Source organism: Uloborus diversus, chromosome 5, assembly GCF_026930045.1.
Source record: "Uloborus diversus isolate 005 chromosome 5, Udiv.v.3.1, whole genome shotgun sequence".
NCBI classification, from domain to species: Eukaryota; Metazoa; Arthropoda; class Arachnida; order Araneae; family Uloboridae; genus Uloborus; species Uloborus diversus.
The window spans coordinates 59,144,468-59,216,556 of record NC_072735.1 but is presented as its reverse complement, the minus strand read 5'-3'; positions in this window follow the sequence as shown (position 1 = coordinate 59,216,556).

Sequence of the window (72,089 nt, the reverse complement as noted above, 5' to 3'; positions counted from 1 at the left end):
GTGTCAAGAAATTGATTCATTCAACGTTGTTCACACTGTAATTAAACAATTTACTTTAAAGGATAAAAATTAACCAACTTTCGTTTTTTAACGAACCTACAAGATTGTTTCCCCGGAAAACCAGTTTTGCAAAATACGAGCTGATGTGTGCATCACATGACTTCCTTTTACGCCAATTTAATGATAATAGTGCCTTGGAGTAAGCCACGAAACACTAAATAATTTCAGCCCTTCTTTGTTGCAAACCAAAGCAAAAAAAAAAAAGTTTTACACAGATTTATTTCCCAATTATTGGCAATTTTAATGTGATTCAATAGTTAACTCTCTAAATATCGCCAATAATCGCCGAATTGAAACCAGATGTTAAAAAAAATCGCCAAATTTGTCGCTAAGTTGGCGAGTAAACTTAGCGACCAAAAGCCTGGCGATATATCACCGAATTGTAACGCCACTTGATTTTGCATCGAAACTAAAAATAATTCCCCTCCAAAAAGGTGTAAAAGACCCCTTTTGAAACATCTGAATGCAACCAAAAAAAGGGGGTGCACAACTAGACCCAGCTAGGAGTCTACGTAACAAGTTTCAACTTTCTACGACATACCGTTTTTGAGTTATGCGAGATACGTACGCACATACATACGTAGATACGAACGTCACGAGAAAACTCGTTGTAATTTACCCGGGAATCGTCAAAATGGACATTTAGGGTGTCTATACGTTCTTAAGTATATGCACGTGTGGTCGGGTCGGAAAAAGAAAAAAAACTCAACTTTATTCGGGGGTGGGCAAAATAGAAACTAAGGCCGTTCTTTTAATGAAATTTTTTTTCACGAATGCAATACTTCCTTTTTCAAAAAAGCAAGTATTGTATTCGCAAAAAAAATTTTCACTCAAAAATCTTTTTAAATGTTCGCATTTAATTACCGTAGACCTGTCAGACGATTATTTTTCATTCCTTCAGAACTGTGCACTCAATTCATCATCTTAAAACGTTTCTGCTATCAACGAGAATCATATTAATGCGTTTAGATGATTTTTTAAAATTTATTTGGCTACATTCCAAATCAGTTTCTGTAGGATATTCAGATTTATGCCAAAATTAAGTAAGAACATAAATTAATTTTTGTTGAAAAATGCAAATAAAAATTAATGAAATAATTCATATAAAAGTATTTGAATCAATAATGAAATTTGGTAATGGTTTAATTAAAATTTAATTTTTGGACAAGTGTCAGAAGGAAGGGAAGAAAGTCAATGATAAGTAAAGCTGGGAAGCAGTGATTTGGTTGGATCTGTGATTAGTTTTTAATTAATTTTTGACCCTTGAGTCTTAAAACGGTCTCAGGTTTAATGTATCGCGTAGCGCTTTTAAGCTGCATGCGACTCAAAGCGTATAATGAGGTTGTTTACACCATTCAAAAGTAGTCTTTTTGTCACTGAAATTGATATAATAAGCAAATAATAATAATAATAATAACATGGACCCAGAAAACCTTTTATTTTCCCAACAATTATTTTTTAGTTAATTTTTTAAACTGTCCGATCTTTGAAACAAAGCGTGGCCTTTATGACGTCACAAATAATGCACTTTTCCGCATCTTTTTATCGCGATTCCACGTTATGATAATCAAGAAGCGATTTAAAATTGCGCTCTACGCTTGTTGTCAAACATACCGTTGCCAATACACGTGAGTAAAGATGCGAATTAAATATTTTGCTCTGTGAATGGCAACACAGAATGGCATTTCATCATTTGTGACGTCATCGGACAGAAGCATAAAAATTGAAAGAGCGCCGATTTAAGTAATTGTTTAAAAATATTAAACTTAAACATATTACTTAAAAAATGGTCAGATCCAATGTTTTTAAACATGCTCTTTCAGAAAAAAAACTTTTAAAATTTTGGAAACAGCCCTATTGACAAAATATAGAACGTTTCTGAAAAAAAAATTAATAAATAAATAAAAAATAATAATAAAAAGGACATCTTTGGTTTCATAGATGCCAATTCGAATATATCACTGCTTAAATTACAAATTTATAGGTATAAAGATAAAATCTCTAAAAATAAATTTTTAAATCGTTTTTGGAATACCTAAGAGTTTGAAAGGGTGGAGTGTCCCCGGCTTGCACAGAGGTCTTAAATTGAGGCAGTGAAAAGCAAAGGGATGAAAGTGTTTTTTTAAAGTATTGAGTAAAACGCGTTTAAAGATAAATTCCTAGTCAAGCTATCATTGAAAAGTTTTTCTAAACCATACTGTACAGCAGCACCTACCAGATCTATTAGTACTATCTCATGTCCCAAGACAGAGGAGATGTTCACCCCCACCATTTGTACTGGTTATCTCCAATATTTAATTTTGCCACTTACATCCCTTTGCTTCTTATTGCCTCAATTGTAAAAGTGGAATAATGTTCATTATGTTAAAATCTTGTCAACAAGTAAATCAAAGCTCATTTTGAAAAGGTGTTTTGCAATGCCCAAAAGTTTTTAAAATGTAGATCTGTCCCCTTTTTACGCAGAGACCTTCAATTATATAGAACAATGATTGATTACGTTAAAATTTTGTTAGAAAAATTCATAACACATTTTTGAAAGTTTTTTGTGATGCTTTAAAGATTTTTAAAGTAGAGAGCAGTCCCGTTCCGGCACAGATGTCTTCAATTGTAAACATAAAACAATGATCGTTACATCAAAATCTTGTTAGAAAAATTCATTCAATATCATTAAGGTTTTAAGGAATAAAAAGATGATCATAAGAGAATGTTGAAAATTATACAAAATATCCGCTTTGTATCACCTTGTGATCGATGACATTTATCCCTATCGTGACGTTAGAAACTGCCAGGAAATTTCTTCTACATTAGTTTCCACGCTTGACAGGTTACTAATGTTAAGCTCGGATCTTTATCCATTTACAAAAAATACCTACATCTGTATGAGTCCTAAAGCATCCGCTACAACTTGATATTTCTTATATATTTGTTCCTTCTCAGTCTTAAAGACATCTCTAATATCAGAGCTCTAATTTGTTTTAAATAAATTATACTTTCTTAAAACATACTTAAACTATGTCGCGGTTATTTTTTTTTTTTCAGCTCGTTATCGAAATCTCTAAAGTTAAAGTCTGGTGATTGTTTAAAATATCAATCTAACTCATCTTATGATCGATAGTTGGTAGTCATAATGCTGTAATAAGGAATTGTGAACCATTCACAATGCTGATGGGTTAGGATTCCCCCAACTATAGTGAGACCAGTTTTTTCAAGAGTTTCTTTTTTGTTCAAAAAAATAATGAGAAACTTTGTTTTTCGTGAGAGAGATTTTTCTCGATGCTCAAACTTTCCAAATAAATGTAACCGAGAAAAAATGTACTTATTTACGCAGTGAATTAGGAAACCAATCTCAGCTCATTTTCACTCATTTGAATTAAAGAGAGGGAAAAAGAAAATATTCCAAATATGCTGTTTTTATCAATTCGGTTTAAAAAAAAATATCTAAAGTTGAAGTCGGTCTATGGTTTAAAATTTCGGATCCTAACGCATGCTGTCATCTAGTGACAATGTAATGCACCCCTTTTCCTTCAAAACAAACACTTTCACTTCAAAAATTAATGTTTAACACTGTTTGGTGTAAGAGAAATATTTCTTAATGTTCAAAGTTTTAGCAATATACAACTGAGAAAATGTATTTACTGATTTATATAATTTACTAGCTGTACCCGACGCGCGTTGCTACGCCAACAAAAAAATACATCATTATACTGATTTTCATGACAATCGGTTGAACGGGGCAGAAGTTGCTACTCTGCAGTGCCACCTGGTGGCGAGTGGCTTCAATGAGCATATTATGCACCTTCTCCGTGGAAAAATACATATATATAGCAATTTTCATAATAATCGGTTCAGGTATCAAGTGAAGCCGTGACTATACTCAAATTTTGTACTCACGCAGTTTGCAAGATCAATCAATCGCTAAAAATATCAAATAGAAAAAGTTTTAAATCCTCCCGTTGCATGAAAATCCTTAAAACAATAAAGAAAGAATTTATTTGTTCAAACTCAAGAAAAATGGCAACAGCTAACTTCTTATCAATGAGATCTTTCTCGCGAATCAATTTCTGCAGCCGATAATTTTATTCGTATTTATCCAATGGATTGTGATTTAAATTGGAATAAAAAAGGAACTATCGATCGGATTTTTTTCGAACGTACAGATGTAGAAATACACGTCCACATTGCTTCTTCTTCATATCATCCAACCTGTACCAACCACATAGTCAAATTCCGGATGATCAAATGAAGTTCTTTGGAATTCCGGTTTTAATACAGATTTCAAAACGTTTAATGTACTCTCTTAAAAAATTCCAGCGATTTTAACTCAGATTGAGTAAATTTTCACTCCTTTCCAGTATTGAAAACGCACTTTTCTTATAGGAGTGAATTTCATTCCTTTTGCGGAGCGGTTATTTTCACTCCTTTTGGATACGCTAATTTCACCCCCTTTTGATAAGGGTTTTTCACTCTTTTTTAAGACTAAATTAATATCCTAAATGAGTGGCTGTTTTACGTTTTGGAAAGCCGCTATTTTACTCTTTTTTAGAATAAAATAGGTAAAATCATTTCACTCTCATTTGGTGAAATTATTTTTTAAACGTGTTTTCATGTGCTTATGCTGTGTATTTGAATTTAAAACTGTTTTTAAAACTGTTATTTTTTTGAAAAAAAAATTTAGTTTTTAAGTTAAAAAAATGAAAAAAAAAAAAACTTTTTAGTGTTTCCGAAGAGGATGCACAAAGAACTTTCTTTTTTATTAAAACTTTAACTGGTAATATTTCTTGAACTACTCGTACATCGTTACAAATCACCCACGTCAATATTACGTACATTTCCGAATCTAAAGATTGAAATAAAATTAAAAAACCCACACAGTTCCAAATAAATAGATTTTAAATTTTGAAACTCTATATTGATATTCTCGGTGTGCGTTTTAACATTAATAATGTTTCAAAAGTCAATCAGTCCAAATTAATTTAAAAAGTCACTCATAAATTGTGACAAGAGACGTTTGAATTCAATTTGTTTCTTCGGGGCCATTCAGTAATTACGTAAGGACAATTTTGGCAATTTTTGACCTTCCCTTCCCTCTATGTAAGGGTATGTAAGACTCCCCCCCCCCCATCTTACGTAAGATTCTTTCTTTTTTCTTCACAATAATAAAATAACAAATATTACATCACTGGGATCGCGTTCTTAAATTAACTATCATTTTTTTTTAAAATTTTTTTAAAAACATTTTTGAGTAAAGAAATGTTTTACTGTAAGGAATCTAGACCGAATGTTTTTTCGACAAATAATTTTTGTATATGATGCGATAATAAATAAAAGTAAGACACGCAAAAAACAGTGCGATTCTTTTATTATATTTTACACGTTTCATTCTTTGAAACACAAAACAGCTCATCCTATAATACATACTTTTACCTTCCTGAAGTAAATGAAATATAATATTTGCCAAACCACTTGACCGCGGATTTCTAATATAAAATATCGGCTTGGAAAATATTACGTAAGAATGGATCTACTCCCCCCCCCTCTCCAAGCAAGGGTATGTAGAGAATTTTCCACCCCCTCCCCCTCAGGACCCTTACTTAATTAATGAATGGCCCGTTACACATATGAATGAGTGTATTATACAAAGTTTATGATACTCTTTAAAGTTTATTATACACAAAAACAATATTTGATTAATTTAAAATATACGCAGTGGTTGGAGCTCCGATCATCGGGAGCGGGTTCGGTATCCGACCTATAGCGCATGGTCGGGTTTGTAACACCTGCCATTAAATATATATACAGTACACGCACACACCAAAGATGGTAACGACTGTTTCAAATGTCATATTTTTGATTCGATGATCGAAACAAAATTGTTGATGAAAGTTCCATTAATTTGGAAGAAAAAGTTACAAAACGTTCGCCGTAACATTGCACATGGGTGATTTGTAACGATATACGAGCAGTTCAAGAAATATAAACAGTTACAAGTTTTAATAAAAAAGAAAATTCTTCACACTTACCATGCAGTTTTTGTGCATATCCTTCAGAAACCTCATTCGGCAACGAATATTGTTTTACTTTATTAAAAAAAGACATTTAGATAGCGACATTCACTTGGTATGAGCGACCAACGTTAGTTAAGTCGAACGTGGAGGTATAGAAGATTCTCCCTAAACAAAATCACGTGACAGAATCGAACCAATGAAAATGTTTTTGAGTCCTTTTAAAGAATGTTTTTATTTTTCGCTCGTCAAAAGGAGTGTTCCGAATTTCACGCCAATAAAGAAAAGTTTTAGTCTTGGTTTTTTCGTAAAGCGTCTTTTTTCGATAAAGCTAGCACTCAGAAAAAATGAATGCACCCGCAATAGATTTCATTCTTTTTAAGAGTTATTTTTTCGTTCTTTTGAATTAAGAGTGTACACATATCAAACTAGACGGCTCTCCATAAATGATGTCACTTTTTTTCAACATGTATATTCCCCCCCCCCCCGTTGTCACAAAAGTTACACTTCACTGTTCCCTATCCCATCCCGTTGTAACATGTCATGATACATTACATAAAATAATTATTACAAAAATAGCTTTTCTTACAACCAAAAAGTGTTATGTCACCCTTTTTGTTACCCCTTCAGGCCCTCCTTATCAGAAACTGTCACCATTTCGCACCCTCCCCCCCCCAACAAAGACTGACATCATTTGTAGCCAACCACTTAGTTTTCACTCCATTTTATAGTTCCTTTCCGCTAATCAAACGGATCGAAATCTTTTACTTAGAAGAAGGTAAAGCTTGTACCCTTAGCTTTTTTAAAGAAAAAACTTTTAGTTTCCTTGATATGAGAATGCCGTGTTGCTCTGCAAGTTCGAAATTTTTCTGTCAAACGTAAGACTTTTAACTACTGGGCGCACATTATCTCAAAAAATAGGTCGTAAACTGAAATATGGATATTAAATGAAAATAACTTAATGAAACACGATGCAGTTTGTACAGGTTGTTGGACAGACAAAGGGGCATTACCACTCGATATAACAGAGGAAAACAAAAAATGGTTTTCTACTGAGCAGTGTGAAAAATAATGTTGCATACTCGAGCTATACATGTTTGATTACAAATATCTATCGGTAGAGTGTGAAAGTAGACATTGCAAAAAAAAATGGAGCAAGATACGAGTAGTAAACAAACGTAACATCTAATTTAACAAAAAAAAAAAAAAAAAAACGCGAAACTACTACTAAAATGAGCCTATTTTATCTATATCATAATTCACAGCCAGGAGTAGTTATACAAATTTGTTCTACTGAAACGCTTTCGCATTTCACTACAAGGTACAATTCATTTTTTATTTATTTTTTGTTATGACCTCGTTTTTCTCAGAGCATGAAAGTTTACTGTTTGTTGCTTTTTTTCTTGCTAGAGCGCAGTTATTGATAAATAAAAATAAGACTTTTGCTTACAACCTTATCTATATTGCCATACAATAATAGTTCCAAAAATGCTCATTTTAATTTGCTTTTATAGTCGACGTTAAGTCAACACTAATAGGGTATTTTATTGAACATTATTTCCTCCCCCCCCCCAAGATAAAAGGTAATTTTGAACTAGAATACGTTTTGTGTATAAATTTTCTGAAGGAACATATTTGGCTCCTTTCAACAAGCAAAGAAAATTATTCTGTATTTTATATTTGAAGTTGACAAAATTCTTACATTGACAATACAGTAAAACCTGTAGAGTTGACCACCCTTGTAAGTTGACCACCTGTCTATGTTGACCGCTTTTGTCAGGAACGGAATTAGCCCTATCTCATATAATGAAGGAAAACCTCTGTAACTTGACCACCTCTCTATCTTGACCACCTGTCTATCTTGACCACTAATGTATGCCAAATTTGGTCTGGAGTATTGTACAAAACCCTTTGTAAGTTAACCACTTGGTTTATTTTTTAAAACTTTCTTCAGAATATTATTTTATTTTATTATTTATTTATTTGTAATAATAATAATAATATTTTTTTTTTTTTGGATAGCTTTCAAAGAAAAAAGCTTTGACATACTATAGCATTTTACGAACTTAACAGCAGCATAAAGCTTATGTTGCTCTTTATTCTCCAAACTTGTTTTTCATTTGTTGTTCTATTTGAGACAGCATTTTCTACTCTGTTCAATGAAAATACGTACTAGACATCCAAAATCAGATTTCGTCTGTTCAAGACCTGAAACTTTTCAACTTTTGATGCAATGTGAATACGAAAGTTGCTTGAGTAGTATGATTATTGGTTTTATGTTTCTTTGCGAATACATTTTATTCACAGAAATAAAAATTAAATTTCAATCTTTAACGTTTTTTCGAGTGTCAACTCTAGTAGAAATTCTTACTACAATGTGAAGATGCTGAGTGTTTAAAAGAACGCTTTAAAAAAAGAGGGAATTTCCTGTGGTTTGTAAGACGTAACTTACGGTATTTTAAACAATTGTTCATTTCAAGAAGTAGATATCTAATATACATTTGAGTTAAGATTATTTTTGGGGAAATACGAGCGCAAAAGGTATTTAATATAATTATTGAACATTTAAAACTTTCATATAATCGTAAAAATAAAAATCTTGATAATCTTCGAGAGTTTTGGTATGTAATTCACTCTTACTATTTTATTTGCTCATTTATTATCCCTCAGACATTAAGCATTTAATTATTTATTAGTTAATTGTTTCATTATGTATACATTTATTGATTCATTTGTTTTACTTATTCATTTGATCTAAAATACTTCCGCAATCAAATACAAAATGTTCCATTAGAAAAATATTTGATTTATCTTTTTGCACTATGAAAAGAAAATGGAAATAATCCATTTTTTTTAAGGTACAAATTTACTGCCGTACGAATAAAATAATGACGAGTAACGAATAACAAATAAATGTTCATTAAATATTTTTAAAAAAATAATGTTTTAATGAAAGTTTTATTATAAAATACATTGTCATTTCTTCATGTACTGAAATTTTCAAAAACAAATTTTAAATTTTTCATTTTCAAAAGAAAAAAAAATCAAGTTATCTTAACTATTTCCCTTTGCCCCACATTCCCCTACATATTTTTTAAGCTACAAGTTTGATCCGGAGTATTTCGAGATCCGGATGAACAATGATCGTATTATCGATGTTCTACAATATTCAGTTCTATGTTTGAACAATCAAAATTTTGATACAATTACTTAATAAAACTCATGAGCATTAAAAACTTTCGTTCTTTTGAATTAAGAGTGTACACATATCAAACTAGACGGCTCTCCATAAATGATGTCACTTTTTTTCAATATGTATACTCCCCCTCCCCCCCCCTTATCACAAAAGGTACACTTCACTGTTCCTTATCCCATCCCGTTGTAACATGTCATGATACATTACATAAAATAATTATTACAAAAATAGCTTTTCTTACAACCAAAAAGTGTTATGTCACCCTTTTTGTTACCCCTTCAGGCCCTCCTTATCAGAAACTGTCACCATTTCGCACCCTCCCCCCCCCCCCCCCCCCCCCCCCCAACAAAGACTGACATCATTTGTGGCCAACCACTTAGTTTTCACCCCATTTTATTGTTCCTTTCCGCTAATCAAAGGGATCGAAATCTTTTACTTAGAAGAAGGTAAAGCTTGTACCCTTAGCTTTTTTAAAGAAAAAACTTTTAGTTTCCTTGATATGAGAATGCCGTGTTGCTCTGCAAGTTCGAAATTTTTCTGTCAAACGTAAAACTTTCAACTACTGGGCGCACATTATCTCAAAAAATAGGTCGTAAACTGAAATATGGATATTAAATGAAAATAACTTAATGAAACACGATGCAGTTTGTACAGGTTGTTGGACAGACAAAGGGGCATTACCACTCGATATAACAGAGGAAAACAAAAAATGGTTTTCTACTGAGCAGTGTGAAAAATAATGTTGCATACTCGAGCTATACATGTTTGATTACAAATATCTATCGGTAGAGTGTGAAAGTAGACATTGCAAAAAAAAATGGAGCAAGATACGAGTAGTAAACAAACGTAACATCTAATTTAACAAAAAAAAAAAAAAAAAAAAAAAAAACGCGAAACTACTACTAAAATGAGCCTATTTTATCTATATCATAATTCACAGCCAGGAGTAGTTATACAAATTTGTTCTACTGAAACGCTTTCGCATTTCACTACAAGGTACAGTTCATTTTTTTTTTTTTTTTTTTGTTATGACCTCGTTTTTTTTCTCAGAGCATGAAAGTTTACTGTTTGTTGCTTTTTTTCTTGCTAGAGCGCAGTTATTGATAAACAAAAATATGACTTTTGCTTACAACCTCATCTATATTGCCATACAATAATAGTTCCAAAAATGCACATTTTAATTTGCTTTTATAGTCGACGTTAAATCAACACTAATAGGGTATTTTATTGAACATTATTTCCTCCCCCCCCCCAAGATAAAAGGTAATTTTGAACTAGAATACGTTTTGTGTATAAATTTTCTGAAGGAACATATTTGGTTCCTTTCAACAAGCAAAGAAAATTATTCTGTATTTTATATTTGAAGTTGACAAAATTCTTACATTGACAATACTAGACATCCAAAATCAGATTTCGTCTGTTCAAGATCTGAAACTTTTCTACTTTTGATGCAATGTGAATACGAAAGTTGCTTGAGTAGTATGATTATTGGTTTTATGTTTATTTGGGAATACATTTTATTCACAGAAATAAAAATTAAATTTCAATCTTTAACGTTTTTTCGAGTGTCAACTCTAGTAGAAATTCTTACTACAGTGTGAAGATGCTGAGTATTTAAAAGAGCGCTTTAAAAAAAAAGGGAATTTCCTGTGGTTTGTAAGACGTAACTTATGGTATTTTAAACAATTGTTCATTTTAAGAAGTAGATATCTAATATACATTTGAGTTAAGATTATTGGGGAAATACGAGCGCAAAAGGTATTTAATTATTGAACATTTAAAACTTTCATATAATCGTAAAAATAAAAATCTTGATAATCTTCGAGAGTTTTGGTATGTAATTCACTCTCACTATTTTATTTCCTCATTTATTATCCCTCAGACATTAAGCATTTAATTTAATTATTTATTAGTTAATTGTTTCATTATGTATACATTTATTGATTCATTTGTTTTACTTATTCATTTGATCTAAAATACTTCCGCAATCAAATACAAAATGTTCCATTAGAAAAATATTTGATTTTTCTTTTTGCACCATGAAAACAAAATAGAAATAATCCATTTTTCTTAAGGTACAAATTTACTGCCGTACAAATAAAATAATGACGAGTAACGAATAACAAAAAAATGTTCATTAAATTTTTTTTTTAAATAATGTTTTAATGAAAGTTTTATTATAAAATACATTGTTATTTCTTCATGTACTGAAATTTTCAAAAACAAATTTTAAATTTTTCATTTTCGAAAGAAAAAAAAATCAAGTTATCTTAACTATTTCCCTTTGCCCCACATTCCCCTACATATTTTTTAAGCTACAAGTTTGATCCGGAGTATTTCGAGATCCGGATGAACGAAGATCGTATTATCGATGTTCTACAATATTCAGTTCTATGTTTGAACAATTAAAATTTTGATACAATTACTTAAATAAACTCATGAGCATTAAAAACTTTCTTGCTAACTAAGATTGATCACTAAAGAAAGAAACACCTCTTCTCTCTTCGTCCTTCCTACTCTCTTGTACTACATATCGAAAGTAAACAAGACTTAAAAGTGATACTTGACGCTAAAATGCTTCTCCACCCATTACGCACTCAAGAAAGTTCGCTATTTTCGACATTGATGTATCAACTTACACTTCGACTTTAAAAGTTAAAACCATTCCTCTTACGGTCAATTTAGCTTCATTTAAGTGATTTTTCGTGGTTCTCTTTAATCATTGCTTCTCTCTGAATACCGCTGGAGGGCGAACCTTGAGGCTTGTGTTACGCGTTCGTTATTGAGGCTCTTGAATTAGTTTGTTAATTACTTCTGACAACTTCTGGAAAGAGGTAAAGTTGATGAAGCTACGGCAGTGTTTTTTCTTTACCTTTGGGTACACACTTGTGGAGTAATAGAGAAACTTAATTATTATCTTCCTAGCAGAGAAACAAAGTGACTGTGTGAAGAAGAGATTTGTTATTTATGGAATTGTTCTTAAAAAATGGACTTGTGTAAGTGAGCTCATTCAATTTTACTTAATTTCAACTTTGCAGTAACAATTTTAAATTCCATTGCAGTGAAAAATGAGAAGTAATTCCCACGCACAAAAGCAAAATGCACGGAAGAAAATTCAGAAGTACTATAAGGAGTAAATGAAGCAGTACGAAACGAGCTTCTCATAAAGGTTATCTTCAAATATACAGTGGCTCCCAAAAGTCTTCGTACACCTACGACTTTCAACGAAATAGGCCCCAATCCAATGGTTAGAGTTAATATTTCGGAATAAGTATTTAATTATACGATCTATGATCAATTTTTAACAAAACTGCATGAAAAGTTTTTAAAAAATATTAAAACTTAATTTTTTAAAAATCAAAAACCGAAAAGTGCCGGAAATTTTACCTCACAAAAGTCTTCGTACACTTTATGAAATGTCTATATATTATTGAATAATCTAACTTTTGATTAAGTTATTAATTAGTAGAATATCATATAGTATTCATAACACCTTTTAAACGTCTGGGAATAGATTTCATTCTTTTTCTTTCTTTTTTTGCGTAATTTCTGAGTAAGTGTTCTACTACACTTCGAGTCTTACTGTTTCTAGCTCTGTTTTCGTTTCAAAGCCCTATTTTCGTAATCTAGCCTCCAGATAACTCTAAATACACTACATTAAGTTAAAATCTGGAGATTGAGGAGGTATTTTCTGAACTTTAGGACAATTTTTGAAGCACTAGAAGCAAATTTTGAAAACCGTGTGCTTCTTATCGTTATCTTGATAAAAAACAAAGTTGTTTCCAATAACCAAATTTTTGGCTAAGAGTTCAAAATTGGTTTTTAAAATATTTAAAGGAACAGCATGATTCATTATTTCATCAAAAAATTACAAACTACCAAGTCCTGATGCTGATATGCACCCTCACACTAAAACACCTCCACCGTCCTGATTAACTGATCCAACTAAGTTCTTAACATTAAGTTCCTAATTTTTTCTTCTACTTACAGTTATACAACAATTTAACCAAAAATGTTGAATTAATTTTTATCTGTAAGTAAGACGTGATTCTAAAACGTTTTTAGCATATTTATCATTGATTTTGTGACGAAAAGCGGAAGCTTTCTGTTTATCGCACGATCAAGAAAATTTCTGCATGAAGAGGTCCCATTTAATCCAGCTAATCAAAGAACTTGGCGAACAATTTTAGGTAAAAATTAAATGTAAAATGTTTCATTTAACTCTGCAGAAACTTTTACAGTACTCAAATGTGTATTTTTCATAATTTTTTTAACTTTAAATCTACGATCATGTTTTGTCAACTTTGCCGGTTGACCTTTTCTTACCTTGTTTTCGGTCCGATTCCTTTCTTTAAAGCATTTTATCAAGCAATTTACTATACAAACAAATAAATTAACTAATTTAGAGACATTTCAAACCAATTTACCACTACTGTGGGGAAAAAAATTCAAATTTTGAATGTTTTTTGCGGTTTTTTTACGAATACCAGCCATTTTACAGAAATAAGCACAATATTAAGGAATAAATAAACAAAAAATTAAAGCCAAATGGGGTAATAAGGGTCAACACAATGCAAAAATTTAATGAAACGGCATATGATAATTTTAATCATGAATTTATTCGAAAATATTTGAGTGTACGATGACTTTTGTGGCGTGTTATTTCTCTGTCTCTTCGTTTTTAGAATGGAAAGCCCTCAACGGGAATGAATTAGCCCTCAACGGGCTGTATTTAGAATGACATAGGAATGATGAGAAAAAAGATTGGACTTTGTATTCGAATTCAGTTTTAATTTATTTTGGTTTTACTAAAAAATTTCAAAGTGTACGAACACTTTTGGGAGCCACTGTATATAAATAAATAAAAAAATAGCATGACTGTTAATTGATGTGATGATTTTTTTTGTATTCGTAATTACCACTCTTGGTGGTGTTATATGGAAAAAAGAATACAAAAACGTACTACATTTAATATACCAGACAGCCCAGTTATCACTTCCAGATACTGCAGTCTCGTTCTCAGTGGAGCTCATCGATCTGGAATAGTGAATAACCGAGCGGGAGCAGGGGCATGAACAGGGAGCGGGGAAAAGGAGCACCAGTTGGCCCGGGCCCGATCCTGAAGGGGGCCGAGATTTTCAAAATGAGGGGCAAAATATATGTAAACACGTAACGGTAAACAAAATGGATGGAGGCTCGTAAAAGTCATTTGTGACGGGCCCAAAAATTTCTGTGTACGCCCCTGAACTGGAGACTGATGTCAACTTATTAAAGCTGAGAGCACCGACAAATTGGTAGATTAAATAAATCTTTCTCACCAGCGAGTGTCCGCAGCATGATGAAGTTCAACTCGTAAATTAAAGGCTTTTATTAACTTTTTGTTAAAAGGGCGTATAACTCAATACTGTTCTTAGGTTGACTTTCGCTCTTTTTTACAGCAAGTGACTTTTTTTTCATATGCATACATTCATTTGCATAGGCATTTTACTTCCTTTTACAAAAAAGGAAGTACTGTATTCGCAAAAAAAATTTCACTCAAAAATCGACCTTAATTTCCATTTTACTCACCCCCGAATGAGTGATAAGTTTTTTTTTCTACTCGACCACACGTGGATAAGTGCCTAAGAACGTGTAGACACGCGAAATATCTATTTTGACGATTCCCGAGTTAATTACAACGAGTTTTTCGTGACGTCTGTATATACGTATGTGTGGATGTATGTCGCATAACTCAAGAACGGTATATCCTAGAAAGTTGAAATTTGGTACGTAAACTCCTAGTGGGGATTAGTTGTGCACCTCCCCCTTTTGGTTGCATTCGGGTGTTTCTAAAGGGGTCTTTTGCCCTTTTTTTTGGGGGGGGGGGGTGGAATCATTGTTAATTTCGATTCAAACTCAAGTGGTGTTTTAATTAGGCGACACTTGACGATACATCGCCAGTCTTTTGGTCGCCAAGTGTTGTCGCCAACTTGGCGTGAAATTTGGCGATTTTTTTAAAATCTGATTTCAATTTGGTCACTGTTGATGATATTTAGAGAGTAACTATTGAATCACATTAAAATTGCCAGTAATTAGGGAAATGACATTAAATTGGGGTAAAAGGAAGTCATGTGATGCACACATCAGCTCGTTTCCTTGACATGTTTGTTCTCCTGACTCAATAATTTAAGTACATTACCACGAAACAATTGTCAGTTCGGGAAGGATTAAGATTTCGAAATGTATGGAATTTTAGAATAGGAACAACATTATTAAATGAATTGATGAGTTGAAAGGTACAAAGAAAACTTTTATTTATCTTTATGTTTAAGATTTACTTAAGGTTTATCATACATCTGAGATTCGTCACAGTCATGGGTTTTTAGAACTGTTTTGAGAAATATCTGGTGCTGCAAAAGTGTTCGGAGTTTAAAGAGTTTTATGACTAGAAAGGCTTTTGTTTTCTGAAATAAAAATTCCTGGATTGTTTTAGAGCAGATGGTACAAGTTGTTAATGAAATTGTAAAACGTATTCCATGAGTGTTAGTATAGACCTATTGGAGAAGCGTACATTGTTGAACTAGATAATTCAAAACCAAGACATCTGGTTCAAGTTCGGACAAAACACAACGGATTATGAACACAGTTGAAAAGAAGTGGAAACAACTTTAAGATGTTCTAAAAAAATGGCACTTCCTGTTTCAATATTTGTGAAAAAATATATTTACTTTGAATATTTGCTCTAGTGAGAGAGATTTTTCAACTTCGGAGAACTTTTGGAATGCAAAAAGCGATAGACTTTCGGTTTTTAACTTTTTAAATTTTGCTAAATGCTTCACGTTGTTTTAATTCATTTTGTCACTACTAGGAGATTCAGTATGAGCTTTTGAAAAGATAAATCCAGCAGTAACGAATTCATTGTAAATATATCAGTGATTGGAGCCAAAAATATATTAAATTATTAATTTAAGGGTATTTTGAGGACAAAGCTTCAACATGACGTATTCTTAAATTTATTCTTTTGATAATTATATCCTTTATGCACGAAAATTTGCAGCAAATGGCATTCAACAAGCATGAGATTAAAATGACCAATGACTTGAGAAAAAAAATTACTAGAAGATCAAATATTAAACTTCTGTACTTCTACCATTTTCTTTGTAAACTGATTTACTTCATTTTTTCCTTCTTCCGGATATTTGACTGCTCGTTTATCGCTTAAGTCTTAGCGGATAAAAATAATTTTCGGTAAAGTATTTATTTTTTTGCAAAGTTCCATAGAATTCTGTTTTTCAGTGTCAGTTTTCCACAAAATACTCTGAAAAACGATTATCTAATTTTTGTTATAAATGTAGGCAAACTTAACGCTGGATATAATAATATCATTCAATTTAGACTTTTTAAATAGACCACGAAAACATATAAACAAATAGCTAATAGATACTTACATAAAAATATGTTTTCAGTGACGTAAGTGACAATATAAAATAACTAGCTGTACCCGACGCGCGTTGCTACGCCAACAAAAAAATACATCATTATACTGATTTTCATGGCAATCGGTTGAACGGGGCAGAAGTTGCTACCCTGCAGTGCCACCTGGTGGCGAGTGGCTTCAATGAGCATATTATGCACCTTCTCCGTGGAAAAATACATATATATAGCAATTTTCATAATAATCGGTTCAGGTATCAAGTGAAGCCGTGACTATACTCAAATTTTGTACTCACGCAGTTTGCAAGATCAATCAATCGCTAAAAATATCAAATAGAAAAAGTTTTAAATCCCCCCGTTGCATGAAAAGTCATAAAACAATAAAGAAAGAATTTATTTGTTCAAACTCAAGAAAAATGGCAACAGCTAACTTCTTATCGATGAGATCTTTCACGCGAATCAATTTCTGCAGCCGATAATTTTATTCGTATTTATCCAATGGATTGTGACAAATTGGAATAAAAAAGGAACTATCCATCGGATTTTTTTCGAACTGGTCTATAAACATTCCCAGTACCAAAAATAACAAGCGGTGAAAGTTTCAGCCAAATCTGCAGAGTATTTTTTGAGTTCATGGATGACATACAGACAAACATTCATTTTTATATACAGTGGCTCCCAAAAGTCCTCGTACTCCTACGACTTTCAACGAAATAGGCCCCAAATCATTGGTTAGAATTAATATTTCGCAATAGGTATTTAATTATAAGATCTACGTCCAATTTTTAACAAAACTGCATGAAAAGTTTTTAAAAAATATTAAAATTTAATTTTTTGAAAATCAAAAACCCAAAAGTGTCGGAAATTTTATCTCACAAAAGTCTTCGTACACTTTATAAAATGTCTATATATTATTGAATAATCTAACTTTTGATTAAGTTATTAATTAGTAGAATATCATACAGTATTCATAACACCTTTCAAACGTCTGGGAATAGATTTCATTCTTTTTCTTTCTTTTTTAGCGTAATTTCTGAGTAAGTGTTCTACTACACTTCGAGTATTACTATTTCTAGCTCTATTTTCGTTTTAAAGCCCTATTTTCGTAATCTAGCCTCCAGATATCTGTAAATACGTTTCATTAAGTTACAATCTGGAGATCGAGGGGGTATTTTCTAAACATTAGGACAATTTTCGAGGCACTAGACGCAAACATTGAAAACAGTGTGCTTCTTATCGTTATCTTGATAAAAAACAAAGTTGTTTCCAATAATCAAATTTTTGGCTAAGAGTTCACAATTGGTTTTTAAAATATTTAAAGGAATAGCATGATTCATTATTTCATCAAAAAATTCCAAACTACCAAGTCTTGCTGCTGATAGGCACCCTCACACTAGAACACCTCCACCGTCGTGATTAACTGATCCAACTAAGTTCTTAAGATTAAGTTCCTAATTTTTTTCTTCTACTTACAGTTATACAACAATTTAACCAAAAATGTTGAATTAATTTTTATCTGTAAGTAAGACATGATTCTAAACTGTTTTTAGCTTATTTATCATTTATTTTGGGACGAAAAGCGCAAGCTTTCTGTTTTTCGCACGACCAAGAAAATTTCTGCGAGAAGAGGTCCCATTTTATCTAGCTAATCAAAGAACTTGGCGAACAATTTTAGGTGAAAATTAAATGTAAAATGTTTCATTTAACTCTGCAGAAACTTTTACAGTACTCAAATGTGTATTTTTCATAATTTTTTAACTTGAAATCTAGGATCACGTTTTGTCAACTTTGCCGGTTGACCTTTTCTTACCATGTTTTCGGTCCGATTCCTTTCTTTAAAGCATTTTATCAAGCACTTTACTATACAAACAAATAAATTAACTAATTTAGAGACATTTCAAACCAATTTACCACAACTGTGGGGGAAATATTCAAATTTTGAATGGTGTGTGCTGTTTTTTACGAATACCAGCCATTTTAAAATAATAAGCTATATATTAAGGAATAAATAAACAAAAAATTAAAGCCAAATGACTTATAAGGGTCAATACAATGCAAAAATATTAATGAAACGGCATATGATAAATTTAATCATGAATTTATTCGAAAATATTTTAATGTACGATGACTTTGTGGCGTGTTATTTCTCTGTCTCTTAGTTTTCTGACCCATTTCAAAAAGAAGATCTGTCAATATTTTGAAAAAAACGAATGGGTTATATTTAGAATGACATAGGAATGATGTGAAAAAAAATATTGGACTTAATATTCGAAATCAGTTTTGAGTTATTTTGGTTTTACTAAAAAATTTCCAAGTGTACGAACACTTTTGGGAGCCATTATATATGAAAGATCAGATGACGATGAAAAAAGAGAAAGCTAATGCATTAACTGGGAAATCAAATTATTAAATATTTGAGCTCATTTGTATTTAAACAAAATCACATAAAAGAATATAACTGAAGAAATTAAGCGTTTTTTACTGCAAATGAGGACACACCTAAAAACTTTGAAAATAAGGAAAATGAATTTGCTGATGCAATTTGAAATGCAAAAATTTTTGTTTTCAAGTAAAATTTAAAAAAAAAATTATAATTTGTAAATTTTTACTCGAAAATGTCGAATTTTTTGAAGATTGAATGTCAACTAGATAAATCACGTGAATAAGACACTAAGGACCAATCTATCCGAGATTAGAGCTTTCAGGTAAGCGCTGTTCTTAGAAGTCTGTAAAAGTTACTCCTTCATTTTGCAAATGCTTTAGTCCTACGTTAGAAACGTTGTTTCAAAACCTATAATTTTCGGGTCATTTGACAAAGTTAAACGGCATAGCGATGGGTCTACCAATGGCTTAAAGATATGTGCACGTGACAACATACGTGACGATTTTTCGTCGACATTATATGGTACAATCAATTTTTTGTCTCTGCTAATGATAGCAGAATATAAATAACGTGCAAAACTATTAATTTAAGCAAAGCTTTTGAGTTCAAAACTTGAATTTTTCATCGAACAAAAAGAAAAAGAAAAAAATTAGGCGCATAAATTTAATAGACACCTACACACAGGTTGAACATTAATACTATGAACAGGTAAAATATCGCTTCTGAAATCTTGCAGGATTGAAATCGAACACTACATCAACCTGTTTCCTCAAACAAGAGAAACACTGTTTATATGTATAAGATGCTGTTATGCACTAATTAGTGTGTAATCCACTAGCTTCAGACAAAGTAATTCTGTCAACTGATCAATGTTCTAAACATACACACTTGAATTCTTAAATGCATCTTATTTAGTTACTTATATTACTTAAATGCATACATTTTTACGTGCATACATTTCCCCTCGAGTTTCATATTGAAGCATTTTAGGCCATACCATTTTAAAAAGAAGAATATCAACCTCTTAAGTACTTTCAATGAAAATATTACTTTTCAGAAATAACCTTTAAATATTATTTTCTCCAAGGTTTTCTTTTTTTTGAAAAAGTCAAAGATATTATTAGTTTTACAGTCCTGACATCAAAGATAATAAGTAGTAAGTTACCACTCTTTAAAAATGTAATAATAATATTTTTAAAATATAAAAATATAACAATATAACATCAATTTATTGTTGTTATTAAATTAATATAATCATTTTTATTATTAATATTATTGATATTTTTATATTTTGAAATTATTGTTGTTATGATTAAAATATTTAATTATAATAATAATAATTTATTATTATAATTAAACTATTATCAGTGACACTTTAAAGCGTTGCAGTTTAATGGAGCTTTCGAATGGTTAAAGTAAATGAATAAATGTTGAAACAGCAGTAAACGTATATAACTGAAGAACGTTTTTGAAAATTCAATGGTTTCACAAACTGTAAAGAAATAAACGAAAACCTATGCATTTAATTCGCAGCACGCATGAATACGGCCACTCAACTTTTATGACAAATGTTACTGCCTCTGGTTATTTGTAAGGTTCAAGATGGTAGAGCTCACGCAAAATAAACTCAGAAAGGTTTCGTTTAGGTTGCTATAACGCGCTTTTTTAAGCGCAAAGTTTCACATTTTAAACTCTTGGTTCCCTTCTTAATAAGATTAATTAATGTTTTTCCTTATTTTTAGTCCTCTAAAAGTTTTCTTTTTGAAACTAGGAGTTGAATGAAAGAGTTTTAAAAACTAATATTTAAACTAAGAGCGCAGTTTTTAGTATTTTGGCTGGATTTTTAAAGCAAGTATAGCATAAAAATTAAAAGAAGGTAAAGAAGGTTTTTTTTTTTTTGTTTAAAGCTTAGGCTACAAAAATAATGAGTTATAAGAATTCAAAAGAATTAATTTAGAATTCCTATTTTGGTTGCTTTGGCGGAGGAGGACTAAATAGTGCTGTTAGAGAAACACCTGTTTCATCACAGGAAGATTTTTTACAAAGAGTTGCTGCAATAGTAAGATGCGTTCGAGATATATGAGCAGTTACTCAGGGTAACTTTGATCGAAATTTTTCAATTGTAAATGCTGCATTCATTTTGTGATAGTGTCATTGAATCTAATGGCATGAATAAGAACTTAAAGTACTGCACAGTTGTTCAAAATTAAGAAATACGTAGTACTAATAAAAGAAATTTTAAATGAACTAATTTACCTGGTGTAAAAGTATACTGCCACTTAGCATAATTTTAAACTATGTGAAAAATATGTGAAATAAATTATTTTAATAAAAGTAGCACATATTTGAAACTGAAAATATGATTTATCAATCGCTATTTTTTTTAATCAGTCATTAGCAATACTTATTTTACTTACTTTTTTCTTACATTTCGACTAATGAAATGTAAGATAATAAATAATGAATGTCTATATCGTGATTTAATGATATAGACATTCATTATTTTCATACCTGCCTCGAACGCTGAAAACAACCGTTTAAATCACTTTATTTATCAACATAAGTACAGTATAATAAACTGAAAAGCATCCGTTTTATGAACATCTGATCTTGCCAATTATATTGTATTAGCCAAAGTAAATGTAAACATAGTATCTTAAATTATAAACATAGTATCTTAAATTATTAACATAGTCTCTTAAATTATAAACATAGTATCTGGAACGTTAATTTCGAACGAAATAAAACCGCCTAAAAAAACTAAGAAGATCAGATTCTAAGACTTATTCTCAGTAAGAGAATAATTGAGAAAAGTTGTAATAGATTTTACTTGTCAAAGACTAATCCGTTTACTTTGGGCTGAAAAGAATTTCCCAATTTATCTTCAAAAGAAAGTACTAAAGTTCTTGGCTTTTTCCAACAACTCAAAATTGAAAACAAAATCTTGTATCTGGTAAGGAGATAAATTGAGGAAAAGATTCAAAAAGTAATATGCGTAAATTTGTTGAATTCAAAAAATCAAAAAGATTTAGAAAATCAAAATATTTTTGTGTAAGGAAATCATATGAAATTGAAAGCGATACTTTAATAATTTTTTTTAAAGAATTTCAAAGTAATATTTCTTCCAATAAAATTGCTTGCAGTACCTTAAAGTTTAAATTACGAGAATAGGGAGAAAATACGTTGCAATTTCGTGTTTTGAAACTTCCTGTTATATTTATTGACAAAGATTTTACATTTTAAGCATTGAGAAGCAAAATGAATGCAAGCGGATTTTTTTTTTTTTTTGAATAAAAAGAGTGTAATGTTCAAAATTTCGGTAGGTTTTCGTTGAAAAGTTTTTATAAATCATGATATGATGCTGTTCAGTAGGATGGGCCGAAAAAAATTTTGTTTTTTGAAATTTGGATGATGGATAGTGCGTAAAAGGTGTAATTGGTGGAACAAAGTCCACATAAAATATTTGAAATTTTTTAACTAATTTCTTGATTAGCCACAATGTGGTTGTTTCCTTCAGTCAAAAGCACTACTTTTAGTCATTGAAATGGATGGAATGAGCAAAAAAAAAAAAAATATGGACCCAGAAAATACTTTTATTTTTCCAACAGTTTTTTTAATTAATTTTTTTAAATGTTCGATTTTTCAAACAAGGCGTGGTCTTGATGACGTCACAAATGATGCACTTTGCCGCATCTTTCTACTACTTTTCCACTTTATGATAATCAAGAAGCGAATTAAAATTGCGCTCTGCGCTTGATACCAACCATATCGTTGCCAATACACGTGAGTAAAGATGCGAATGAAATATTTTGCACTGTGAATGGCAACACTGAATAGCATTTCATCATTTGGGATGTCATCGGCAGAAGCCGTAAACAATGAAAGCGCTCCGATTTAAGTAATTTTTCAAAAATATTAAACGTGAACAAATTTATAAAAAAACTGATCAGATCCTATGTTTTTAAGCAGGCTCTTTCAGAAAAAAATGTTTTTATTTTCGCTGCTGAGTAATGTGAAAAAAAAAAAAAAAAAAAAAACATTGGTAGTACTAAACTGCCGTGAAAAATTTAAGTGTGTGATAAAATTCCATTTTTTGCTACAAATGCGTAAAAAAAATGGCAATCTTCCGCTCTTACTTTTAAAGTTTAATTAATTTCGTTAAAATGCTGATTTTCGATTTTTAGCGCATTTCTTTGAAACAATTAAATAGTTTGTCACATATGAGACATTTTTACTTGATTGATGTGATATAAATGTACTACTTATTGCTTATAACTCTTAAAATTTGAAATATGTTATTACATTGGATGCTAGAAATTTGTTCGAGCAATCAGATCAAGAATATTTACTTATTCATTCTTGTTTTGGTCATTTTTGTATCGCAGTGGTCATTTACTGGCAAATTAGCCTTTTTAAATAATACATGGACATACGAACTCAAATATGTTAGGAAGAGCGTAAATCATTCCAACTTTTCTATGCCAAGTCAACCTTAATATATTTAAATCGCGAAAAAGAAATGTAAAACCGTTAACGATTATTTCATGTCTAATGAACTAAGAAATTAAACGTTTTATGATTTGCCAATTATAACGCAAAGCGCAAATATTCAATTTCATAAAGGGGAAAACTTTGTTCCGACTACAAGAATTCTTCTAAAGGATCAATTGTTTCTTAAAAGTGGTTGGATAAGAGACAGAAAAGTACATCGAAATCCGAACGCACGCTTCGCATGTTGTAACAAATGGACGGATTCGCTGTAAGTCTAAACCACTGCAAATGACATAGCTCACGCAACATTAAGTTATATATGTGACGTTAAGTTATTATACTAGTTCTGATTCAAAGTGCGTAGAGCAAATATATTTATCGCTAGAAGAAAACTGCGCCATGAAGAATAAATTATTTCCGAATGATATATGCTTACAGAGCTACATATATATTGCAGCGATTCCATTAAGGACACTTTTTTTCACCTTTTATTGAAATATAAATATTAGTTTTATTATTGTATGAGTTTTGTTTGAATTAAGAAACAGGTGCATTTGGGAAAATATAAAAAAAATAATGAATGGAATTCGATGCAAAATGTATTAAGTTTTGGTTCATATGTTCTGAACTCTACTAGATTTCATCATAGTACAGTATAAAATTAAACTTTCTTAACGCTTATACTCTATATCATGCAGGTTGGTCCATAGCGTAGGATATACAGTAAACGATCGTAGTGAACAAAAGACAGTGTGAGAATATGAAACCTTTTTTTTTTCTATATAAAGATATAAATTATATATTATGATTTAATATATAACATGCTTTAAATGTCAACTGTCCTACACTATAGTGTTATAAAGCCGATTCTGAAACCCTGCGTAACTTGCTCGAGTGCGTTGGGACCAACAAGTGTATCAATCTCCCTTCTGATGGCCGATTTCAGGTCCTCCAGTGAATCAGAAGGTTTCCGAAAGATGATGTCGTTAATATAAAACCATAAGAAGAAGTCGCACAAATTCAGGTCCGGGCTGTATGAGGTGGTCGGGGGGGGGGGGGTTACTCTCTTAAGTACCCCATGAAATTATCCTGTCCGCATTAGATGCAATCAAACGCTCACTAAACGTCGTTTTAAGCCACGTGAAGACGTTAACAGTTCTCTGGGGACGAGTACCACCCCACATTAATCAGTACCAACGTGCCATGTTGAGACGTCCCGCTTCAGTGCCAAAGAGTCGCTCTAGTAGCACTCAATACTTCACAACTGTGACTATATCGTCTATGAATATCGGACAAATTATGCTCTTCGATGACATGGACCTTCACATGTGAGCTTTTGCGGATACAGTGGTGGGACGACATGAGATGAAAATTTTTCGTACTCCAATGGCACCAGTTTTGCTTGCGCAAGCAGCATACTCGGGGACTTTATATAATGCTATTCTTTCTTTCTAATTGGGCTGCTTATGCTATTTAGCCTTTTTCAGTCCTAGTGCGATCCTTTGATACGGCATACAGTATTTCAAGTGCTGCCACTAAAGCGCAGATGTCGATGGCATAGATAATTTTGAGCTCCAGTTTGCCATCTGATGGAGGCACCTGGACTTCCTTCGATGAAAAACTGCATTAAAGATTTTATTTAACAGAGAGTTTTCTAAGCCGGACGAATATCCAAAGGATATTTTCATACATTATCATATGACATGAGCGCTGACGATTTTCTGCATCTCGAAAGTCGTATGCAGAAAAGTCGTATGCAGCGTATCAGAACCCAGGACTATGGCGCAGAAGGCCAACATCTTACCATCATGCCACCCAGCTGACACTGTAGTCGGTTATAACACTCTGGTCGCGATGCTAGATATTTCAAAAACATCTTGTGTACTGAATGTCCTTCATATTTTTTTTTTTTTGTTTTTCAATAAGGTTTCAAGTTCTTGCATGCTGCCTTTTTTTCTGCAGGGATCGCTTTCTTTCTATAATGTTTTTTGACCACCCTGAACTTTTCAGTTCTTGAAAAATAAAGATACATTTTTCTCAAAAAAGAATCTCTTATCTAATATTTGTTTGAAACATTTGATTTTTAATTAAATAAGAAATAGATTTTCCCCCTAAACTCTTTTAATGTTTTTGGAATTTTGACAGCGTTTGTTGCAAAACAAATAAAAAAATTCAATAAACCGCTTTTTCATACTGAAAAGCTCCCAAAGTCGAATACATATACTAAAGCGGCGTTGTCAAAGCGAGCGGTTGTAAAGAAGTTGTCGTTTGGGAAAAGCAAGTAACAAGATGAAAGGGCTCTAAGGGATTTTTCTTGTCAAACGTTAAGCTCTAGTAAGAGAAATTTGGTGGCATTTTACGGTGTCATTTTAAAATATTGAAGTTTGCGTAAATCGCATAATAGCGTCATTGTTGAAGCTATTACAAAGAAAAGTTAATGCGCATACATAAGAAAACTGTTACAACATAAACTTCTTGCTGTTTAAATTTGTTATTACACAACAGCTTTCTATGTACTCCGGCATACGAAATTGCTGCAAGAAATATTTGTCAATCTTAGAATGGAAGTGGTGTAAGAAATTCTGAAATGGTTTAGAGTAAATGAAAGTTTTATAAAAACTGCCAAAAAAAAAAAAAAAAAAATCAAGGCTGAGCTTGAAGAGCAGGATTTTGCATTCAAAGATAGGTATTTTTAAATTATAAATTAACTGTAATTAAAAAATTTTGATTATAGATAAATATTTATGTAATCTGTAATACGAAATTGTAGCAAGAAATATTTGTCAATGTTAGAATGAGAGTGGTGTAAAACATTCTGACATGGTTTCGAGTAAATAAAAGTTTTATAAAAACAGTGTCAAAAAAAAAAAAAAAAAAAAAAAAATCAAGACTGCTTAAGAATTAAATTTAAGAGTAAGATTTTGTATTCAAATACAGGTATTTTTAAATTATGAACTAACTGTAATCAAACGGTTCAAATAGGCTTAAAGATTTCTATGACTTTGTTATACGAAATTACAGCAAGAAATGTTTGTCATAGTTAGAATGAGAGTGCTGTAAGACATTCTGAAACGGTTTTGAGTAAATGAAGTTTTTGTATAAATGTTGTCAAAAAAGAAAAAAAATCAGAACTGTGTAAGAATTAACATCAAGACACGGTTTTGCATTTAAAGATAGGTATTTTTAAATTGTGAATAAACTGTTTTCAAAAACTAGTTGTAACTCATTCTAAAGCAACTTCACATGCCTTGCACCATTATCATTGTACATTTACAGTAGGTTTGTTGAATTAAATTCTACTTAAAATAATTTTATAGGTTTTCGTTAAAGTGTCAAATATTCACGAAGTTACTAGCCATCCCTTTCAAATATATCAATTCTGTTTGCATGTTTCTGGCTAATAAGAAGTAGAGTTTTCTGCAAAAATCTTACCAAACTTTCATAAAACTTCACTGCATACAATACAATCATTATACTAAAATTTGAAATGAAAAATATTTACAATTTGATGAAATATGAAAATTTTATGCGGTTAATTTCTCACAGCGCATGCGCGAAAGTTAACAATTTATAACTTCCAAAATTTCGTAAATTATTTCGATTTGGCATTTTATAAAAAATCCCAGCTGAACATTACAAAACACTTTAAAAGATATCGGCAACCAAACGAACTATATGATGACGCCAACGCAATTTTTTGGAAGCACGTGGATCTCTCTGAATGTCTTCTCTAGGCCATTTTGTCTTCACTCATCAGCAGTTTAGTTTCAAAAATTTCCACAAGTGTGGTAATAGAGTTTGTTGTCATTTACTCCATGTTTTCTTTTACCCGCAACAGATCCCAAATATCTTTTTCCATTAAACAAATATCTGCAAAGTTGAAATTTCAAGAATAAAAAGAATATGTATTTTATATTTTCAAAAAGAAAAAAAAATCATCGTTTTTATTCAATGCATGACAAAACCCCATTCAGAGCTGATGTTTACTAGTCAGTGAATGTTGTTCCTGCAATATCCTTTCTCTGAAAACCGAAAAGATAAATTTCTGAACTCAATGTATTTTCAAATCGTTGGGAAGAGAAAATATATTGCTGACGACAGGCTGAACCGATTACTTTCCATACCATTTTGCATTCATGTTTTGTCAAATTTCTATCCCCATACATTCCGTTTCTTAATAATGGTTATAAACAGCTGATGATTCCGAATATGTTATGCTATTTTGCATAATATTTCCATATGACAAAGAGCTTTTTAACATTTGAGAAAAAGGTCATGCTAAAAATGATTTCTTCTAAAAATTTTGTTTCCAATATTTAGATTCCATTCGACGTTTCTTATTTAGTTTCATTTTAAAAAAAATGCTATTTAAAGAGAAAATTTGTGTCGTAAAGAACGATATAAGTATAACATTTATCTTTTTTCTTTACATTCTTGTTTTTTCTGTGCCTGACTTAGGCATATTCATAACAATATTATATATTTTGATTTGAAAAATATATTTTAAACAACACGAACACTAAACAATGCTCGAAATCTGATGTTTAACTGTTGCGAAACTCAATGGAAAATAGTAATTATAGAATTTGTTAATTTTTACTAAAAAAAATAAAAATAAACAAAACTAATTTCAAGACTCAACTTAAGCGTTGTGGATTACGCTAAAGCCCATATACGGGTGGTACTTTTCAGTTATGGGTATGTCACCGCTTATTTTGAACATTGTCCACTTATAGTCAAAAAAAAAATGCTTAGTGCGTCGGCAAACGCTGCAAAAATAAATATTGCAGAAATTTAAAGTTAATGTTTAATTTTTAAATAAAGCAATCCATTAAATAAGAGGAATAGTTACATTAAAATTAAAAAATAAATACAAACAAAAATCAACAAAGTTCTTAAATGTTCAAAATTTGGATTTGTCGAAAGGTTTGTGGACTGCTGTTTCTGTTTAGTCTTAATGTATTTCTGATCCATTTGCTACTTTTGAGTAACTGCTAGTTCTGTTTTAGCTTTGCAGTTTCAAGGTGACGTTCCCAAGCCCAAAAAGCTGAGAGTAAGTGTGGTTCGCTTTCCAGGAGAAACAACTTGGCTGCGTCTTCGTGACGTGGTATCCGACGATTCGATTTCACTGTTTTTGGAATCAGGTGTATGATCATAATATTTTGCCGTAAAAGTCGTGTTTTTCCAATAGTTATAAATAACAAAAGTAACAGCGAACATGCGAAGCAAGTGACGTAGATGAGATAAAGAACTTTTCGTACATTTAAAGGCACGCCGGATTTGAGGCTGTCTCATTTACAAGCACGTGAATGTGTTCACCGATCACCGCGACAAACTGGACTACGCGTTTGAGAAGGATTATTTTATTGTGTACGGACAATACATAGGAATTTGAGGAAAAGAGAAGCCTCATATATTTATCGGTACACAGTAAATAATTTTAAAATCATAACTGAAAGCAGAACTTACATGAGGAAGTGTAAAGCAAAGGGATGTGAGTGGATTTTTTAAAGTTTCGAGTAAAACGCGTTTAAAGTTCAGATCCTAGGTAGGCTTTCATTGAATTTTTCGTTTCTAATTCTTGGTGTATAGCATTAGTTATCAGAGCTACTAGTACCATTTCTGCACGTGGCATAGTTCATTTTATGCTAATTGTTAGAGAAATATCTCTCATTTTTATCTGTTGTTGTCCGAATTGTTTTGTTCCTCAACACATGTTAAACATTTTCTGTTAAAAAAAGAAAAAGCTCGTGTCTAATTAAACAGTGAGAAGCAAAGCGATGTAAGAGGACATTTTCAAGTTTTGAGGAAAACCTGTTTAAAGATAACTTCCTAGGAAGTTTTTCATTGACTATTTTTTTCTAAATCATGCTGTAGAGCAACACCTACCAGGACTGCTAGTACTATCTCTTGCCCCAATTGGGAGCAGGAGTTTCTACTAATACTTTCACTAGTTATCTCAAAATTTTTAACGTCCCATTGCTTCTCGCAGCCTCAGACATGGAAATAAACGTCGCTTTAGATGGGAGCATGTTCAAAAAATGTAGTTATGTGAATGCGCCGTTTTAAGGGCAAAGTAATCACGCATTGGTGAGAAACAATATAAGTCCAAGTTTATTTTTCCGCATATAAATAGCGTGTATTTCCAGAACTGTCATCGACTATTCTGCCTGACTAACAATTATCTATCCAACGAAGTATAGGGTAGACCAGGGCATGTTTATGAGGATTTTGTTCAATGAATTTTTTAATTTTTATGTTTTAGCATAGGAAATTTTGGACATGGCGATTTTATGAAGCAGTTAATGGAGTCAAAATTGGTATATTTAGTGGTTGCTCAGTTTATGTTTTTAACCGTTAAAAAAAATATTTTTGAGTCCATGTCGGTTGCGTTAACTTGCCTCGGACACGGGGCACGTTTACTCATATTTATATTGACACCTAACGTGGTTCTGTTAGTGTTTTGATCATAATGTCTTACCATTGTTAAAATAAAGCAAATTTATTACAGACTGAATAGTATATAAAGTAAAAGCTGAATGGGCATGAAGACAGCACTATATGATTGTAAACTATAAGATACGAATTTGTAACTCAATTTAAAAATAAATGGTGAATTTCAAAACTAAATATCCTGAAAATACTAAAAAGGTTTGAGACAGTTCGGAGCAAAAAAAAAAAGGTCAGGGCACGTTTAGAAGCAAGACACCGTAAGAACGTGCGTAAAGGTGCTCCGACGTCGACACGTCAAGTTGCCCCGTCGCCAGGTTTGGATTTATTTTTAACGTGAAAAAAAAAATAATAACATTTCAGTTCATACAAGTACAATTCTAAATAAAAAAATTTTGAAAAAAAAAAATAGAACCTACTTCAAAATTGCTCCAAAAAGTGAAAAATAATTTTATTCTTTAAACACCATTGATAATACTTTTAAACATAATTTTTGAAGTTGGAGCAAAAACAAAAAGTAAAATCCAGTGTAACCATGCTTCGTTCATATTTTTTTCAGAAAATCATCCAAAGTTAGGGACGAAACATTTATATCGTTACTCAAATATGCTGTTATCAATGCATAATGTATGTGTAGTGAAGAAACTGGGCCTGGTTAAATTTATGATTGTAGTTGAGTTATGGCTGTGAGAGAGAATGGTTTTATCTATCGCTTTTGCGCCAACTTCAAAAATTATGTTTATAAGTATTATCGATGCCGTTTAAAAAATAAAAGTATTTTTCACTTTTTAGAGCAAGTTTGAAGTCTGTTTATTTTTTTATTTTTTTTCAAATTTTTTTAAAATTCTTTTTAGTGTAAATGTATTTCAGAAATATTAAGAAGTTACTATAACGAAACTTCACCTTGTTTTTTTCTTGAAAATGCTACATACTAAAAAAAAAAAAAAAAAAAAACACGTCTCAAACGTTAAGCGATTGACACTAAAAATTTATTTGTTCCTCCCTGGAATTCATTTGTGTGCTAACTTAATTATAACCATTTAAATATTACGTTTTCCCTAACTAATTTACAGATCACAGCATACAAGTTGCTTTTTATGCAATCCTGTATCTTCTTACTTAGCCCAGATCACGTGTTATTGACATAGATGACAACGATAAAATTACTACTATAGTTGAGGCAAACCTAACCTACAAGCATTGTGAAAGCTAAACAGCTCCTAATCACTGCATAAAATTCGCTTCCACGTTAGATTTACCCTCCCCCCCCCTATAGAGCAATGACACTGAAGAAACTTGATGCTTGCTTCGGAGAAGCCTTCATTTAAAATTATCACTACAATTACTATTAATGTTACTGTTGTATGGCACCAAACTTTTGTAACGATGAGTTTTATACTTAATCATTTAATAGGAAACTTCATGAAATTTACTGTTTTTTGACCATAACTTTTTTCTAAAAAACAAATATGGTCAAACAAAGTAATAGAACCTAAATTGAGCCATCCCCTATCCATTAAAAAAAGAGTCGTCAAAATTGGTTCACTAGGTAAGACGCTGTGAGTGGACAAACAAAAAACATGCGTACTGTATGAACTGATAACCGCCTCCATTTTGCAGTCAGTTAAAAAAGGATAAAATTCTGCTAATTTTTATATATTTTTTCTTTTTAAACTAAGTACTATTTATTCCCAATAAGCTTCAAAACGTTAAACACAAAACTAACTCAACTTGGTAGAAAACAGATTTTTCTGCATGCTAGACCGAAGCTCGACTGATGCTCAAAAACTCGTGCAAATATGTGCTAGAGAGCAGCATCAATCTGTTATGACTATGGCTCTCCAGTTATAATTCGTTTTGAAAAAAAGGCACTGCGTAAACGTGCCCCGGTCTACCCTACCGGTTGGTTATTAGGTGAGGTCGTGGTTGTCGGGTCGCAGGTTTGGAATCGGTCACACTACGACGTTAATGGTCAACCGAGTGTGCTAATGTTATCTGAGAAAGACTAATCTGACAGGGTCAGAAAAATTTCTAATCACCCATAAAAATCGTGTCTTAAATTCAAATATAAAGGAGCTACTAAAGTCTTTTTTTTTTCTTCAAAATGCAACAAAAGCAAACTGAAAATTGCAAAGAAAGTGGTCCGGCAGTTTCCAAGTTAATCCCGGACTCATCAATTTTATTTATGTTAAGATGTCTATATATAAGCTTTTATTTTGAAAATATGTACTGTGCAAAAATTATTTGGGCATATATGCAACACAAGTATACATTTCAAAACTAATATTTCAAAACAAGAAAATCTGTCAAGATATAAAAATCTAAGCAAAATCCAACAACCTATTTTCCCGTGTTTTACAAGAAGTGTTTCTTCGACATAAAGCCATTTTTATGCAGATACTTTATAAAATAAAATGTCTTAAAACCGATTTATACCTTGTAGAAACCTCTACGGGATAATAAATGCCTTTCCCCTTCATTTTATGATTATTTGGCTTCCGCCAATATTCTTTCGAAGACGGGAGCAGCAAGTGGAATATTTCAATGCAGAAAGTAAATATACTTCAATCTTGACATGGTCTTTTCCATTAGTCCGTCCGAGCTTTGTTTTTTTTTTTTTTTTTTTCCCAGGATAGAAAGAATATTTAAACCGAACTTTAATAATATAACTCTTATGGGAATTAGAAACTTAGTGAATATATTAAAATAGAGTATGTTACTAGTTCTTATAGTTTAAAATTTTGCACAAGAAAGCATTGCTGAAGTTATGGCAAATTACTTTCCTATTTTATTTGAACTTTATAAAAATTTTAGCATAGGCTTTATAAATCATCAAAGGTATGGTAGTAGATATCAGTATACAGCAATTTTACTGCAATTTGGTGTAGAGGTGCATGTATCAATCTTTTTATACGGTTACATTTGTGAAGTAAATGTATTGAAAACAAACATCAATAATTAAATCCGAAGTCCACTTTAGTTTTCGGCCCAGTCTTAAAGTAATTTAATGCAATTTCTTTTATATAAATATCTTTGAGAAAGGTTACTTTCTTTATCTATTAAGAAAGTGTGAGTTTTTTTTTTTTTTTTTTTTTTTTTGCCACTAGCATATGCTTATTTTAAAAATTTAGTTATTACCCATATTTGGCGCCATACTATTTTATACTAGAAAGTCGCCCGTCATGGTATAGCGGGTGAAAATTGCTTCTACATATGAACGAAGCAATTGCCTGTTTGATGATATTTTGAAAATTGAAATTTTAATCGTAACACCAGTGGATTAACCCTAAACTCCAGTAGATAGCTCCAATTCGCATCTCCAGAGCTCGAATACGACTCGACGTTAAATCCCGGTTATCACAAGTTTGCCATTTCAACTGCGCTTGCGCGCGGACTTAGCTGATTTCAAAACTCTTGCTAAATTAACTACAAACATTTTAAATTTGGCAATAAATATGAGATGGCAAAAGATAAAAATTAGAAATCACAAAGTTTTTTCTGATTTAGTTTTTAGGCCTCGGTAAAGATTGAATTTTGCGTCTTAATTATTAATGGATTCGGTGTCTGAATCGTCTGTCCTTTTTCAGGACCAAATTTTTAACCTCAGAAGAGCGTACTAGAATTTCAGCATCACTTCTAATACAAAGCCGAACCCTCAACCTAAATAAAAATGTGTAATACTAAGTTGTTTACGCCTTACGTAAAATATCCGCAAAAGACGGATTTCTGTACTAATATTCCAATCATTTTTGAAGTACACAACGTGTTTTGCATTTATGTCAAATAAATATTTCCAAACTAATAAATATTGAAGTGTCATTTTTCTCTTAAGATTATCAGTTATTCATATCCGTAGTTTCATATCGTATATCACGAAGTCGCTGTGAAAATATTCTAATCGCATTCATTAATTTGATGGGACTCTCGCTCAGCTTAAATATAAACAAGCAACACGAAATCTTAAAGCAGAAAGTTCAAAAAGCTAAGTCCGCGCGCAAGCGCAGTTGAAATGGCATATTCGTGATAACCGGGATTTAACGTCAAGTTCGTATACGCAATCTTGCTGCGATTTACAGTACTATCGAAAAAGGTAAAACATTCCATTCCACGTGATTTCTTTGGGGTACATTCCTGTCTTCAGAGAGTTTATAGTGTAATGTAATTTCAGAACAATAGAAAAGAAAGCTTCCTACAAACACTGTGATAAATTTTTGGTTCCTTCGTTTTCCTAAAATGAATCTTACCAGTAAAACTGTTAAGTCGCCGGATTGAGTTCAGCCTTGTCACAATAAAGCTTTTCCATGCATGTCAAACATTACCAAAACATATTATCAAATTATCATGCTGTGGCGTGAGTTTCATTGTTGAAACACGCGGGTTACTTTATCATCGGCTATCATTTATATGAGGATGTTCTTTTTAATTATAAAGGCAATGAATCCAAATTAAACTTTTATTAGCAAAAATAAAATATAATATTATTACGAAAGTGCATTACTATTTTTCTACCAAACGCTTTCTAATTCTAACTTAAAGATCCTGAGAAAATTTCGCCTTTTATTGACACAGAATAAACTAGTTTAATACATTAAACTTAAAATCAATGAACCATAAATTTTAAATTTTGGAAACTAACAAGCAATTTATATCTAAAGCCCCAGTGCCTGATTGAGTTACAATCTATTTTTCTAGTTTAGCAGATCACAGACAAAATTACGGTGCACAACGATTTTTCTTTTTGAATTCAATAACTACATAAATAAGACTTCAAGTATAATAGACAACTCTTATAATACTAGTAAACTACAGTGAACCATCAAGAAGCAGATCTTAACGTAAAACAAGATCATGTATTTTTTATACTATTCCGTTATAACTTTCTTTTTACTTTCTTCTATATCTAATATATAGAAGAAAGTATTGGATTCGTGCAGATTTTCGAATTTCGAAGGATTCGAACATTTTGAGGTGTACCGAGTCCATTTCGACTATTTTTGGAAAATGTCTGTCTGTGTGTATGTGTGTGTGTGTGTGTACGTGTGTCACATCTGTGTGTGACCAGTTTTTTGTGGCCGCTCTACAGCAAAAACTACCGCATGAAATCGAACGACATTTGGTACACATATGTGCCGCTATATGAACTTGTGCCCATTGGTTTTTGGACCGAATTCCTCCAAGGGGGGTGGAGCAGTAGGACGTTTTTTGTGCTTGCTATTTCTCAGGAACTAACTGGCGGAATCAAACAAAACTTGGTCCATATGTTGCGATTAACAGCAACAGGTGCTGATTCAATTTTGGTGTCAATAACTCAAACGCGGGTTGAGCTATAGAACGTTTTTTTGTCGTCAATTGTGACTGCTGTATCTCAAGAAATAATGAACGGAATGAAAGAAAAATTTATCGGCAAGTAGCCCTTAGTGGGTATAAGAGCTGATTTTATTTTGGTGTCAACAGCTAAAAAGGGGGTAGCGAAATCACCCGTTCTTTTTTTCCATTGTGAGTGCCCTATCTCAAGAAGTAATGCTACGTTCTGGTTGAAATTTGGAATATATGTGAATCTATATGTAAACAGGCTTTGGTTCAATTTTGACGCCAATCGCTCCAAGAGGTGTTGATTTCTTTTTTTTTTTTTTTTTGCGAATAAAAATAGCTTTATTAATGCAACAATAGGAAAGATAAATCGTAATAGATTGTCGTCTGCGTATTTCTCGTGATATTAATTGTATAGGAAATGATACTAGACGTTAAATCCCGGTTATCACAAATTTGCCATTTCAACTGCGCTTGCGCGCGGACTTAGCTTTTTGTGCTTTCTGTTTTAAGATTTCGTGTTGCTTGTTTAAATTTCGGCTGAGCGAGAGTCCCACCAAATTAATGAATGCGATTAGACTATTTTCACAGCGATTTTGTGACACATTATATGAAACCACGGATATGAATGACTGATAATCTTAAGAGAAAAATGACACTTCAATATTTATTAGTTTGCAAATATTTATTTAACATAAATGTAAAACACGTTGTGTACTTCAAAAATGATTGGAATATTAGTACAGAAATCCTTTTTTTGCGGATATTTTACGTTTGGCGCAAACAACTTAGTATTATACATTTTTATTTAGGTTGAGGGTTCGGCTTTGTATTAGAAGTGATGCTGCAATTCTAGTTCGCTCTTCTGAGGTTAAAAATTTGATCCTGAAAAGGGACAGATAAATCAGACACCATTATATCAGAATCCATTAATAATTAAGACGCAAAATTCAATCTTTACCGAGACCTAAATCTAAATCAGAGAAAACTTTGTGATTTCTAATTTTTATCTGTTGCTATCTCATATTCATTACCAAACTTAAAATGTTTGTAATTAATTTTAGCAAGATTTTTAAAATCAGCGAAGTCCGCGCACAAGCGCAGTTGAGATGGCAAATTTGTGATAACCGGGATCTAACGTCGAGTGGAAATGATCGGAAATATTATCTCAATGATTTAAAATTTTTAACTGTTGCCATCTTATGTTTGTTAACAAATAAAATATTTGTAATTAATTCAAGCAAGGCTTTTAAAATAACTTTCAAGTTTCGCTCTTTGCTTTGCTTTTGCAATAATTCAGACATTGGGATGGTCGTCAAGTTTTTGCATTTGTAGTTTTGTTTTTGTTGGGAATATTGCTTCCTCATCAAGCATGGGGAGGGATCAGAAGAAAAAAAAAAATATATATATATATAGAAGAAAGTTTCGTGATGGCCACAACATACTAGTTTATTGTTGTTGTCTGGTGATTAAAAACTATTTTCTGATAACAGTTATTAGTTAGGCTTTCTGATGACGATAATGTCAAGATTTAGCGATTTTTAAGAAAAAAAACAGGATCAAAATAGTAGGGTTGGCTTTATTGGTAAAACCTGGCCTTTTCGACTCACCCAACTGATAATTAGAAAGCTCTTTATAGCACAGCAGTTTTTAAAAGGATATAAAACATTATTCTTCGAACTGCCAAGCATTCAAAAGCATATTTATGAGAGCCGAACTGTACAAAAGTTGTTTCATTCAGAATCAGGTGTTCTGCCAAAAATCTTTGGATTGAAAAAGCTTTCTCCAAAGAAGTCCATAAAACTTAGATAATTATGGACTGATAAACACGTACAACAAACCCACAAGAAACACTTATTTTACGCTGGAACTTAATTTGAATTTAAATTTTTTTATGATATTTTTTTTAATCTAGATATGATTCCACACTGACAGGAAAAAACAGAGAGAAAAATACTATATCCAAAATACTTGAACAGTAGCTGAATTATATTTTTTAAAGAATCAGAAACATGCTTCTTAGTTAGGAGATAACTAAACCATTGAACAAATGCAATAGCATCAACTTTTGTTTTAACATAAACAATTTTTTTCCTTTAAACTGTAGGTAGAAAACTTCAAACTTTTGACAATTTTTAATATGAAACGCAAAAATGCTTTCTAAAATCCGGTTTTTCAAAGGAATTTTCAAAATTACCTTATAACTTTGGTTTTAGTTCTGCTCTTTCTTGAAGTAAAATGAGCATTGAAGCTGCTTGCTTTTTACATTGAAGCAAATTTACATTTAAATATGCATAGCATGACCCAGTTTACAGTAAAAGGACATTCTTTTAGTTGATAAAATTTATCTTTTCCCCTAAAAAATACATAAATGGGAGAGTGAAAAACATAAAAGAATATTTTTTGCAATATTCTTGTCTGGGTAAGATTTTAAAAATTGTTTGTTTATTTATTTAGATTTTCGATTCATGACTAGTAAAAGAATATAATAAGAAGCATCCAAAAAGCAAAATAATTCAATTAAAAAATTCACATAAACATATGTGAAAGGCAAATTAATGGTATTTTACGAATGGCTTTTTACGATGATTCCAAATAAGTAACTAAAATTTCATTTTGCTCCATTTATATTTAATGGATAATTTCCTTTTAAATTAATTTATGTGCTAAGTGAGCACTTAGTACATAAATTAATTTAAATGGAAAATTTCGTTGATTTCAGTTTTAAGTGACACATTTCTTAAAAAATAAAAAAACGTTTATTTATTTTCAATTAAAAAAAAAGATATTCAAACAGAAACGTCTTTACACTTTCAGGTTGTTTTAAGACATAAATCATTCCTTGCGGAACATTTAAATATTTTCTCAACCTTTTTTTTGTCTACAAATTTGAGTGTAATTACCTTTCCTACTATGTTTAGGGATACCATTTAATAGGAAACTTTATTATCTTTAGTTTTGAGCTTTTTTATTCAACAAGGGTGAGTCAAACTTTGCTATAAACTACTTAGTTTCGTTAAAAATACATACGTACCTAAAATGAGATACCATTTAATTACGATCACAGAATTATTTTATGTTTATAGGCATCATTCACTGATCAACGGGTCACTAAGCTTTTTTCTTCTGTAAATTTGAAGGAAAATGTTTCAAACAATTATCTATTACTTCTGTTGCTTCGATTTGTGTCCAATAATCTTATTAATTATTATCAACAGTCAAAATAGATCGCTTTATACAGGGCCGCGCCGTCCTTGTGTGCAAGGTCGTGCGGCACACGACGGCGCTAGGGTCAAGAAGGCGCCGAGGTTCCATTCAAAAATGCTCCAAATGAGGGAAATCTCTCAAGTCAAAAAAATAAATAAATAAAATTGAACCTTTCATTTTTTTTCTTATGGTGAAACTATACTGCTCCTTAAAACTAGCTCTCCGTCTCGCCGCCTACATTAAAAGAAAAATTATTGCTTTTTGTGTCTAAACATGCTATTCAAAAGCTCTAAATCGTTTACTTGAAAATATGTTATATTAATTAATGCATATATTAGCATTTTTCTTCCTGAGTCATGAATGCTATTTCGGTATGTCTATAGCACACAATGTTGAGCATGAGCATATGAGGTGCAAGAAATTAGTGTTTCCCTATTTTGGTTCTTGCGGTGAACACGTTGCATTATAATTTGTGCAATGTCTTTTTGTGATTTTAAACTATTGTTCGGGGCAATTCGACTGCTAAATGTTATCATGCATGAAAAAAATACGGTAAGCCAACTTGATGTTTTTTACTTGTGCGTAATATTTATGTATTGTTGACAACTTTTTAAGTAAACTTTTTAGTTTCAGAAGTAACGAATTGACCATAATTACTTGATTCCCCCTCCTGTTTCCAAAAGAGCTTTGAACAATGTATTTGTTTCAGATATTAAATCTATTGCATTGTAGACGATTCCGTACATTTCCTTTTTAACGATTTTACCGGAAAGGATTTCAGTTTCAGAAGTTAAGGTGGGAACATCCTCTTTTCAACTTGAATACAAAATCAGAATCTCCTTGTCATATTTTGACAGGTATAAACGTTTAATTAATATTAGAGATTAGAGAGATGTTTAGAGCGTTGATGTTCAGAATATTTTCTTTTCCCAAAATGCATTAGAATATCAGAGGAGCTACCAAACTCGAAATAACTTCGAGACATGAAATAAAAACGTATACTATAGTCCAAATTTAAATATTTGCTTATTGCTTTTTAAATAATTTAAATGCCAAACGTATTTTTTCCATACCATATTTGTCAACAATACCTCACTCCAGGTGTTAACTACATTTTCCTCGAACGCCACTGCATAAAGACGCTCAAAAGACATTTACACAACGGCCCGATCAGGCCTGGCGCGGGCCTGGCTCTATAGGTACAATTACTTTATTAAAATGTTAGTTTTTTTTAGCAGTGAAATAGAGTTTTCAAAAAAGAAACTGATAAGTATTGCAGTGGTTCAGTCATGGAGCACAGTGATAAATAAAATATTGCTCTAATGAAATAGCATCAATTTAGTTATTAAAATTATTCATCTCAAAATAAATAAATCAATGATTAAATGAGCAAACAAATAAAGAATAAACAAAAACAAAAATTAATAAATTAATGAATGAGTAAATAAATGAACAAAATAGCGCATGAATAAGAAATAATTGAACGAATGAATATAGAAGAGATTGAATGAATGAATTATAATGTAAAGGAATTAGTAATTGAAAAAATACGTAAATAGGCCAATAAATGAATCAATAAATGCATACAATGTTTCACAGTTCCCAAATCTTGTTTTCTCCGCATGCACTTGACAAGCTGCATGAAAAATAAAAAAATGATAAAAATATATTGAAGTACTAATAACATGTACTTTTTCCTTTTAAAATAACCAAAACTACTTTTAATGTAATCACAAATTACAATCAAGTGTACCAAATTTTGAAAATTATTGGTATACATGTGTATTTTTTGACTTGAATCACTTGCATGTTAATTCATATTGGTGAAATATTACGAACTAGTGGCGTTGCCCGGCTTTGCCCGGTCTACCTTGAAAATAAAATTTGTGTCAAGTTACGTATATTCAACAATCAAGCTTAAATAAATGAAAAAGGAAAAAGAAAGATACATCATGCAAAGATTTCCTCCCAAACAATCACGACAGATATTAAAATACTTTTAAGAAATTAAATCGAGAAAGATTTACTTAGAAAGCGTAACCATGGAAACACAAAATAAAACAAGTTTGAGGAATTAAAATGAGAAAGAAAATAGTTAACAATTTAAATGGAAATGACATTTTTTGAGCTTGATTTAAAAAGGCTTGTAACCTTTTTTCTTTTTGAGATAGAAGCTCAGTTTTTCGACCACAGGTCGAGATAGATCTGGAGTAAAAAAATATCGCTTTTTCCAATGGTGTCAAAAATTAAAATGTGCGACAATCCCTTCACTTTTTGTTGATAGATTTAATAAATAAAGTAGTGCCTAAATTTCAGCTAAGCCTAAAAAAAATCAAGTTAATAACGCAAATACCTACCGCCGTATTTAAGTTAGAGCATTGAAACAAATTGCGTAGAACGCGGAAAATCCTATTCTTCCCAACGATATGTAATATTAATATGTGCAAGTCATTTTCACCCCCATATTCTGAAATTTATGTGACAATTGGGCCTAAATTGGAATAAAAAAAATAACTATTCATCGAATTTTTTTCCAAACCGGTCCGCAAACCTTTCCGGTGCTAAAAGAAAGATACTGTAAAAATTTCAGCGAAATCGGCAAGTTAGTTCTTGAGTTTTGCGCGTTCACACAAACAGACACTTTTTGGAGACTTCATTTTTATGTAAAGAAGACTAGGTGGCACTCCAAAAGGCGTAAATATCTTACCATTTCCTTTCGCCGCGTATTCTTTGACAAATAAAAGAGATCTTTAATAAGAGTTCAGAAGGAAAAACACATCAGCAAAGAAATAATATTTCATTCTCTACATCTATATCAATTTTGGTTTTAAAGTTGATTAAAACGGGTGAACTAAATCCTAAAATCTATATCTATTAAAAATCCCCTATCTATTAACAAGATGTATGGTTCGTGAGGCATTCATTGTAAATAAAAAAAAAACTTTTACTAATGATATGTCTTCTGCAAACTCTTCTAGAATTTATATGTGGCTACTTGCCAAAGGATGTCGTAAAACGTTTTATTTGAGGGAATATGTTGCTCAATGATGCGACACCCTTTCGGATAAATTTATGGTTTACGTTACTTTACATCACTTTAATCGTAGTGCATCAGACTAAAGTGAAAAATAAAATGTCCTTCAATAAAGTTTACTTCTGAGTGGATAAATTTATCATAAAGAGATGCATAAAAATACCATAATATAGCCTTATACATTCTAAATGCAATTTAAACTATGTATGTTAGCATTCTTTAAAAAAAATATTTTCAAGTAGTGTAACCCAATGTTAAACCGTAGAATAATCGCTTATGATTGGTGCCTTGCAATATTCTTAATTCATTTAATTTGAGAATTTTTTAAGTTTAGAAGGTTTTTTTATCTGTCTAGTACGAAAGTTCGAACAACTTTTCCGTTATAACTGAGATAGTTTTTAAGGAACTTTTGATAGCCGTTGTTTTATAGGTCCCAATGGGACGATTAAACGCGTGGAGAATTTTTCTGTGTTGGTTAAAAATAGTGAACGATGCATGCACCTATCTTTGCGCAGGCAATATATTGTATTACAAACAACCCATTAATCAAGAATTTAGAATAAAAAGTAATAAATCTCAATGTATTTTTGTTTTTTAAAAACTTTAAGCATAATATAAAAATAAGAAAAACATGGAAAAAAAACTTTTTGAGTGTTGAATAGAATATAAACTACCGTGAGAAAACAAACTGAACGCAAGGAAAAAATTTAAAAACATACCGAAATATAATTTAAAAAATAACGGTAGCAATTCGCAACTCCAGATCTCGAATACGCTACCTTGCGGTGATTAACACTACTGTCGAAAAAGATAAAAAATTTCACTCCACGTGTTTTCTTTGGGGTAAAAAACAGGCTTTAGACAGTTTGTGGTGTAGTGTAATTTCCGAAGAACAGAAAAAAAAAGCTTCCCGTAAACACGATGAAAAATTACTGTCATTCACTAAGTGTCAAAGCAAGTTATAAGTTACGGCATTTGTTTGTTTTACCTTTTTCATCCACCATTAGACAGTACCTTAAGCGCCCCCTATATTTTATTGGAGTTGCGAATGACAACTTTTTATTGCGTTTTAGTACACTGTTCTACGTTCATTTCTACTTTCTACACAATAACTAATTAACTTTGGTCTCAGTGAGGAACTAAATATTTCCTTTCGGATAAAGCCGTTTTTTAAGATTAATATCGTAAAGTAAAATTTATGAAGTTAAATTAAATTCCTTAAAAATCATAAGACTCAAACTCTCGCGTAAATAAACATGCGTACTCAGATTGCTTACATCTTCATGAAAAATGAAATATAAATACTAAAATGCAATAATTAGTAAGAGTGGCAAATGAATAGTACATTGATTAACTGCTGCAGAAATAATGGAATAAACTATTAACTAAATGTAATTTTTTTAATTTTACTAAATTTAGTTTGGTTGAACTTTGATCAAAACATTCTGCGATGAATCTCGCCAAATAATGTTTTAGTTCAACTCACCAACGATGCACTCACTAGAACTGTCAAAAACATCGAATTCGTAAGAATTAGGAAGAACAGAACCGATGGCAAATCAAAACTACCACAGCGTGCGCATTTGCGGGGAATTGAGAATTAACTTTCTCACAATTTGCTTGTTTAAAACGTATTGTATTTGCAAAATTGTAAACAAATAACGACGCTTTGCAAAAAAAAAAAAATCTTGTTTCTTCATCGCTGGTTATAGCAATCATTGCTTCTCTTGTTTTCTATCGATTATGAAGCAGATGCGTTCAAAGATGAATGGCAACAATTGTGAGGAGCACTATAACAGTAGAACTTTAAAATAATTTTGAATATCTGGAATGCTTAACATTAAGTTCATACCAGCAGTGAGGGCATTGAATGCTGAAAAACGAAGACATTACTTTATGAAGTAAAATTGACTTTCAAAAGTCGATTTTTCAACCGGTATCATGATTTAATTATATTGAAGAACAATGCTATTATTTTGTTACTTACGAAAATATGCAAAACTGCTTTCATCTTTAGTGTATAAGTAATAGCACAGAGCAGTGACATATATTCATCTGTTCAAAAACAAAAGTTCAAAAACATAAAAAAATAATTCGAAACTTAGCAATGATAATGAAAATATATTAATGGCGCTGTCTAAAAAAATGCCGTAGGAGATAGATGATGTTCATGCGAGGTGACTTTTCTGTATTTTTATCATCACTGAACAACTTATGAGTTGTAAAATTCTTATCAATATCTGAAGTGCTCTACAAAATTTGTGCTTAACAAAACTTTACTTGGAATAGTACTAAAGCATATTTTTAGTTCCTCATTTAATCTGGGATATAAATAATATTTCCTATTAATCAACGCAAATGAAGATTACAATGAATATTTTAAACCATATCATAAAAAGACTTTTCAAAGTTTGCTTCGCTTTTCACAACAAAAGTTTGCTCAGAAAGAATATTGTCCTAGTTTCTGAAACTAATTTCATTATTTTGTCATTCAACATAGTAGTCTCTAACTTCAAAGAAAATAAAATCATCATATATTTTGCTATAAATAAGATTCTTTCGTTCATGCCGTTAATACATTAAAACATAGCCTTCAGTCTATGGAAGAAAATAACTATAAATTTCAAAAATGCTTAAATATTCTTCGTTATTCAAACCTTACAACAGGCAATAAAAATGTCTTTTTAGTCAATAAAGATTTATGTTCCTGCTTCATTTATGAAATAATGACATAGCCCAATTTTCAGAAAGGAAAATTTACGACCAAAAAGCGAAGCTGTTAAAAATACACCCAGCAATATGCTTCACACATTTTTCCTTGTGAAAAAAATACTAAAATTTAATTAAATATTGAGATTTTCCCCATCGTAAAACAAGAACCACGCCCAAAACTCTCCAAGAGGGTTTTTCTGGGTGAGGGCTTCACTACCTGTCTGAATGGAATCATCATAAAGGGAACGTATTGATTTCTTTACCCATCGACGTCGTTTTAGAGTTTATAAATATATTGAAGTATGGTCAGGCGCTCATCGTCGATCTTCCCTTTTCTTCGTGCATTAGACATTTTGAGAACGCTACAGATGATTGTTGGTGATGAAATTCTTTCTGAAAACTAAAGCTACTACACGTTCTCCGTGTTTAATACATGAAAAAAAGACTGGCGTCATACAGATATGCACAAGTTTTTATACATAAATGCGTTTATATTGATGTTAACGTAATTAAAGTATGAAGTTTTTGACATTGATAGAAACATTCTGTTTAAGGTGTACACTCTAAATAGCTTTTTAAAAGGTATAAAATTGTGTGCTGATCCGAAAAATTTGTAGAGATTATAATGTATGTTTTTTTTTGGCGAATATAATTAAGAAGAATACTTTTTTTTTATTAAAAAATGGAAAACATATAAACTTATTTCAAATTTAAGTTTGAAAAATTTCATCTTTGTGTTTCCTTTTTAGTTTTTCCAGCTAGTTTATTTTCATGAATATCATTGCTAAAATATTTTGTTTTTATGTGCTTTTTAATATTTTATATTCTAAAAAATGTGCAGCTATTTTATTTGTAAGATTTTATTTCGTAAAAGATTTGAAAAAACTTAATGATGATTCAAACCTTTTACAGTGCTGCATACAATTTAAAACCTATTCCAAAAGTTAAATTTTAATACAGTTTTTTCTCTTTCTCTTCCATTTATTTCCATTTTATTCTCCCATATGTTTCCCATTTCTTTTTGCTTATATATCTTCTGTAACTTACTGTTATGTTTCATTTTTATTCCTCTGTTTCTTATACACTCGCTTTATGTTCAGTTGGAAGGCTATTTCACTTGTTTAGTTCGTCCTTCTTTCAATATCTTCAAAAGGCTTAAGTTCCTGAAACATTATAAAGACATTTTTCCACCGGTTCGAACCAATTTCAGATAAAGCGAATTGGGTTTGGGCAAAGACCCCATTATGTGATAGTGTGCGAATTAAAGCTGTCTGAGATGAAAGAGTGAAATAAAAGTGTGCGAGGAAAAGTAACAAGCTTTTAAAACTAGACAACCTTTTAAAACAAGAGTGTACAAAGTACTGAGTATTGTAGTAACAAATTACAATATCTTGTAATAAATAACTATATAGGTAATAAAATGAAATAAAATAATTTTAGCAAGATTAACGTATTTTTTAACTGCTATTAAAACAATCCACTTACATCCCTTTACTCATTAATGCCTCATTTTGGAAAATTGGTTCTGCTAATGCTCATGTCCATTTATTTTAACATAAGCAAGAGACATGCGTTTAAAAAATGTTTTCCCAAACTATTATTGAATAACTAGAAAATCGCCCGTCAAGGAATGACGGGTAAAAACTGCTTCTACATTTGAACGAAACCATTGCCTAACCCTAACACCACTAGATTAACCGTAAGCTCCAGCAGGTAGCGTTCATTGTTGACCATTTTATATCCTTTCTTTATTCCTGAAATGACAGTCTTACCAGTTTAACAATTAAGTTACCGGATCTAGTTCAGCCTTGTCACAATAAAGCCTTTCCCGTCATGTTAAACATTACCAAAACATATTATCAAATTATAACGCCGTGGAGTGAGTCTCATTGTTGAAACACGCGGGTTACTCGATAATCGGCTATTATATATATGAGGATATAGAAATTTTCTTCATAAAATTACAAACTAAAGTTAAGGGGAAATTTACTGAATTTTATTTGAGAAACAATTTAAACATGGAATCCCGCCCAAAACAAAACGAGCCTAAATTCCCTATACCAAAATCGACTTTCTAGCACCTGATCAATGTTATCTTAATTAACTAAGACTGCAATTATGTCAAAAATATCTTTTTAACATTTTAAATCGATTTCTAAAAACAAAATATGCCTCGCTCATCTGATGAAATAGATGAGTAAAAATAAATAGAGGAAACAATTAAGTAGTAGCACCTATTAAACAATGCAGCTAATATATTTCTTTCAAAAAGACTTCTTTAATAGTAAGATAAATAAATACCTTTGTGCTGATTAGTAAAGTCAGACCAAACAACGTAAGTAGAAGCACAAATTTGTAAATTACAGCAGACACGTGTTTCGGCGTTACAGGGAACGCCTTTTTCAATGCAAAAATAATGAGCTTATGGATGAAAAGACATCCGACAAAAGCCAAGAGCAGATAAGCAAGCAGCTTAAAAGATAAAAACAGCGGATTAGCCAAACACCAATGACAAAGTTATAAACCGATCAGGAACCAATAGGAATGCAAGCAAAGGTCAGGAGCTTTCGCTTAGGTACGAACCCAGAAAGAAAGAATTCAATTGGACAAAGATTAAGCCGAAGCTTAAACAAAAAGAAAAGAAATTGTCAGTAACCGTGAACCGCAAGAAAGGAAAAGCAGAATGGAGAACCATGAAATAAGATAAACAGAAACAAAAAATATTCGAAAAAAGGAAAAATAAAGATAAATAGAAGAAAATTTGGGGGGGGGGGTGTCAATCAAGACAAAAAGGCAAAAATAAACAAAGGAAGATAGATAAAAATGAGTGGGGGGGAAAAAGAGGGGGGGAATGGGGAAAGGACAGTATTAAAGATATGGGAGCCAAATGTTAGAAAAATATGGAACTGCACTAAGATCGTTAACTAAGTTAGAACTGTTCCTCAAAATATGAAAGGATTCCCAAAAGTCAAGATCTGATGAATTGGGGCATTTTTGGATAATCTGAAAAGAGTTAAAATCAAAAGAGTGATTCGAATCCCAACAATGTTGAGCAATACTAGACTTATTTAATTGTTGTTTTTTCACATAATTTTGATGCTCTTTCAAGCGAATTTTTAAAGCACGCCGAGTCTGTCCAATATAGGCAAGTTTACAACTACAATTAATTCTATAAATTCCACAACAATTAAGAGGGTGAATAGGATCTTTAAGAGAAGAGAATGAAAGTTTATTAATAGGAGAGAACACCACCTGGAATTGGAAACGTTTTAGAATCTTAGCAACCTGATAGCTTACAGATGGAAAGAATGGCAAAACAACCAAATTCTTTCTGATGAAGGTTCGGTTAAGAACATTAGTTTGGGATTTATTTGAAAGTTTTTTATAAATGGAATCAATCAAAGTTGGCGGATAGTCTCTATCAATTGCCACAGCTTTAAGATAATTAAGTTCCACTTTAAGAAGTTCCGACGAAGAACAAATATTAATTGCGCGATAAACAAAAGAATTGAAAGCAGAATATTTTTGATTTGGAGGATGAGACGATAGTCTATGAGGAGGTAAAGAGACAGCAAAAGGTTTGCGATAAACAGTAGTTTCAAAACCAATTTCTGTACGAGAAACAAGTACATCAAGAAATGAAATGCAATTATTCCGTTCTTTCTCACAAGAAAACTGAATATGAGGATCAATGGAGTTTAAAATAGATAAAACCTCATCACTCTCAAACTGATTCTGGTTCATTAGAACAAAACAATCATCAACATACCGAACATAAAATTGGAACTGCAGTTTTTGGAACAGCTTAACCTCAAAATAATGCATGTAAATATCACTAAGAATGGGGCTAAGTGGGTTACCCATAGCCAGACCATCTAACATAGTATAAAAATTCCCATTAAAAACAAAAGAACATTGTTTAAGACAAGTACGGGTAAGGAAAATTAAATCCTCAATTTCCGTATTGGTGAAATGAAATTCAGAAAGTCTTCTACGAAGGCATAACAATGAACCCTCGACGGGAACGTTCGTAAATAAAGAGTTAACATCAAAAGAAGCCATAAAAGAATTATTTGGAACGAAACTATGAATTTTTTTAACAAACTCAACAGAATTTTTAATGGCAAATAAATTGTGACTTCTAAGGGGAGAAAACACAGAGACTAAATATTTTGCAAGTTTGTACGAAGCCGTACCAATATTGGAAACAATCGGCCTGAAAGGAATACCAGCTTTATGCACCTTAGGTAAAGCATAAAATCTAGCACAATTAGCAATAGATGGAACAACAGAGCGTTTAACATTTGAAGGAATAGACTGAACAGACTTAACAGCAGATGCAATAGTTTTTAACTCTTTATCACTAGGATCTTTAGAAATTTCAGCATATGGCCCAGAAGAAATCAAATCATTAGTTTTATCAACATAAGATGATTTGTCAAGAACAACAATTTGGCCACCCTTGTCAGCTTTGGTAACAACCAGATCAGAATTCGAAACTAAGTCTTTAACAGAACGGCTAACAGTATTAGCAAATACAGGTTTAGAAATTTTCGAGTTAAAGTCAATATTAGAAGCTATAAGATGCCGAATCGAATCTTTTTGAGAGGAAGTTAAGGCACTAAATTTAAAAGCTTTCTCAACAGGAGCAATAAGCTTTGAAAAAGAAGGATTAACACTCACAGCAAAATTATCATTACATTTTAGAGCCTCAATTTGAGAATTACTTAATGGAACGCTAGAAAGATTAACAACAACATTCTTATTAACAACAGGTAAATTATCAAGAGGAACGACATGAGAAGATTTACAAAGCATAGCTAATTTCTTTTTCAAAACAATTTGATGTTTATCAGAGGAACGAAGGGTTCTAGACCAAGAATTTCTGTCAATAATGTTAAAGTTCGGAATGGAATTAGAAACCGAAAGATGTAAATCATAAAGTTCACGTTCAATAAACGATAAATGTTTCCTAGTTTCCTGGATCGAAGCTCTGAGTAAAGCCTTTACTTGAGCTTTACTCAGAGCTTCGATCCAGGAAACTAGGAAACATTTATCGTTTATTGAACGTGAACTTTATGATTTACATCTTTCGGTTTCTAATTCCATTCCGAACTTTAACATTATTGACAGAAATTCTTGGTCTAGAACCCTTCGTTCCTCTGATAAACATCAAATTGTTTTGAAAAAGAAATTAGCTATGCTTTGTAAATCTTCTCATGTCGTTCCTCTTGATAATTTACCTGTTGTTAATAAGAATGTTGTTGTTAATCTTTCTAGCGTTCCATTAAGTAATTCTCAAATTGAGGCTCTAAAATGTAATGATAATTTTGCTGTGAGTGTTAATCCTTCTTTTTCAAAGCTTATTGCTCCTGTTGAGAAAGCTTTTAAATTTAGTGCCTTAACTTCCTCTCAAAAAGATTCGATTCGGCATCTTATAGCTTCTAATATTGACTTTAACTCGAAAATTTCTAAACCTGTATTTGCTAATACTGTTAGCCGTTCTGTTAAAGACTTAGTTTCGAATTCTGATCTGGTTGTTACCAAAGCTGACAAGGGTGGCCAAATTGTTGTTCTTGACAAATCATCTTATGTTGATAAAACTAATGATTTGATTTCTTCTGGGCCATATGCTGAAATTTCTAAAGATCCTAGTGATAAAGAGTTAAAAACTATTGCATCTGCTGTTAAGTCTGTTCAGTCTATTCCTTCAAATGTTAAACGCTCTGTTGTTCCATCTATTGCTAATTGTGCTAGATTTTATGCTTTACCTAAGGTGCATAAAGCTGGTATTCCTTTCAGGCCGATTGTTTCCAATATTGGTACGGCTTCGTACAAACTTGCAAAATATTTAGTCTCTGTGTTTTCTCCCCTTAGAAGTCACAATTTATTTGCCATTAAAAATTCTGTTGAGTTTGTTAAAAAAATTCATAGTTTCGTTCCAAATAATTCTTTTATGGCTTCTTTTGATGTTAACTCTTTATTTACGAACGTTCCCGTCGAGGGTTCATTGTTATGCCTTCGTAGAAGACTTTCTGAATTTCATTTCACCAATACGGAAATTGAGGATTTAATTTTCCTTACCCGTACTTGTCTTAAACAATGTTCTTTTGTTTTTAATGGGAATTTTTATACTATGTTAGATGGTCTGGCTATGGGTAACCCACTTAGCCCCATTCTTAGTGATATTTACATGCATTATTTTGAGGTTAAGCTGTTCCAAAAACTGCAGTTCCAATTTTATGTTCGGTATGTTGATGATTGTTTTGTTCTAATGAACCAGAATCAGTTTGAGAGTGATGAGGTTTTATCTATTTTAAACTCCATTGATCCTCATATTCAGTTTTCTTGTGAGAAAGAACGGAATAATTGCATTTCATTTCTTGATGTACTTGTTTCTCGTACAGAAATTGGTTTTGAAACTACTGTTTATCGCAAACCTTTTGCTGTCTCTTTACCTCCTCATAGACTATCGTCTCATCCTCCAAATCAAAAATATTCTGCTTTCAATTCTTTTGTTTATCGCGCAATTAATATTTGTTCTTCGTCGGAACTTCTTAAAGTGGAACTTAATTATCTTAAAGCTGTGGCAATTGATAGAGACTATCCGCCAACTTTGATTGATTCCATTTATAAAAAACTTTCAAATAAATCCCAAACTAATGTTCTTAACCGAACCTTCATCAGAAAGAATTTGGTTGTTTTGCCATTCTTTCCATCTGTAAGCTATCAGGTTGCTAAGATTCTAAAACGTTTCCAATTCCAGGTGGTGTTCTCTCCTATTAATAAACTTTCATTCTCTTCTCTTAAAGATCCTATTCACCCTCTTAATTGTTGTGGAATTTATAGAATTAATTGTAGTTGTAAACTTGCCTATATTGGACAGACTCGGCGTGCTTTAAAAATTCGCTTGAAAGAGCATCAAAATTATGTGAAAAAACAACAATTAAATAAGTCTAGTATTGCTCAACATTGTTGGGATTCGAATCACTCTTTTGATTTTAACTCTTTTCAGATTATCCAAAAATGCCCCAATTCATCAGATCTTGACTTTTGGGAATCCTTTCATATTTTGAGGAACAGTTCTAACTTAGTTAACGATCTTAGTGCAGTTCCATATTTTTCTAACATTTGGCTCCCATATCTTTAATACTGTCCTTTCCCCATTCCCCCCCTCTTTTTTCCCCCCCACTCATTTTTATCTATCTTCCTTTGTTTATTTTTGCCTTTTTGTCTTGATTGACACCCCCCCCCCCAAATTTTCTTCTATTTATCTTTATTTTTCCTTTTTTCGAATATTTTTTGTTTCTGTTTATCTTATTTCATGGTTCTCCATTCTGCTTTTCCTTTCTTGCGGTTCACGGTTACTGACAATTTCTTTTCTTTTTGTTTAAGCTTCGGCTTAATCCTTGTCCAATTGAATTCTTTCTTTCTGGGTTCGTACCTAAGCGAAAGCTCCTGACCTTTGCTTGCATTCCTATTGGTTCCTGATCGGTTTATAACTTTGTCATTGGTGTTTGGCTAATCCGCTGTTTTTATCTTTTAAGCTGCTTGCTTATCTGCTCTTGGCTTTTGTCGGATGTCTTTTCATCCATAAGCTCATTATTTTTGCATTGAAAAAGGCGTTCCCTGTAACGCCGAAACACGTGTCTGCTGTAATTTACAAATTTGTGCTTCTACTTACGTTGTTTGGTCTGACTTCTTTAATAGTGTTTGTTGCTCTCTTTGGGGGGAAAGTGCCTCTGATTTTTCCCTACGCTGTCAAAAAATAAAAAAAAGTATACTTCTGAATATAAATGAATAAAAAATAAAATATCCTCTTAAATAATTTTCGCAAAAAATTAAATCGTCTGCACAGCTCTTTTTTTTTTCTTTTCTTTACTAATAATAAAGCAGAAAGTCTCTCTGTCCGGAGGATGTCTGGATGTCTGTAGGATGTCTGTAGGATGTCTGTGACGCGCATAGCGCCTAAACCGTTCGGCCGATTTTCATGAAATTTGGCACAAAGTTAGTATGTAGCATGGGGGTGTGTACCTCGAAGCGATTTTTCGAAAATTCGATGTGGTTCTTTTTTTATTCCAATTTTAAGAAAAAAAAACCTATCATAAATTACGAAATTATCATAACGTGGAACCGTAACATGGGCACAAGCCAATTGGCGAGATACGAAATTATCATAACGTGGAACTGTAACGTCGGTACAAGCCAATTGGCGAGAAAATTCACCATACATTATTTGTAAATATACAAGCGAACCAAAAGACCTTTAATTTTTCTATTACGGGCGAAGCCGTGCGGGTGCCACTAGTAACAAATAAAGCACTACGAGTTTCCTTTTACTTCCCGTCGCCAAAAATAAATAAATTGATTAAAACTTTAGAATGAAAATAAAAGCTCATCACCTCAATAATCATATTTCATAGTAAAACCAAGCCTACGGAGTTGGAGTCGTGGAGTAGAAGTTAGACTGATTTTTGGTTAAAGGAGTCTGAATCGGGAGTCGAAGTTTTGAAAATTCCAAGAGTCGGAGTTATTCATTTTCCTTCCGAGTCTATTTTTGCCATAGCTGTGTAGTCGGAGCCGGACTGATTTTGGGATACAAGAGTCGGAGTCGAAGCCCGAAAAGCTCTAAAAGTCAGAGTTCGGTTCCGCAGCTATGCTAGAAATATATACGCTTCAAATTCAGTTCATTTTGATTTAGTCATGTTTACATCAGGCATGTGTCAATGTTAAATCTACAACAAGTGTTTTTTCGATTTTTAATTATATTTTTTCTCCTACTTCTCGAAACTAAAAATTAAGAATACGTTCAGAACCTGCACAGTGCTTTCAATATTTTGACACATTTTCCCGAAGGCGTCAATGTTTCAAAATTTTGAATTGTTCAAAAAATACTCTTAAAATAATTAAATCAAAAAAATATTTTCTCTACATCTTTATCAATCGCTTTTTCCAACAAATTTGAAAACAAACATTTATCAAAAAAATTAGTATTAAAACTTGCAACGGAAGTGACAGGCCAGTATATATTTTTTATATATTTTTTTTTCTTGAGTTGATGCAGTCACAGAACTGTTAAAAAAAACACCATGTGAAATTAACTGCGAAGTTGATGGCAGCCACCGTGATGAGCAGTTTTTGCTCTAAAACACATAGTACTTTTGAAGTGTATGGATAAGCAATAGTTTTAATAGTTTTACAAAGTGTAAAGTCACAAAGAATATTTCTTTAAAGAACAGTATTATTGGCATAGAAATATATTTCAAAAAACCTTAGGCAAATCATGCAACTTTAATAGAGGAAAAGATATTTCCAAAACCTGCAGGCAATAGATAAACCACCATATTTAGGACTATTGATATTCATCTGATCGAAATAAAATTTTTCAAATGTCAATAATTGTAGCTACTTTATAAATATTCTGAATAGAGTTTTCAAAGAGATACCATTTACGAGTTTGCACAATATCAAAATTCATGAATCGAATTTAATCAAATTTGAAAACTTTTGTACAATCACAAAGACTTAATGCTATTCCTATGCCATAGAAAATACTTCAGGCTTGCTTCTTTATTATGCTTCTGCCTTTTTTGTTTTTGGAAAGAAAGAAAATGAAATATATTCCATTTCGATTAACTCCCTAGGGCTATTCTCCGGCATAGTTATATAAATCGATTTCTTTCTGCTTCAGTTTCATATATATTTAAATGTTTTCGTTCCTTCCTTAGTCGTAAACAGTTAAACTCAACAGCTTTCCTTGTGAATATAAATAAATGGTTGAAATTATTATTCGCAATGATGTTAAGGGGCTTTAACATTTTTCCCTAGAAAAAGAAACTTTTTAAGTACACTAAGAACTTCATAAATGTTCATAGCGATTTTAAATATCTCTCAGCAATAACTTTTAACAGATTTTTTAAAAGATGTGACAATATTTCATGAATTCTCGCTTTATGGTAACCTATATTAAATTAGAAAAAGAAAAGGTGTGTAGACATGTAAGTATTCTTTTTCCGCTTTAATTACTTTTTCCGCCGTTCATTTTAATCCAAACAGAAATACCTGACTTCTTCATTTTTAAAATTAAAATTTTAATATAAAACTCAATCTTGCAAAAGTTTTAAATTTAAATTACACTGTATTAAGGTCTATTTTTTTTATAAATATTTTCTTCTGAATAAGAACTGATTATTTTCTTTGTGGAAAGCAATAAGGGAATAAAAATTGATAAACTTAAACCAACGACACCTAATTTCTACAATTTAGTTTTAATTACAAAAGTATCGTTTTTTTAAAGAAAAACTCTTTCGTGATAATGAATGTCTGAGTCGGCCTTGATAAACGTGTTTTTTTAACATTTTTTTTTTAGAAACAACTATGATCGTGTTTTAAATATATTTGAAAATTTATCGTGCTTAAAAATTAAATGCTTCTTTCCATATATGAGAAATCTTAGTTTAATAATTAAATAGCATCTGAAAAAATAACTAGCAATGTTTTTTTTTCTATTCAAATACGTTGATTGATTACACAAAATAAAAATATCGAAGCAAGATTGTCAAATATCATTTCTCAACTGCCTGTTGACTTAAAGTATCATCCAAAGGAATCAAAAGACAAAGAACTTTTAAATCGAATTAGAGAAGATTCTATCCACAACGTTAAAGGAAAACCTTAAATAAATTATTTAAAACAGCTTTCTATTTAAACCTCAAAGCTACATTGTCTTCAAGCAAACAGTCTAGCATTTACCGTATCTCGAAACATTTCAGAAGATGTAGTCTCCAAATTACGCCCTCTATTCTTCCTAAGTTTCTCACTGGAATCACTGTCCTTTCAGTGTAACTCAATAATTGACAGAAGACTCAGTGATTACTGCTTTCAAGCATGTCACGTGTTGGCTGAGTGGAACGAGAAAACGTGATCCGGGGTCTAATTTGTTTCAAGCAACTCTAGTAATGAGGTCAAATTTCAAAGCTATGACCTGGGCAGATTTTTAAACAAATATGCAAACAAAATTAGCTGAGACTTGATGCACAAAGCAATGGTTTATTTGATAATCAAATTCATAACAAATAATGTTATAAAGTTTTAACGTTTCTGGTAAAACTTTTTTTTTTCTGTTTCTGTCTGTTTTTTTTTCTGCTTCTGTTCTGCTTTGTTTTTAATTTTTTAATTGTGTTTCTGTTATGTTTAAAATTGAGATCACACCTTGTCAATTCTTTGAGTACTGACGAGACATATGTATTCCAGTAGTGAAATAAACCATCTAAATCAGCGTTTTCTTAAATTGAGTTCCTCGGAACCCCAGAGTTCCACAGAGATAAATCAAGAATTATGCTTTTTTTAAATTTAAAATAGGTACTCACAAAAACGACGAAAACAAGTTCTGGGTGAAGCATTCAATCAATATTTTCCGGATAAACAACAGAGAAATCATCAAAACAAACTGTGGATTAAAAACTCAATTATTGTCAACGCATGATCTATGGCTAAGTTAGTACAATAATACGAAATTTTCAAATGCCCCAAATTTTTTTCCAAAAATATGTTTCTTTTTATCACAATAAGTATCATTTGGAATATGTTTCGTTTTTAGTACAAGTAAGCCACTTTTGAACGTTGTATCCGAACTGTACTAGTGATGGGCATAATCAAGTTATCATAATCTAATCACTCGGTTGTTTAAGATCACTTGAGAATTCAATTATCAGATCTCGAATTCTCGAATATCGCATGTTCGAGAATATAATACTCGAATATAGCAGTCAATTATTGTATTTCGAGTTCTCGATTATCACAGCTCGAGTTCACGATTTAAAAAAACCTCGAGTATCAATCGTCTCGATTTCAAAAGATCTCGATCATACATCGCCCGAGTTCTCGCTTTGGAAAGATCAAACTTATCAATCACTCGATTATCAGATGTGCTCCAATTCCGAGATCTGAATTATGCCCATCCCTAAACTATACTATTGAGGATAAAACAGGGGTTCCGTAAAACTACTGGATATTAAAAAGGATTTCTCTTGTCAAAGAAATTAAGAAACGCTGATCTAAATACCTACATAGTACTTAAAAATTTTGGCATATGAAGTGCTATTTGATGCTTGGTCTGCTGCCATGGACGCATCATATGTGTCCGTAGTGGCGGGGATTCGGGGGCAAGGGGGGCACCACTGCTTGCGGTTCATTTGTTTATTTTATTCTCCGATTTAGAAACCAAAACTAGGAATTATTAAAAAAAAAAAAACGAGCTGATGTGTGTATCACATGACTTCCTTTTACTCCAATTTAATGTCACTTTCTCATTATTGGCAGTTTTAATGTGATTCAATTGTTTACTCTCTAAAGATCACCAACAGTGGACAAATTGAAACCAAATTTAAAATAAAAAACTCGCTAAATTTTTCGCCAAGTTGGCGACAAAATTTGGCGACCAAAAGATTGGCGATATATCGCCAAGTGTCCGCCAAATTATAACACCACTTTTTACATCGATATTAACAATGATTTTCCCCCAAAAAGGGCCGAAAGACCCCTTTTGGAGCATCCGAATGCAACCAAAAAGGGAGGTGCACAACTAGACCACACTAGGAGTCTACGTACCAAATTTCAATTTTCTAGGACATTCCGTTCTTGAGTTATGCAACACACATACACACATACATACGTACATACAGACGTCACCAGAAAACTCGTTGTAATTAACTCGGGGATCGTCAAAATGGATATTTCGGGTGTCTGTACGTTCCTAGGCATATATCCACGTGTGGTCGGGTCGGAAAAAAAACTCAACGTTCATTCGAGGGTGAGTAAAATGGAAATTAAGGTCGATTTTTGAGTGAAATTTTTTCGCGAATTCAATACTTCCTTTTTTGTAAAAGGAAGTAAAAAACAGAAGTGTCAAAATTTTTAGATCATAATTATTTGTTTTACTTTGTTTTTCTGTTTAAGAAACAGTATTTAGCACAAGCAGTAACTTTTAGTTTATGTATTCACTGTTTAGGTATTGGTAAGGCAAATGTTTTACTTTAGCAAGCCGTACTTGATTATTGAAATCATTACCAAGTGTTTGTGTCATCTCAAAACACTCGGAGCAAATAATGTAACTCTAATTCATGTTTAAGTGTTTCTTCGCGGAAAGTACAGAAGAGCAGTTAGCAAAAAAAGTTTACTAGAGGTCAAATGGCCCCTCCCGTAATTCTAGTGTTAAGTTTTAATTGAGAAATTAAATGTTAGTCATTATTGACTGCAAGTACTACAAAGAGTTTAATTTTATGATCCTTCACATCTTTAAACTCTATCACGCACAAAATATTGTGCTGGCAGATCATATATCAAAAAGGTGTTTTTATTATTTGACTTTTTCGAGGCATCAAATCACAGCTATTTGATTTATGCAGGATTCATCATAAACTATGCTCATAAAATACGTTGTTCAGTTATAATGAAAAATAAAAGTTTCAGTAGAAAACAAGACAATTTATTAATCTTTTTAATTATTCAGTTTACTCAAGAAAAGTCTTCATCTATCTCCTAAATATGACATTTTAGGAACGTTCAGAGTCAGATTGATGATTCTTGCTCAGAATGTAAATAAAATGTACGAAGACTTAAGAATTGTTCATAATTTAAACAAACTTAAATGAAACCTCAAACCCTGAATTCTTTACTCTTAATTTGCAAGGTATTTTAATGTTTGCTTTGTTTAAATGTGCATTATGGTATTAGTTAAAATTTAAATGCATAGTATTAAATAAAATTAAATTAATTGATTTTTTTAGTTAACTAAAACAAATGAAATAAATTGACTAAATCTTTAATATTGTTTTTTTAATAAGTAGTTAAGAAGATTTTACTGGATTAGTAATTTCTGGCTAAGTAAGTGGCTAAGTTTTACTGGCTAAGTAAGTGGTCGCCAGAAATAGATAATTTTCACTTTTGCTAGAATAATTTAGATTCTAAACGATAATACCGCTATACATATAAAAAAGTTACATGCATGCGTAACAATACTTAAAAGTTTTACCACTGGCCATTCGGAGCGTTTATTACTAGCATTATATGAGAAAAATTTGTGTTACCTATGTTAAAAAAACTTTTTACTCTAGAAATCTGAAATTAACTGTAAAATCTAACAACTTTCAAAACCAATTATACAAATGAACCTAAGAACAATTTTTATCTGATAATAGTTAAAAATCATGTAATCATTTATTGTTAATGCATAAATCTATACTAAAAATGTAAAGATGTAGAGTTTGTTTGTACGCGCTAATCTCAGGAACTACTGGTTCGAATTTAAAAAATTATTTTTTTACTGAATAATCCATTCATTGAGAAAGGTTATAAGCTATATAACATCACGCTATGACTAATAAGAGCGGAGCAGCAATAAAAAAAATGTTATGGAAACGAGAAAATATATATTATAATATAAAATGCTTGGAATGCAGAATATGCGAAACCACGTTAGCTCGACCTGAAAGTGCGGACTTCGCGATCCAGTGGGTGTAGGTTCGAATCAGCCATGAGGAAAATCCCGAAGGTATTTTTCAGAGAAAATCCTAACAAGGATTTAAAATATATATATATATATATATATATATATACATTTACGTATCATTGTCTTATTTTTCTTATTAATTAACTAATAATACGAGTATAAAGTTAAAGAGCTCGCTAATCTCAGGAACTACTTGTTCGAATTAAAAAAATATTTTTGTGTTGAATAGTCCATTTCTTGATGAAGGCTATAGGTTTTTTTTTAAATCAGATTGACCGAAATATTTGTAATTGCAAATTAAATGTTTAATTAATTGTTTAGTTCTATCAATTCTTAATAGATGGCGAGGTAAGTTAACTCTTCGAGACTGCTCTGACCGACAGTGCCGATAGCTGCGAGGAATCATGCCCCATGCTACGCTTTTGTGGTCAGCGAACAGATTTTTGATTTATTTTATTTTTTTTTCGATGTTCAAGTACACATAATTTGATTTTGTAGGATATTTCTATTGGGTTTTGTTTTCCTTATTTCTTCAACGTTTGTTTTTGTTTTTATAGTTGAAGATACTTACTTTTCTAAGTAAATAATTTGATTTGTCGTAGTGTTCAATTGTGATTGTTCTTTATAACGTTTTTATTATAGCATTTTTCTTTGGCGAAACACTTGAAATTGCAGGGGTGAAAACCGCTTCACTCGCTAAAAGGCAGAGTTTCGGTAGCGTGGTTGCTTGGCGCGTTAAGCAATAAACTATGCAGTTGAAGGATTATTTTGAGTTTTAAAGCTATTGTTAATATTTTTATGTGCTTTGGTGAACAGTTTTAAATTCCAAAGTGACTTTAATGGGTCCTTTGAAATGTACGCATTTTAGTTGCAGAAAAAGTTGAAGATCATTTCACATCAGAAGGGAGGCGGGGGCGTGGGTTTATTTTGATGAACGGACTTCCTTTAACTTCTTAGCACGGGCATCGCCATGCGGGTAATGGAAATTATAAATATGACCATTTATAAGACATTAAAAAGAAGAAAAAAGAGCTAGTTGGGAAAATAATGTGGTTGTTATTGTAGTCGACTACAGCAATTTATATATAATATATAGTATGTTATTCTTGCTACTTAATTCTAGAGGTGAAAAATTCACTATAAAACATGAAGAGTAACAAAATATTTTAAATTTTGGGACACTGAGAGTAGACAATGGGAAAAATTGTATTTTGTTAAGTCAAGTAATTTCTTAACATAGCAAATGAGACAAAAAATTGTAAAACATTTCTAATTAGAAGGAGAAAAAACGAATATGTACGCAGAATACTTATTTAATGTATGATTAGTAGCTTGTCCTTAAAAGCTAAATGAAATTTAATCAAAGAACATTCTCAATTTGCATATTTTAAATGTTTCAAATTTTTTCTAAGGACAAAAAGATAAAAATGACGATTTCGAAGATTTTTATAAGCTTCGAAAATTGGAAAATTCTCAAAATATTCGCCATTTTCCCCTTTTCGACATCATTTGGCATTTACGAGAATACTTATAAAATCACTTAAAGGCCTTACCACTATTCAAACAGTCCTAATGCAAGAGTTTCCGAAAATGAGTGTTTGTTGCACCATCTGGTTAAACTTCATTAGTTAGGAAGTAATTGCTTCACTGGAGTGAGATTTATGAAAGCCACTTAAAAGATAATTCTTTCCGAAACTAATGATTAAATGCACGCGATGCAGTTATGAAAATGGCGAATGACGTTTGAGTATTCGCAATGCTTGACATGGAAGTAAATCAAAAAAAAAGCAAAGGCTACGTATGTATTTACAACAGTATTTACATATTTAAAAAGAAGTTCTGTCTAGAACTATACGAGCCTACTTTCCCGTATACTCATACTACTTTCTAGTACCTGATCAATATTAAGCTAAAATCGCAAATTGTTTCAAACATTCTAGGAATAAAATATTCCTCACTCATCTAAAAAAATTAGATGCGTAAAAAATAAAAAAAATAATAAATAAATAAATAAAACGAACAAATAAAACAGCAGCACCTTTTAAACGAAGCAGCTAATAAAGTTTTTTTTTTAATGGAAAAAAGTGTAACAGCTTTCAAAAAATAAATAAATAAATAAATAAAATTAATAAGCTCATTAAAATAAATGCATCATATCAAAAAGAAAAAATCATTTCTTTCCCCCTGTTGCCAAAAATAATTTTTTAAATGAATTAATGCACTTACCAAAATAAATAAAAACAATAAAATGTCAACTTAACGAAATACTTTTCATTGTCAATAATAATCCACTATAATATTAAAATCTGTTCGCGTCCGTCTGTCTGTCTGTCTGTCTGAAGATCGATCTCCTCGAGAACCGCTGCGAATCGAGAGTCGGACGAGATATCGATCAATTCGAAATTTTCCAAAGAAAACAATAGAACCAATCTCGTAATTATACGACTTTAATTAGCGGAGATATTAATTAAAACATTAATTAACATAACGTTATTCAGGAATTTTTATTTCTTTCCTGTTGCCATTTTGCGTATGAGCAAATAAAATTCTAATAATTGTTTTAAAAGAGATTTTTTTGGCTGCTGTCCAAATTTAAAAACAACGTTTCCATCTAGAATTTCATTTCAAATTAGTTTAAAATTGGTTGCTCTATTCGGATATAGCCTTTATTTTATCGTCTGTCCTTTTTTTATTTTTTTACACTCGATGTTCTTAACTCCTTTCAGCATAGGAAAGTTGTTTCTTTAAATATGTTTATTGATTGTAGTGTAAGTTTATCGTTCACCGGCCTCATATTTTGATACATTTAGGATGTGCGACTAACTATGTTTATTTTGTTGAACTTTTTCCCGTTACATGGGTGAGTTTTCGAATTGCAATAACTTTCTTTTTCTTTCCTGTTTCTATTTTTGAAATACAGTTTGTATCGTTAAAAGAACATGTCAAATTAAGATTGTTTGGATTTCTTTAAATGAAACAGAGTTGAACATTGTTTTTAAGAATTTTAACAAAAGCTATCTTGGAATCTGATGACTTGGTATTAAATTAATGCTTATTGGTATTTATTTAGTCTTGGTGCTTTAGTTTCACATAATCAATCAAAATGTGTGTGTCATTTTATGTAAAAAGATGATCGTAATTGTACATAAATATTTCAGATATAGTCTATCAGATTTAATTCAGTTTAAAGTGACCAGAGATTATAGTTGATAATGCATATATTTTCATCTTTTGCTCTAATTGAAAATACTCATAACTTGTATCATTGATAACTATGATTAACGTTAAAGAGAATTTTGACAAAAATATGCTCTACTGGTGTTTTACAAACCTTGCATTAAGCGTATTTATTTACTCCTTAGCGCTTTAGAAACTGATGTCAGAGTAATACAAAAACATTAATTGGACATCTCTTTCATTTTTTAAGTAGCCCGTGCAACGCCGGGCACGCAGGCTAGTAATAATAATAGTAATCGTCTGCGCATATCTTTATGTAGAAACATAAATGACTTCGAGTTTATTCGCCGAAAACTAAATACCTAAATTCAACCTTTAGAGTGAAAATAAAAAAAAGTCATATGAACAATAATTATTTCGCAGTTAAAACCATAGCTGCGGAGTCGGAGTCGGAGTCAATCTCATTTTGAGATAAAAGAGTCGGAGTCGGATATCAGAGAATCGAACTCAGTCATTTGTCCTCCGTGTATAAATTTTTGCCAAAGCTACGAAGTCAGAGTCGAAGTCGGGGAGTCGGAGTCCGATTAATTATCGGGCACAGGAGTCGGAGCCAAGTGCCCCTAAATTTTCGGAGTTGAAGTCTGCATTAAGCCTTCTTTCATGCTTTTTTCTTCTTTTTCTGACTTTTACTGGAAAAGTAGGCTAAAAAACAGTCATTTTCCATTTCTCTGCATCATCTTATAAATTATTTCTGTCCTATTTTTTGTCGCTACGTGAGAGCTTCCTTATTCCTTGATCCAATTACATAATTTAACCCTCATTGTAAAGACTATCGTGCCGGCAAGTGACAAAAAATAGACCCACGGTCGAAAAAATCGTTTTTTTTCCCTGTCAAAAAATCGTTTTTTTTTTCTTTTTTCTGTTTTTTGTTGCACTTTAGTTCAAATTAATAAGTTTACCTTGTGTTGTGTAGCTTAGTTGGTAGAGCGTTCGGCTGTTAATCAGCTGAACCAGAGTTCGAGCCCTTCCCAGACAATTTGTCAGTATCGCAAAATTAGACCAAAATCACGCATTACATGTACACATAACTGCAACAAGTAACGCGCGTAAGGCAATAAAATAAACGCGACGGGAATGCAAAAACTGAACACAATAAAAGTATTTATGGTAGTAAAAATTCTTTCTTATGATTTTTTTGCTAAATAATTATGAGCTACATTTACTAATAAGAAATCACAAAATTTACTTGAATACACGTGATTTATATGGTCATTGTGCGGTTAAGATATTATTACTTATTATATAAGCTTTTAATAGGACGACGTATTTAACTTTTTAATCAAATCAAATACTCCTTTTTTTTCATTTCTTGTTCGTTCATTATTTATTTAGCTTTTAAATGAGTAAATTAATGTTCTCATTAAAAGTATATTTTCTTGCAAAAACATTCACTCTACCATTTACTGATTGCAAAAACTAAACTCAATGAAATTATTCATGGGAATGCTAGCTCATTATGTATTTCTTTTTTTAATTGAAAACTAATAGAAATAGTTTATTAAAAAAAATACTTATAGATGCTTTATTTCCCGAAATATGAGCGATCTTATGTATTACTATGTATTACTAGAACCGTTCAACGCTTTATCTACCATTCACTGGATTTCTGGCCGTTCAGTTGATTAAAGCCAGTTAGAAGAGACTGGTTTGAATTTCATTATCTCTAGAGTAATGAGTTCTTATCTTGACACACGAAGAGGCTATGAATACTAAACAGCACAGAGTAAACAAGAAAATGTACGTAGTTTTGCAGTAGTTTAGGATTAAGATCTCAAATTTGATATTTTGTGCAACATACATAATGAAATTCAAGCTTTAAGAGTTTTTCCATCCAACACGCATCTTTTCTTAATTTTGGTTCTTTTTACTCATCTTTGCATTTATTTGTTTTTTGGTTCTTGATTTATTAAAATATTATTTACCGAGGGATTTTACTAAACGTGTACTTGATCAACATTTAGTTATGCATTTTTTTCTCTGTAAATTTATGTCATTTCCATATTTTTTTACTTCATTTTTTTTAAATGAGCAGTGAAATGATTACAATTTTTGTGTAGAAACTATCTTATTTGTTTTAAACTTTTCATTTTCCTACTATTCAATACATAATAGACCTTTTTGCGACACGTTTTGCAAAAAGATTTTCAAAATAGGATTTAATGCTCTCGAATGATGTAACAATGAAAAGAACAGTAAAATAAGCATTCAAAAGGATCTAAAGAAATTTGTTTTTTTTTTTTGGTTGAACTTAAAATAGTTTATTAAACCGAGCATAATAAAAAAAAACTTCTGACAAAAATTATATTACTGAATCCTAAAAGCAAGACGCATTAATGGTTTCGCTTAATATCACAAGATATTTCAAAAATAAAGGGCAAAAAATACTTAATCAAGGGAAAAAATCACGTCAATACATGCATGCTAAATAACACAACTTTCTCTTCTCTAAAAGGTTGGACATGAAACCACAAATAAGGATCATAACTCCAAAGTAATAGCTAAAGTTCCAACAATCTGAATATCCAGGTGACAAAAGTTTCAAGAACAAAGGGTTAAATTTCCGGTCTAATTATTTAAATAACTGCAAGCTACGAGATTTTCCCAGCCTTACAGCCACATAATCCTTTTCCTTACAAGTGCAAACCCCGAGCTTAGACATTAATCCCAATTCACACGAGCCCTGATGAATATTAATATTTATTTTGCAAGATTAACGAAAGGAAATAAAATGCAGTTTAAAAGGAACAAATGTGCGGTTTAGAAAGTAAATTTATTGATGCAATGCGTTCAAATACCTCGGAGTGAAGAACAATGATTAAAATTTAAAAGAATATGCTGGGGTTCTATTACTTCGCATAATTTTAAAACAGCTACTATTACAGCTGTGCTTTAAGATTTTAAACAAATGAACTATCCCGGATAGAAATATTTCATATGGTCTTTCTATACTGCTACACTTTAAAAATACGTTATAGTGTGTGTTGAACATAAATTTCATTTTTTTAACACTAATGTGTTTGAAAAATTTTAAACTGAATAGTAAATGCACCGTCGATTCCTCTGGAATATTTTTTTTATCATTGATAAGAGTCACAGCGCCTAAATGGCTCATTTCTGCTTTAAACATTCGGAAAAGGAAATTCATTTTAAACACGTTATGCAGAAAATATGTTACAGGGCTTTTTTGAGTTACATATATGCAAAGTTCCAATTTGATCTAAATCCATAGTTAATTAGTAAATAACGGTACACAAATAAGCAACACGAACATTACTAATTACACATAACAAATGGAAGATAAACATCAGACTTGGTCTAGGGCACGTCATAACAATACACATGTCGTTTCAACCTCGCGTCATGCATCGTTCTACCCATAGAGTAAAGAAATTTAAAAGAGAGAGAACGTCTTGGTAAAAAGGAGATGCAATTGATTCTGGAATTATGGGATACATCGGTGCGAAGATGAGAGAGATGATGATAACGTGGTCGCTTCTCGAGAATGATTATCAGCAATCAGTCAGGGACCAAATTAAGTAGCAGGCGGATTGATTTAAATTTTAATTCACGTTTGAATGCAATTCGTTGCATTCGTTTTAATTCAAAAACGTGCTTTATAAACATGCAACAATATCTAAGTTTCAAATAACTACCAATGGAGATTTAATAATGCTATGTTTTGAGTCCAAATGTATGTTAAGCTCTTTAGCAAGAAGCTAAGGATCTTGGGATACATCGATGCAACTTCCGGCTTCAACTTCTTAGTATAACGTGCCCTCTCTGTATCTTACTCTATGCTTCTACCTCAGTTGATGAAACTGCCTCGTTCACGTGGGCTTTTGCTCACGGTTATATTTAACGAGACGGAGCCACCCATTTGTTTTATTTGTACACAATGTTAAAGAGAAGTAAAAGTTTTTTTACTTTTCATGTTGAAGTAAAGAAACGAAAGACAATTTTAGAACTGAACTCTGGAAGAGTGGCAATTGTAACAATGTATGTCGCTTAATCGAACCTCTAATTTACGAAGCTCAATTTTGCGACTAGTTTATTAAGGGGAATTGGTAACCTGAAACCATAAAAAACTTATTGTTCAGTTTCCATCAATTCAAAATATTTAAACCAAGAGCTTTCAAGAGACACCGAATTCATGTGTCTATACAGGCTAAAAGTAACTCAATTCAAGTATTAATGGGGCGTAATCATATTTCCTTTTCTAAAATCTACCGCACACACTCCTTAAAAATTTTCATCACATTTCATTTTTATGTTCATAATTGTACTGAAGTTAAATTTTTGTTTCAGGATTAGCACTTTTTCCTAAGCAGCTGTTTTGGTTTTCAAAAATGGTCTTGATTTTGTACAAAACGCGACTATTGGTTAACATTTTATAAATTAACAGCCTTTTTTTTTCATTTAAAAAGTGGTTATTGGTTAAAACTTAGCATATAATAATATTGCCTTAACATTACACTTTAGTAGACACTTTGATATTGCTGAAAACACTATGAAAACCAAGTCCCTAACATTAAACTTCTTTTATAAAAAGAATACATAAATTTCAGCAATTTAACAATACGCGTATACAGAGTGTCGACTCCCCTTAAGCTTGTAGATTTTATTTTTTTTCTTTTTTTTTTTTTGAAACATGGCCAGTCGATTTTACAAATTCTTGATTTTGAAAATATATATAGATAGTTAGATAGGATAAAAAGATATATACGCACGCATACCATGGAATTGCAACCGGAACCCTAATGGGAACGCAGAAACTTGGCCCCGCAATACAAGGGTTCCGGAATGAAAGAGAGATAAAAAATTATACGTATTTCTTGTTTTACAAAGTCGAAAGGAGTACAAGACATGCTCTGACGAAGGACACGGTAAAAAAAAAAGTAGGATTCTTGACATATATGTCCAAAATTATCAAATCAAATTAATTATAATCTTAGCAGTCACATTTTTGGTCGCAAAAAAAATTACAACAAAAATGTTTCTTTTCTCCTTCTCGACAAAGCCCCGAATTCAAACTAGATAAAAAATATTGTTTTGCCTCTTACAATGTAAAAAAAAAGCATATTTCTGCATGAAAAACTGCTTTGTTTCTAATTTGTTGCTATGCAAATGTATACCTGTGAGAAAACCCTATTTTTTAAATACATAAATCAACAGATACATTTATAAAAAAGATAATAAAATACCACCATAAAGCCATGAAAAAATCCATCTGCATGTATATTTGATAAAAAAAAATTTCGAATATTTTTTCTCGAAATAAAGAGTTATTACCTCTAAGGTTACGACCATGAGTTCTAGCAGTACAAGATTAATGATGCTGGTTAGATAAAATATACAGAAAGTTCGAAGAGGAAAAACATTACTGCGAACACTTTGCATCATAACTTCGGTCGGGAAGATAACTTAATGTTCCACCCTTGCTTTTTCTTCTGGCAGATGGCACTCGGTATTTTTTCCCTTCTAATCTTGAAAAAAAAATTTTGCGAAGTTCAACTGTATTATTTGTTACTTTATGATTTAAGAATGTGACAGAGAAGAAAAATATGTTGACTAACAGGTGAGACGGTTTTATTTTTGTATAGTTTTCAAGAAAGAAATAGTAAAAATTTGGTGGTTGGAATATACGAGCAAGACACCAGATTTGTAGAATTAATTAAATTTATTTTTATGAATGAACTCACGACTAATTCTTGTGAAGAACTTTAATGATTTTAGTATAATAATTGCAAATAGTAAAATATTGTTACAGTTGTTAGCTTTAGTTGCAAGATGTCCTTGCCCTCCCTTAGCTGTTAACTTTTAAAATGAAATGAATATATTGTTCATTGCTTACAACGCATCCCAGCAAGGAAAGGGATAACTCAAAATTTAGATTATCTTAAAAATGTATTCTCTTGCAACACTAAAGCTATGGTCGTGTAACTCGTCAAACATATTACTTATCAAGGGAGAAATCAAAAGTTTATTTTCTAGTTAGCGTTCTTTCTTCCTTTCCTTTTCCCCCGAATGAAAAACTTTTTTTGGCGAGCAATTATGCTGTCAAATATTGTAAACATATTTCAAGAAAGAAAAATAAGCGGGAGAAAAAAATATAGATTTTTTCCTACTTTTCTAAAGAATACATACAACAATTTTCGTTTCTGAAATAGTATATTATTGACTACATTCATCCACATTTAGTTTCTTATTCTGATTATTTAATGCTGTTTTTAGATGAAAAAACTACCGTAACTGTCGTCCAAAACAATGTGAGAAAGTAATCTCAAACATAATATGCTCAGAGAATATTCTATTTTTCATTAGTATATATTCAAATTGAACAACACATAAGAAATAACGTACATAATAACAAGATTACATTAAACCAAATTTTCACTACTTTGTATTATATTCAGTTAATTTTAAAAGTTTTTAATTAGATTCAAAAAATACTATCTTACAGTAAAAACATTCAAAAATGAAAAAAATATATTATTTTACACATATAATCAAGTAAACGTCTACTTTTTGTGCTCAACAATATGCGAGTTTATAAGATAAAATTTGAAAGATAGAATTATCAAAATCTAAACAAAGTAAACATAAATGATAAATTTTACTTATCTTGTAATCATATTTGAACACGAAAAACCTGCGTTAAAAGTTTTCGTTAACTTTTTCCATCCACTATCGTAGAATTGTTCTCGTACTTTGCAAAGTAATGACACTAAAGAACAATGACACTAAAGAATTCTAAAAAATGTAGAATTTAATATGTTTTCTACTAAAAAATGAGAATATGCATGGGATTTATATAAATCATACGTCACTACCGATAACAAAAAGTACAGCGCAAAAAGGGAAAAAAATGAAATATTTGAAAAATTTTAGTTGAAGTTAAAGATTAAGATATATGGCGGAAACATTTTAAAATGTACACCATGTGCATTGTAAAACAATTTACGTATTTTCAAAAAAAAAAAAAAAAACAGGTTGACATTTTAAAATGTAACAGCCTATGAAAACATTTACAAAATATTAAAAATGTCTCAGAATAAGATTGAAAATAAGATTCAAAACCTGACGAATTATACAGCATATCAAACAAAACTATCATTTCTTTTTCAAACTACTGAAATATATTTTTAAGCAATAATATTTTTGTCTGGAGAAATAGTTTCAAATATTTCAATAAGATCATTACAAAAAAAAAAAAGAAACTTATTTGCCTGTCTTAAAATTGAAAAAGTTTTAAATTTTGATAAAGGAAATTTTTATAATATGTGTTTATAGAGAGATTAAAATTTGGATCGTGACCATATTTATACATCAAATAGAGCTAATAGTGGTAATAACGCATTTCCAAAAAACCTGCTAAAATAATGAGTTTTAAAAATGTGTTTTATTTTAATGGATTTTTAAATCGAAATAGATGTCGGCATCACTTTTTAGCAATGTGTTTGCAATTTTACTCCTATTAATAGCTTGAATCTAATCCTCAATATATATTAGCATGAATTCTTAAAAATAAATTACTACATGCCTTTTTCATTTCCGTAAATCGAGATGTCATGAAATGTAAATAGGAGCGAAAGAAGGAGAGAGAGAAGAGAAAATCCTTAAGATGAAATATTAAAAGAAAATTCTGCATTCGATATTCTGAAAAGATTTTTTTAAAGATGGAGCAGAATCATGTTTCAAACGATTAATGCTAGCAGTTATTTTTTTAAATGATTTTCCTGTAATGTTGTAAACGTTTATATTTCAACAAAAAATGCAAAATACAGTAGTGTGCTAAAAAGATAAGATTTTTTAAAAAATCTTAGCTTACATATAAAAAATTGACAAAAAAAATGACTTTGTTTTTTAATACCAAAATGTTATCCTTGTTAATTTCGAAGTTTTAAATGAGGTTTGTAATTTTAGACCTTGAATACGCCACCTTGAATGATACAAGTTGAACAAAAAGGTAAATCACTCCATTCCTCCTTTAGAGTAAAACATAAAGGTCCTATACATTGGAGGTTGTGACGTTGATGTTATTATAAAAGAAGACGAATGAGGTCCCCCATAAACACTAAGAAAAAATGTCTTTCACTATGCTGTAAAGCAAGTTATAAGTTACTGGATTTGTTTGTTTTTCTTTCCCCTTTCAGATATCATTATACAGGCTTCAGTTTCACCTATAGTTTATTTGAATAGTGAATACATTATTAAACTAAGAAAAGGGATTGAACTACTTTAATTCAGTGAATACGAGAACCCTTTTGGAGTTCAAAATACATTTTAGCGCGCTCTGTCGTTAATGATTGCAATACCCGTATACTGGCATACCAAATAAACGGTATTTTAAGTTATTTTGCAATTTTATAATACCGGTATTTTCCTAAGGCGAAATCCAGGTTGTTTTCGGTTTTAGCTGCAAATGATAACTTGTTTTTAATTAACGAGTCTTCAATTTAATATAGTAGATATCTACTATTATTTTTAATGTGAATTTCTTTTTCGAAGCCGGTTGGTGGCGTGATGGTTAGGCGCTGTCCTTCTACGCCTGGGGACCCAGTTTCTGACCTGGGTGGCCAGTCGGTGGATTTTCAAGATGCAGAAACTCTTCAACGCCCATGTCGTATCATTATGCGGAATGTAAAAGATCCCTTGGGTATTCATTTGCTTAGAATATCCCTCCGTTAAATTAAATTCCTAGTGCAATTTCGCATCAAATGAGAGCCCAGGTGCCTCCATCTGGTGGAAACTGGGCGTCAAAAACAATATCGTGCCATGCATCAGCGCCTTAATGGTGACACACGAAAGACTGATGCATTGTTGGGGAGCGCACTAGGTCTGGTTATGGCCCAGACGCCTCTTGAGGTGGGTCTCTTATACAGTCCCATTCGAAAGAGAGAAAAAAATCTTTTTCCTTGAGATAGTACCGAAACCAATAAGATTGATGTAAAAGTTTGGCTGCAGAGGTACGAATTATTAGAATATCAATGAATAAAAGTAGCGAAAAGAATATAAAATTATATTCTATTAGGAGAGGGTGGGATTAATCACATTTTCATGCGTTTATGTGCACAATATTTTTTTATTTCTTCCGCTTCTTCGCCCTTTCGGTTGTTGCAACTGCGCTGAATTTCGAGAAAAACGTTTTTTAATAGTAAAACAGATAGTAAGTTGCTGTCATTGGCATATAGCCCGGTCAATTTAGACATAAAAAAAGTGATGAAATAACAAAAATTCCGGGAAAGCTAAATTTTTGTAGAGACTTTGGGTTTAGCATTACAAATAAAGTGCCAAAAGTCCCCGTCGATCCAATGTGCGCTAAAAAAGTTATTTGGGGTCAAAGGTCAAAATTTTAGGTTTTTTGGATTTTTCTCAAAAACAGTAAGTTTTATCGAAAAGTACCTCAGACCAAAGTTGTAGATCTCAAAATTCTCTACAAAAATGGTCCTTATGATTTTTATCTCCAAGACCAAACCATTTCCCAGATATTGCGTACTCTCAAAAGACAGCCAGTCACTTACAGAATACCCTCTACTCGCATGTCCTTGAATAACATCTGGCTATTCTAGTCCTAGTCATTCACATACCCAGGGGTGCCCAACCCACTAAGGGCATGGGGCACCCCTCAATATCGCGGAGCCCCCCCTCAAAAGCAAGAGCCCCCCCCCCAAAACTGAGAAAAATACCCCTCAAAACAATCCCCCCCCCCCCTTTAAAGGTTTTTTGAGCTCTTAAACTGTAACCACATTTCATACAATGAAACATAGCTTGGCTGGCGAGTCACATTATTATCTTGACTCCTGACAATGTTTGGCCTTAGTGATACATTGTAGTTAAGATTTCTAGATTCTAAAATCCATCTCTCTTGGTTAGACAACAAACTGTGGTTGACGCTTCTTCATCTAATTTTGCGCGTCGTCTCACTGCTTTAGTATAATGTGAGTATTGGAAATCATATAATTCAATAGTTACGCAATCAAGCATCATTTCTTTTAAAGTTTTATCTGATATTCCTTTTTTAAGAAGATGATCCGAGTTTTCCCACTTCTGCTTATCAAAGAACTCAAGTTAAAATCTGGAATTGT